The 72,089-nt window shown below is 42.3% G+C and overlaps 2 protein-coding genes across 2 annotated transcripts; one reads left to right on the top strand and one right to left on the bottom strand.

Moving 5' to 3' along the window:
- Window positions 1-326: 326 nt before the first annotated feature.
- ESRP1 (epithelial splicing regulatory protein 1) lies at window positions 327-30,758 on the top strand (the record flags this gene model as incomplete). The annotated part of the gene is made up of 14 exons (XM_082296712.1): window positions 327-458; window positions 665-793; window positions 1,637-1,750; window positions 4,169-4,283; window positions 11,560-11,658; window positions 11,761-11,815; window positions 13,670-13,780; window positions 13,867-13,999; window positions 14,084-14,126; window positions 15,571-15,872; window positions 17,425-17,643; window positions 19,521-19,719; window positions 21,564-21,732; window positions 30,668-30,758. The coding sequence occupies 14 exons, from the start codon at window positions 327-329 to the stop codon at window positions 30,756-30,758; spliced, it is 1,911 nt and encodes a 636-aa protein (XP_082152838.1).
- Window positions 30,759-51,095: 20,337 nt separating this feature from the next.
- LOC309583820 (GSK-3-binding protein-like) lies at window positions 51,096-53,682 on the bottom strand. Its single transcript, XM_082299647.1, has one exon. It carries the CDS (start codon window positions 52,544-52,546, stop codon window positions 51,938-51,940), a length of 609 nt encoding a protein of 202 aa, XP_082155773.1. The 5' UTR covers window positions 52,547-53,682; the 3' UTR covers window positions 51,096-51,937.
- Window positions 53,683-72,089: the final 18,407 nt, after the last annotated feature.

Here is a 72,089-nt window from a genome sequence, read left to right on the forward strand (position 1 = left end):
TGTTACCTGCACCACGTGGGCCGGGGGTGGGCAGGTGGTGCCGCGGCCCCGCGCAGAAAAGCTCGCAGCCATTGCGCCCTTCCTAGGGCTGTAGCTGGTGTGGGAACGGCTGCCACCCACCTCGGGGGAAAAGGGGGGAGAGCCGTGCGCCTCCCCCACGCCGGGTCCTTGGGGAGTGAGGCTGCAGGTGGGGGTTCTGCCGCTTGGGTCTCGCTTGGAAGCGTCTGGGGCAAGAAAAGTTTCCGGCTTCTTCTCTTCCCCCCCCTCCTTTCATTCCTCCTTTTTCTTTCTCTCCTTTTGATCCTTTCTGCTGGCCCGGTGGCACCATGACGGCGTCTCCCGACTACCTGGTGATTCTCTTCGTGACCACGGCGGGCACCAACGGGGCAAGGTTGGGCTCAGACGAGCGAGAACTGCTCCAACTCCTGTGGAAAGTGGTCGACCTGAGGAGTAAGGAGGTACTTTCACCCGACGGGGGAGCACCCCGACCTGCTGCTCCCCTTGGCGCCTGCCATGCTGGATGCGGGCAGGGCGGTCTCGGTGCTGGGCTGGTAACGGGTGCCCCATGCTGGAGCAAGCTCTGGTGGAGGGTAGGGGCTGGTGCTGCAGGTGGGGATCTCTAGCCGGGAGAGCTGACTCACCCCCTCCTCTGCTTTCTCTGGAGCTGGGGCGCCTGCATGACGTGCTGGTCCGGCCTGACCACACAGAGCTGACGGCTGAGTGCCAGGAGATCACCCAAGTGGATGTGGAGAGCCTGGCACTGGCTCCACCGCTGGAGCAGGCATTGAGACAGGTGACACCCCATAACTGGCCGCTAAGTGCTGGTTTCCTTTGGGAGTTCCCCCATGGGGTAGAGGTGGTATCATCATCTGCTTATCCCCACCATCAGAGCAGTGGAGCCTGGCACAGGAGCACCACATGTGTGGGTCAGGAAGCCTATATGTGTAGGGCTTTGTGGGCATTTCTCCCTTGCCTTTTGCTTATTTGCCTTGGGAGGAACTGAAACCCAAGAGAGGAAGTTTAGGGTCAGCTATTTCCCTGCTCTGCTCTCCTGCCAGGCTGGACCCTGAATGAGTCTCAGCTGGAGGTGGGAAGTGTTGGAAGAAGCCAGCCTTAGTTGTCCCCTGAAAAGGCTAGGCGGTGGCAGGCCCTGTTAAGGCTTGTGCTCATCAGTCAGAAGGTGATGATGCTGAATCCTCTAGAGTAATGAGCAGGTGTGTGTGATTCCCACTAAGGGTAGGGCTGAAAGCATGTCTTCTTTTTGACATGCTTAAGTGCCCAGTCTGAAAAGCTCTTCTGCCCCACTACTGCCTCAGCTCTCTGCAATCAGCTCTGTCTCATTGCAGTGTTCTTGCAAATATTGAAAAGGAATTTTTTTTGTGATGTGGGCTGTGTAGCCATATCTCATTAGAAGGGGGAAAAGGGGTGGTTTCCTTCCGAAGATATTTATCATGGAAGTTAATATGTTCTTAGTTAGTAAGAAACAAATCTACAGAAGTGAAGGAGTAGGCTTGTATGGAAAGGAATTCCAGCTCCATATTCCGGCTGCCCAGGAGTAACATGTTATCAACTGATGACACTGCCTAGTGGAGCCACTCTGATCTTTGTAACATGTATGTCTTGTTCCTGCCAACAGTTTAATCAGTCCGTGAGCAATGAGCTGAACATTGGTGTGGGTACTTCTTTCTGTTTCTGTACTGATGGACAGTTGCACATTAGGCAGGTTCTTCACCCTGAAGCTTCCAAAAAGGTATGTAGTTGTAGCTTGTTTGACTCTTAATGTGTTTTTTACAATTTCTTGCAAAACAAATCAACTTCTCTTTAGTATGAGCGTACCTCCACACAACCATAGCACAAATATCACTCATATGTTAATGTGCTTACCAGGCTAAAGAGCTTGTCTGTGTGGAAGGCATATGCAGTGCCCTGTCCTTATGCAGCCTTGAGATGCCTTTTTAAGTTAAATCAGAAGGAAGATGCTCTTAAACGTTTGAGAAAGGAGCAATGTATTGACAGTACTTGTAGCTCCTACAGGGTTAACAGATGGGATTTGGGATTGTTGCTAAATAATTAACCACCTCAATCATAAACTGTCTTTTGAAATTTTACATTCATGCTTAGCTACAGCAACTTTCAATCTTTATGTATTCAGTTGATGCTCCAAGGGCGGTGTTTGTATTTGTAAGGAGCTGAACAGTAGTTTCAGGCAGGCTATGAGTGATGATTAGTCCCATAGTCTAGAGTTTTCTATAGCTTCAGAGTTGCCAAATCACTAACAGTGTTGTGAAGTCCTGCCTGCTTTTTGTTAGTGATAGGGTTGCAGCAACATGTGAGTCTCTCTAGTTCTGAAATAACTGGCTCAATATTAATAACACCTCATTTTGTGGTTTGGTATGAACATGCATTGCTCTAACTGAGTTGTTCTGCTCCTCTCATTGTATCTGACTTCTGTGCAATTTGCTGCTTCAACTTTGAAGGGACACTGCTGCAAGTTGGTGCTGTTCCAAAAGTGATACTGAATGAGCTTGGTTGTAATACTTGTTTGTGCTTTAAGTATTTATGGCTTTGAAGGCTTAGAAGAGAACCAGTGAGCATGATTCACAGTGAAGGGACAGTTCTTACATACGTAACTTGTCTTCTATGATATATATTATGAGAAAACATGGAAACAGATTTTTAAGACTTGCTTCTTGGCTAATAAAGTAAAACTTGTCATCCATTTAAACTATGCGGATAAAAGAAGGAACACATCCTACAATTATTTAAGCTGGTTTAATGTCAGGGACCCTTTATCTATATCATCACAAGACCACAGACAGGAATCAAGTGTTCATCAAAATCTTCTGTTGCTGTTTTGTTAAGAATTGTCCATTTGACATTTGTTCTGTGCTGCCTGTAGATTAAGTAAACCAGATGCTTATGAGACTTGTAATAGTTTTTTAATGAATACCCTAATGCAGGGATCAGAGTGTGGGATCACTAAAATCCAGATAGAAATATATATCTTTTCAAAAGCCTAGTGACTTCTGCCTAAGATATCCATTCTGAACCCATCTAGCAACTCCTGGTATTCAGAGAATGAATTAACATCAGCCATTCCAAAAGAACATAAATGAAGTATGGAACTTCATTTCACATCAAGGAAGAAAATCATGCTAAAACTAGAGCAGGAAATGTTGGCAAGCCCATCTGCATTTTCATAAGTCTTTAAAGAATATCGTTTGCTTAATACACCTGTCCATATGCTAAGATAAGCTGTAATGTTTTCAAAGCAGAACTTGTTCTAGAGCCTAAACTTCTTTCTTTGGGCTCCCTAAATGGGCTTTCACACAGCCTGCTATCTGTTATAATGCCAATGCTAAGTAGTTGTTATATCCCAGAAGGGACTCGCATGTCTTGCAGGCAGCAAACAGCCAAAAGGAATATGAAGTATTCTGTCTGGGGTGAATAGCTTGCTCTGGTTTCAACAGCTACCCCCAAGACTTTTCCATGTCTTCTCCTTTCCACTCCCCCAAAAATTAAAAGCATGTGGTAGATGTAGTGGTGGGGCAAGAAGGGTTTCATTGACTCCTGGTGGGCTACATAACTTGCTTCTGGCTTTATATGCTGCAGTTAAAGCAGTTGCCATGCATAGGCTGACAAGCTCTGCACCGTGCCAAGCCCTCATCTGCACAGTCAGATTTTTTTTTTTTTTGGTTTTTGTTTGTTGGGAATAAATATTTGAAGTGTGACTATTCTCTGAAAACAGCCTTTTCTATAAATTAAAATATCTGCTAGTCTTGCAAAATTTGGTTGGTTTTACAGACTGAACTGACTACCCTCTGGCTTTATACAGTTAAAATTGCAATCAAGAGTTGATGATAAATGTTGCAATAGGAGGTATTTGCTCTGCTACATATGTATTGGATTTGAAGCGCTACTAATAATGGCAAATGTTTCTCTGGCAGTGCAAAAGCACATTTCTCTTATTAAACAATATAAAGAGAAAGCTGTTTAGGCAAAAAAGTTTATGAACGTACTTACCTGGCTAAGAAGAGCTATGTGAGTTTCTCTCAGCAAAGGCTTTTTGTGCTTCCTATCTATTCTACAGAAATTGTTAGAAAGCTTGGTATTGAGACACAAAGAGATTAAACTCACACTGACAGTGGTTACTTTGTTCCTTTTACAGAATATTTTACTGCCTGAATGCTTCTACTCGTTTTTTGACTTGCGGAAAGAGTTCAAGAAGTGTTGCCCTGGCTCACCTGAAGTTAGCAAACTCGATGTTGCAGCCATGACAGAATGTATCCTTTTAACAGTTACTGTATCTCTGCTGCTGTTATAGTCTTGGCTGAATTTTAGGACAGAGGCGCATGAGTAATGCTTGCAACACATGTTTAGGGGTGGTATAACTTTAATGAGTAACTCGGAGCTGTACTGAGTTTTCTCACAAAGATAAAGATAAAAATGTATGAGGGTGAATGCTGCCATGGAGAAAATCCTGTATTTCTTCTTGACTTCTGTATGTTTTCTTTACTACCTTTATAGTTGTCTCTCTTTAAACTTCACAGTTTAGTGTAACCAGCACATTTTTTCAAATTGCTGTTGTGAATTGTAATATAAAAGTTTGAGGTTTGAGTTTCGTTGCATCAGTTAGATTTTTATTTTATTTTTAGGCAGGAGCAAATGTTGGGAGACCACCTTAATTTTCATGAGAGGAAATGGTTATTCTTGAAGTGACCTTGTAGTGAATCGGTAACACAGGAATGAACCTAAGGCAGGGGTGCTGTTGGCACATGTGGTATTCAGTCTCCTAGAAGGTGCACATGCTGCACCTCACAGGGTGAGGCTTGGCTGGCACCAAGATGCAGCCAGTAGTATGTTTCCATTTTCAGTGATAGGGATGTCTAAAATTACCTTCTGAATCCATCCTGTCTGGCTCTTTCCTAGTCTGAGCTTGAAAGCTGAAGCTGTGATTTGGCCGTGCCTTCTTCCTTCCTTCCCTGACAGTCTCCCCTCTTGCTGCATGCTTCAGTCCTCATCCCAAACATATTCTTGGACATAGAATTACTGAGCTATTGAAATAGTGGTCACGAAATTCAGGTATAAAGGAGGAATAAAGGAATTTATAATAAAAGGAGAAATAAAGGAATTTGAGAGGTTATTGGTGGTTGATGTTGCTGCTATTGTCTTTATTAACTTTTCCTCTGACTTGCTTATTGTGTCCATAGAAGTAGTTGCCATTAAGAGCTGATGTCTGTGGCTTCAGAATTATTTTGGCCTTTCACTGCAGGACTAGTATTTCCTGGGCTTTGTACCTGTCAGGGGCATAAAATACACATGTGGGGTGGATTTTTGTGTTTAACCATTCTGCTCTGCTTTATCTGCAAATTAAGATTAATCTCTGCTAGTGAAAGGGCAAAAATTACTTCTCTCTCTACTCTGATGGAAAGCAGTACACTTAGAGTAGGAATCTGAATCTTTACATAGAAAAGAAATGTTGTGGTGCATAGAAACTGGATGATGGAGACTTCTTAAAGTTATGGTTAAAAACTTAATACCTTGTTTAGGGAATGCTTTGACATGATCTGGCGAAATTAAAGACAATGAATGACTTCAGCTGTTTCAGAGAGTTGCCCTTGGTTTCTCCTTATGTGACTATTTGGGTTATGTCCTTCCACTGTGGAAGGAGTTGTATGGCTGCAGCTACCTGGAGCGTCACTCGTCAGCTAAGGCATGGTGATGGACTGTGTGCTCCCTGCCTGCTGGGAGAGGGGGGCAGACCACCCTGTGTTACCTGACTGTCAGGAAGTCCCTAGAGTCATGCTGCCTGAGAGTAGTTTTGGCAGTTGCCAATAATATTTTCTCCAAGTTCCTGGAGGTTCCTAGTCAGTCTATCCAAATGCACTCAGCTTGAGTCTGAGGTCTGGATAAGACATGCTTTTTAAGGTATATAAACCTAACTGTGTTCTGGTCTTATATTAATTTTTGTGACTTATCTTGTTTTGTAACTGCTGAGGCTCTTATTTGTAGACTTGCTATGTTTATGCAACATGGCTGAAATCAACTGTCTCTCTATGATTGTGTGGGAGCTGAGAATGTGGAGACCAAAAAGGGTAAAACAATTTTTGTTCTTCTTTCATTGACAAATATGATAATTTTCTTTCTCCTCACTTGCTGAAATGTATCAACTTCATCTCCTCTGTGTCAGAAGCTGTACAGGTTATTTGCACCTGGAGACCATGGGCATGTATGTGATGTTTGGGATAAAAAGACTGCTTAAACAGGTGCTGAGTCTAAAGACTATTTCCAAAAGTTGTGTGCAGAGTTGTTCAGCTTTTTTCCTTCATGTGTGGGTATGCTGGGGTGAGGGACACAAAAACAAATCAGAAACAAGTGCAGTAGGTTGAAATGAAGCTGCATATTAGGTCATAGAATCTCACCAAGCTCTTTTTATTCTTGTAGAAAGTGCAGTTTCTTGGCCTTATAGCTAAAGAGGGTGTATGAGGGGAGTCTTCCATGATTTCAGCCACAGAAACTATACTGTGCCAGATACATTAGCATTTGATGAGGACAGAATGTTTAAGTATGGAGCTAAGGTGCTGATTACATGTTCAAGAGACCTGCATTTACAGACTGGTAGAAGCAGGAGTAGAATGACTTTTGAGCACATCCCTTCATGTACTTACCTCTCCATTTTTCTGTGTGTAAGCTGGTTGTGATGATTAAGAGGAAACTTTTATGATATGAAATAGTTAGGAGAAAGCTGGCTATTAATCTACAGTCATTTAAGTTATTAAAGTCTTCAAAAGCTTTTGTTTTGATGGGTCACTTTTGATTAAACAACAAATTACAGACAAATGGGGAATGTATATTACTGTTCCCAGCTGTCAGAGGAGATGACTTCCTACTGCACAGTCAATTCCAGACATATATTTCAGTATACAGCACACTGGATTGTTGGTGCTTGGCTATGTATTTCCTGCAGACAAGGCAAGCACAATCTTGAAAAAGAGCATAGAGATAATAGACTGAATAACTCGCTGGGTTATTCTTCCTTTAGAATGTACTTGTGGACTTACTCTCTCAGGAGGCTGCTTGAAATTTGTGCCCAGCAATGAAACCATGCCAAACCCAAGAGCTCAGGTGAAAGCTTTACAAATCTTTACTCCCAACCCCCACAAGAAGTTATACATTTCATGTACAAACAGCCGCTGATTTCTTTTAGTTCAAGGTAAAGCAATGTTTAAGATACTGTGAAATTCAAGGGACCAAGGCAGAACTGAGACTAGTTGTAATTATCTGAGTGCTACTGCTGCCTAACTCATGGTGTCAAAACAGTTCTTGTGTATGAGACAGTTTTCTGGCAGACTTTGTCAGAATTGTGTAAGTGTAATGACAGCAGGACAATTATGAGAAATTTTGAGTAACAAAACTTGAGAGAAGCAATCATGTTCCAGCAGAGAAAAGAACTTGGGTCTGTTGAATTTTTTTTTTTTTTTTTTTTTTTTTTTTTTTTTAATGTGTAAGCATACAAAAGGAGCAGGGTTGTTCTTGCACCCTCTACCTCCCATACTTGCTGCACTTCTTGATTTGCAAAGCTTGCTGAGCCAGTTTTCACCTTGTGAGTGCCTTCAGGGTGGAGTGAATAAAGCTTGCATGACTATTCGTATTAGATTTGCAGAAGACTCATCCTTTGCCTCGAGATTGGGTGTGCAGAAGCCATTAAATGGCAAGTAGCTCTTGCTTCCTCCAGTATCTGGTTTGCTCCACTCACTTCTGAACTGGATTTGTGAGAATAACTTCTTACTAGGAGTATCTGCCAGTGTTGTCAGTAGAAACTCAGGGACACTTCAGAACAGCTTGTTTGATGTGCTGGATATTGTAGTACTGAAATTTGGTTTGTTGGGGCTTAATTGTTTGTTTTTGTTTTTTTAACCTGGGTGTCTTGGAAACAATAACACGGAGCACAATTATTACCAATAGTGCTTAACTCTGACAATAAAAAGCCCGTATTTGGGTATTAGCTGAGAATCTTGGATTTGCTATTTGTATCTCCTGTGATAGTACTCAGGAACTGGGTAATATTATATTATCTTTATGCAAAGCATTATGTAGAAAGATGTAATCTTCTGTCTGAAGGAACTTAAATAAGAAACAGAGCAAAGGTGAAAGGATCAGTGTAGGGCAAAATTGCAATGCTGTTTCATGTCATCTCAGGTTAAGTTAGTCATTCAATAAGAAAGGAGTTAAGAGACAGTGGGAAGGAATGAGTCTTGGAGGGCACTGGCAGTGAGTGAAGCTGTGGTCATGAATCTGAGGAAATGATTTAGAAATTTCTTCCATAGTAGAGAGGCAACCCTAATACAGAGTGTCTTCCTTCCTGCTCCCTTTAATTTGCTGAGTGTTGCAGGAGGTGGTACAATAACTGCACACCAAGGTTAGGTAGTTCCTTGTTTCCCATCCTGCCTTATTTGGGACTATCTGTTGTTTAATTAAGAACATACATGTAGATGCTACTGCACGTAGTAGCTTTAGACAGCCAGGTCTGGTTTCTAACACTTCTTTAAATGTGAAATTGGATTACCCACTGCAATTGTCTTTCTCCAGTTGCCAGGAGAGGGATCCTTTTAATATAAATGTACAGAGACACAAGTGTTGTCTCCTATCCCCTTATAGAACAAGTGGTGAGCATTATAGACTATTTCATTAATATTTTTTCCCAAGTACCATAATTTCTAGTGCCCCTGTCCATAGGTGTCTACCTCTATGTAGTCAATCTAGTTCATTAGAGTACAGATTTTCACTTAGTAGTATTAACATGCTCTTTACACGTGCAGAAAACTATCAGTTTTCTTCTCCAATCTTGCCTAAAAGTTGTGCTTTTAACTAATCACAGGTGAAGGTGTGAGGTTATGCCTGCAAAAATATTGATTACTTTCTTCTTCCCCTCCTCTGTGTTTGTATTACTCTAGAGTTTGGCACAACTGACTCCCTGTGTCTGACAACTGGTACTAGCTTCTCTTAGCACTAGAGCATTTTTAGGAACTACTTCTCCCATGGATCAGTGTCTTCAGAAAACATTTTCACCAAAGAAAATTATTGTGGGATGGGGTAGTTGTTTGTTATCCTTGTGTGATGGCCTCTCTTCAGATTCCTAGCCCTTTCACACTGCTGCATTCCCCTCTCTGAATGCTGATCACTTGTAGGGATCTTTGGCTCAGCACAAAGGAAATATTGAAATGTCTTTTCAGTTCTGACAGCACAGTCTAACAGCCAAGCACATGTGTATGCATGTCCCCTGCTAGAATAGCTATTGAAACTCCTGCCCAATTTCTCTTGATTTTTGACAGAGGAAACACATTTCCAAAATCTTCATAAAAATTGGTCAGGAAAGACCAGGGTTCCAACACCAGCACCATAAACAGCTTCTGGTTCCCTGTATGAACAGCAGAGGCTCTGCACAAGCCCAGTGCAGAGCTGCTAGATGCTACAGGGGGAATGGTGTCAGGAAAGGGAGGAGAAGCACTACTCTACTCTGATACACAAGGTGCCCAGAAACATCTGTGTGGTGCTGCTTAGGCACCCTCTCTGTGAGGGAGGCTGTTTGTGGGTTATTTTTCTTTCCAACCCCCCTTTCCCAGGGGCAGAGGAGGAGGAGGTGAGCTTGAGTTTAAAGCTTAGGAGAGACTGCGATGAAGAAATTTTTTGTTGTCACAAATAGTTGTAATCTCTTAAACCATGCTTTGGGGTTGCTCAGGATTTTTGGCTTGGTTTTTAAGAAAACTATTTAATGTTCCTAGTACTTTATCCCAAAGAAGGTACCAGGAGGGGGAGGGTAAAGGCAATGACTAGCAAGGTATTTATAGTCAAGCAGTTGGAGGGGAGGAATCACTGGTTTAAGTATTCTGGTTTTTAAACTATGATAATACACTTAAGCTTCAAATGTTCTTCTAAGACTAAGCATCATCCTCTCACATTCCATGCACACTTAAAATTAACAAAACCTCAAAATCAAATTAGCTTCAAGTGTATTGTGTTGGCACAGCAGCTTTCCTTTCCTTGCTGTGGAAGAGGAATGCATTAATTCAGTTGGAGTTATTTTTCATCTTTCAACAAGACAACTGTTAAACAATTTAAAAAAATTTTTTTTTGTAGAACTGACTTGCAATCATCCTACAAATAATAGGGAAGACTTTAGCTCACAGAGAAATTCGTGCTGGCTCACCTGATGATGATACAACAAAGCTGCTGTGAGGTGTTTGTTTCTAACAGAAACTCTTCTGTTCCCTGCACTTCATTTAGGCATCTGACAACTCAAATGTTGCTCAGCTCTAGGTGGAGAAACCCGGTTTCCTCTTAAAAGAGGAAAGTTATCTTGGACTATGAAGCAACTTTTGAACATCATATAATGCAGACTGGAGCATTTGAAATGTGTTAATGTGGTCTGGGGGGGAATGCGGGCAAATAATTGGTGCACTTGACTGTTTTCAGTGTGTTGCATTACTGTACCTTCCTGTATGGATGGGTCTTGTTTAAGAATCTCTCATTTTTGCTCTGAAGTCTTGATGCAAACTGATAAGGCAAGTAAAAATGCAATGCTTATTCCCAGATTTCCTTATTTCTTGTTCTGCTCTTGATTATATTTTTTTACCCTTCAGTCCTCAAAGAAAATGAGTGAAAAAGACCTTTTTAAAAATTTGCTTAATAAATAATGGAGTAGGGTTGCAAGTAATCTTACAGTCCTGTAGCTTGGTGTTGGAGAGGGGCAAATATGATGGAAAGCAGGAAATACCATAGTCCACTCTGTTTAAAGTTTCTGAAAAATGATGGTGTATGCAACTTAAATCAGCCTCCCTTTATGAATGTGGGGATTTTTTTTTTTTTTCTTTCTATGGCCTGTCTTTCTAGGATAGGAGGCTTCCTGCTCTGTATTGCAGTCATTTCCAAAATCCTTCAGACTGAATCTGTGGGTTGTGGGGCTCTGTTTTACCTCTTGACAAAATACATGAGTGGTGTACTCTAACCAGGTTCTCAAAATGCTTCTGTGCAACAGCACAAAACTTGGGTTATAACTTCTAATAGGTAACATTTAGATGAGGTGTCATTAATTAATTTTGTTGAAGTGGTAAGATACTGATTCTACTTTGGCACTTACTTGGTCAAAAAGCATGTGGTATATCCCTCTATTTCTGGAGCTTTTAGTTGATTGATTGCTTCTCCTTCCCCAAATTTGTCCCTAAAAATTAAAGAGAATGTTAATTAAACAGGACAGGGCTTCAGTCTCTTCCACATGCAGAAGTGTATCTGTCAAATATATATTTAATATGTCTATGAATTATATATGTCCTTATTATGGGGTTCCATGCTCACAGACACTTTCTGGAGTGACCTCACACTCCCACAGGTGGCAGTAGCTAGAGGCCAAGGCAGAGCAGCTAATGTATCCCAGCAGGAAAATGGATTAAATCTTCCCCTGAGAAGCAACATACCATCAAGGATGACATGAAAGTGTGTTGCTCTAGCAGGAAACCAATTAGAAATCTCTTTGGTGATGATTGACTTAACTCCAGCATAAAGATTTGAATCTTGACAAGAACAGTCCAGCGTTTCCCTATGGAGCCTCTCAAGTTGAAGATATGGGGAATATTATTTTAACATTATTATCTGAACCATACAGTAAGTGATTGTGATGAATGTGTTTTCTCTGTTCCTTCTTTGGTTTTGTTGCCTGTCCTGTATGTTGACAAAATAGGAAATAACTTGTGCTGTATTTCATAGATCACCGATTTTCAGATCCAGAAAGAGTGAACTACAAATTTGAAAGTGGGCCTTGGTAAGTACTTCCTCCCTCTTCTTGTTGCACATGTTTTAACCCCCACTACCTTTTGTTTAAGGTTACTGTTTAGATAAGCTGTATTTCTCTCTATTCCTAACCTGAAAATAGCTGTTACCATTATTTTTATTTACCTTCCCACTGCCATGGGAATTGATTAGATCCTTCAAGTGGGAAAGGAATCTATGATCAGATACAAGCATGTTTTCTTGTTAGGCTTCAGTGTTGCCTGTTAGCTGCTGATAGTTCTGTGTTTTGCTAATTACTGCTTATAATGGGTGCTGAGTGTGTTGTGCTATTAACAAAGAATGTAAGCAATGTTTCAGAAATGACCCTATTAGTTACTAATTCTTGCACTCTTCCTGCAATTTACTACACAGGTACTGCATATACACTTTTTTATTTTTTTTTAGTAGTGAAGAAACACTTTCATAAAGATATTGTGCCAGAAATACAGTGCTACCACTCAGTTGTTTAAACTGTGGTGATTCTTATTCCCAAATATGTTTTAAGCATAAAGCTTTATCTGCTTTTGTTGTCTGCTTAGTTTTGGGGGTTTTTTTAATTTAACTGTTCTTTTTCTAGGTATAAACTCTCAGATTTTTCTCAGTGGTTTTCTTGATGATCCCTGTGCAATATCACAAGATAATGGTGTTAAACTGACCTTATTTATATTCCCATCTTGCACAAACACTTACTTCCCTCTTTCAGATTAAGGATCTGTCATAGTGGTAGATGATGCTTATACTTTTGAAGCAAAAGAAGTAAGAAAAAATGCAACACTGGCAGAACTTTCCAGAGAGATTAGCTCTGGGGCTATGTTCAGCATTGTTCTAAGCTTTTTCCTTTTCACTAACAAAATTCTGGGATGAGGTGGAAGATTCACATTTTATTTTAGAAAATGAGAAGTACAGAACTAGGAGGCAAGGGGGAACAGTTTGAGACAGACAACTACAGAAAGGCCACCTGAGAAATTAAAATGTGAGTGAGAAACGTGACCGTTCAGGCATACCATAGCTCTTTTGTGTGAGGAGTCCTCCACTACTGAACAACACTTCATCTACTTAATCAATCATATAAGCTCTTCCATGCAAAAAAAAAGCTGCTCTTGAAATAGCCAGAAAGGCAGGCTTAGGTAGCTGTGAATGTTTTGTTGTACTTGTCACTTTCAAGAAATAAGAGAACAAAAGACTGCAGTAATGACCAGTTAAACCTGGCTTTCTGTAGCTAGGCTATTCCCATGCTAAGCAGCCAATGTAGCCTTTAGCTATATTAGTAGCACAGTGATGGCCTGAACCTGCAACGTTAAGGCTCTTCGGGCCAGAGTCCTGTGTGTGCTGAGTACAGCCCTGAACAGATTTGGTCTTGGCTTGTGACTGGTTCTTACACACTGTCATAGTAGAAATAAGCACTAATCTCTTACATCTAATTGCTCTGCTTCAATTTCTACCTAGCTAGATTAGAACAGCAAGTACTTGATTTTTATACCTGTAACCCTCTTCAGATAATGGAGAAGCCCAAATGATGTCAAGAGAGGGAAGTAAACTGGGAATATGATTGAAGAAATGACAGCTCAAAGAGCAAATGTGGTAAAGCAGGAAAGGGGAACTTGGAAAGGGGCAGCTTAACAAAGCAAACTTTCCCCTGGAGAGAATTGTAGAGTGGCTTTCAGTTGCTGTGTGTCTTTGGATAGTGGTGGCACTTGGGCCTCACTGCCTTGGCAGGGTCATCCAGCAGACATGGAGCAGGGACAGAAGCCTGTGCCTGGAGTACAAATGACAAGCAGACGGGGTAGTGTGTGGCAGATACTAGAGGCAGATGTCTCTGCATTACTTCTTCTTTCTGTGCCTGCAGTAGCAAGATGGAACTTGTGGATGACAATGCTGTTATCCGAGCAAGAGGATTGCCGTGGCAGTCATCTGACCAGGACATAGCGAGGTTCTTCAAAGGTCTAAATATTGCCAAGTTAGTAGCTAAGAACTTACTTGTACATTTGTAACTCTTCAGCTGTGCAGGTCATGGAGTTTCAACTCTTGATTTAAATCTTGCAGAGGAGGTGCTGCACTCTGTCTCAATGCCCAAGGTAGGAGGAATGGGGAGGCTCTTGTGAGGTTCGTAAGCGAAGAGCATAGAGATCTAGCGCTACAAAGGCACAAGCATCACATGGGGAATCGATACATAGAGGTGCGTGACATGATGGGCTTTGAAATCCTCTTCTCAAAAGGAATGCAAATTGCATACCAATCGTGTTCCTTTTTTTTCCTTTAGGTATACAAGGCAACAGGTGAAGACTTCCTTAAAATTGCAGGAGGTAATTTTTAGGGGATCAAAAGGGATGGTTTGTTCCATCAGCATCTCTAACTTTTGGCTGCAAACTGCTCCTGTTGAATGTGGCCCTTTTTTCTGTCTTTGAACAAGCAGTTGGGTGGTGTACTGATTACTATGTATTCTGCTAGCAGCAGTCCAAGATGTTCCATGATTTATCTGTCCACCTCTCTTCCACATTCTTGCTTTTTTCAAGCGGCCTGTCAATCAGGATTTGATTGGGCAAAGTGACCTTGTATATGAATGTAATTTGTTAGGTGATCTTCATAATAGTGGGAATCTAAATGTTGTTGATTGCTGAAAAAATGAAACCAAAGTACTTTTCAAAACAACGACACTGCTCTTGCTGTGGAGGCTTGCATATCAAAACAAACATATCACAGTGTAAATACAAGGGATTAATAGAACTGATTTTCTTCAAATCAAATCTTTGCCTCAGACTTAATGGGGAGGCTTTAGGGGAAATGCTTATTTAAGGGGAATCTTGAAATATTTGCTGATAATTGAAAGGCTGCAAAATTTACTCTTCAAACTCTCTTGATCTATTTTCCTCCCCTTTATGTCTGCAAGCATACAAAATTTGAATTAAGAACCAATAAGCTGTTTTTTCTGCAGTACTTCTTTAAGGTCCTTGTTGCTTCCAGGCAGAGATTTGGGCTGGGGTTTGTAAGCGACTAACTGGCTACCTGAGGTTGAGGCCTCAGAGTGGGAGAGGCTGTTAAGCTGTCACCTACATAGCTAACTGATAGGCTTGGTAGTAGTTACACCATTCAAAGTAAAGACATTGCATAGTGACATTTGTGAAGGATGGTGTGTGCCTGGTACAACCAAACCTTGCAGAATAAGAGAGCTGTAAGTGAAAGGACTGTATTAAGATATGAATTGTTGGCAGCTGCCTTTGAATAAGGTAGTGTTATGAGCATCACTGGTCTTCTAAAGGTACAGAAAGTAGAATTGGCAGATTTTGACAGTTCTGTTGGGGTAGGATGAAAACCCTGAGCTGTCTTCAACATGCCCTTCCAACTTTCCTTCACAGCACAATTATCTGGGTACTTAGTTGCCATATATTATGGTTTCAGAGCATGCCAAGAGTATTCTGAAGTTAGAAAGACAAGGGGCACAGTAGCACAGGTACTGCTCACACAAGAGATTGACAGACTGCTTTTCTTGAGCTTTGAATGTTGCAAGTACTTCCTATTTTTCATTTGAATAAAGATTCATCTCATCTAAATGATGGAGTAACAATAGTATACTTTAATGGGATACGTCCTATACAATATATCTAGTTTATCAGAGGGTCATCTTTCCTGACTTTAGAGGCAAAAATTGTTCTACCTGCCCAAAAACTGCCTGTGGAGAGGATGTAGCTATGCTTATGATTTTACATGGTTGCCTGGACTGAAGTGCTTCTGTACTTTTTCTTGTTAAAGGTACTTCCAATGAGGTTGCACAGTTCTTGTCTAAAGAAAACCAAGTAATTGTCAGGATGCGAGGTCTTCCTTTCAATGTAACAACAGAAGAAGTGCTGACTTTCTTTGGCCAGCACTGCCCTGTAACAGGAGGAAAGGAGGGAGTCCTGTTTGTCACTTACCCTGACAGCAGGCCCACAGGGGATGCCTTTGTCTTGTTTGCTTGTGAGGAATATGCACAAAATGCACTGAAAAAGCACAAGGATTTGCTGGGGAAAAGGTACATTGAACTCTTCCGGAGCACTGCAGCAGAAGTTCAGCAGGTAGGTGTAAACCTTTCAAATGTTGTCCTCTTGTAGTCCAAACTTCTATGCTGTCAGTAGAGGAAGCAAATAATGCTTGGCCATGACTTGAAAACTTTTTCTTTTCTCAGTCTTGACTCTTGCTGGAATGAGTACTGTCTGAATTTCCATGAGACTTTGCTCCCTAGAAATGTAAGATCTTGTGGTATAGGGATGTTCTCAATCATATACAAATCTTTGGGGTTTTGGCTTCTGGTAGCTTTGTAAAATGTTGATGTGGGTCTAGTGCTTTACACTACATATTCTGAATATGACTAAGTCCAATGATGATCTATTCAGAAGGACTGTTTAGCAACAAATCTTGATCTAAAAGATTGGTCTTTAGTCATTGACACAAAAAAGCAAAGCCTTTTGATGTAGTTGTCCTCTCCAATGTAATGTATCTGAAGAATTCTACAAATTGTATTTAAGGGCAGATGTCTGCCATCTCCTGCAAGCACAGGCTACCTAGCAGAACTTTGAAACTAAGCCTGAAGAGTCTGACTTAACAGGGCTTGGTGGACCATTAATTGCAGCTAAGCTGTCAGGGAAAGGAAGTAGAGCTGAGAGGACTGTTTAAGTCTGCAAAAAAGATTTGCAGAGCTTCAGTTGAAGTAAATAACTTCTAGACGTGATTCTAAAAGGTATCATGTATGATGCAAATCATAGCCATGTCATTGTAACCAAGAATGTTGCAGCTCTGTTCTCCCCAATATGTAGAGATTTTAATGCCTTGTTTAAAAGGTGACACTACTGATGAGAAGGCAGAGCTGCAGTGCTCACTCTTGTCATTGCATTTTTCTCAAGTACTCTCATATGTTTCTTTGTTTAGTAAAACCTTCTGATAGCTGTATAAATGCAAATAAATATTAATCTTTCTCAGAGAAAGTTCAGGAGTAGTGACTGAATATTCAAGGAGCTTTTCACTGGACAGGGTTTTTGCAGTTATTGTTATTAACAAGAAATCTCAAAGTGTAGCTGTGACAGGTAGTGTGACTCAGTAATGCTTCTTCTAATGTTTCTTGAATGGACTATGGCAGGCATGGTTAGGGATGTGTGGTAGTGAAATGTGCTTCTAGTTCCCAAACTCTACTAAAGTTTTGCAGAGGAGATATTTTTGGGTAGAAGTGTCATCGTGACTCTGCAGATGGTAGAAGGTTTTAGGATAGTTTCACAATAAAAATACTGTAGATATACAGGTTTCATGTTCTAAGATCTCTACAGAGTGTTGCATTATCTGTTCAAGTAAGTTTCCCAAAACAAAACTGTTTTTCAAGAAAAAAATCCGAAGGCTTTTTAAAGCAATAGAATGACTATTTATCATAGAATGACTATAAAAGTGTGCTAGATTCTGAGCTTAAACCACAACACAGTGCTTAGAACTCAGATATTGTACAGTTAATATTTGGATCTAGCTCATTTGTTTCTTAAAATATGCCCAGAGTGAAAACAGGTGGCACTGAGGTTACGTTTACTCCTTCTAAGTTGAAGAATGAGTAAGGAGGCTTCTGTAATCTGTTTTTGTTTTGCACAGGTGCTGAACAGGTACTCTTCCACACCTCTCATTCCTCTCCCAACACCTCCAATTCTTCCAGTATTACCTCAACAATTTGTGCCTCCCACTAACATCAGAGACTGCATACGTTTGCGTGGTCTTCCCTATGCTGCTACTATAGAGGACATTCTGGAGTTCCTGGGAGAGTTTTCTACAGATATTCGGACCCATGGAGTTCACATGGTACTAAACCACCAGGTTGGTAGGCCACACGTTTCTAGCTGCTCTGCCAAATGCCTATATATATGAGTACAGTCCTGATGATGATATCCGTAGGGAAGCACCTTTGGGATTAGCACTAATGGTGTTAATGGGCCTCCAGCTCTCTTCTAAAAGTGTACTGGCAATAGATGACTTGAACCCTGCTGTGTCAGCTGCAGTATTTGCTGTAGAGTGGTTTCTTTCACTGAGACCCATGTGCTGAAAGCTAAGCCATAGTCTTGGAGAGGTTGGTGCCCCCAGAACAGCAGCCAGTGGTCCTGACCCCAGGCTTGAACTGAAGAGTCTTGCTCAACAGCATGCATGATTCCTCTTGTACCAGATGAGGAGTGCCTTCAAAACACAAGTGTGGGCAATGTTAGCTCTCAAAGAAGTGGTATGTCCCTGCTTTGCTGAACAATGTGCTGCAAGTATATCTGAGGACAAATGTGCCTGCAGCCTTCTAGAGACGGGAATTCCCACGTCAAAAGTCAGAAACTGAAGCTTGGGTTTCCTGTGTTGTTGCTTTCTCTAAACAGTCACAGCTAAGCACCAAGATTAACAGCTCATTGATGTGTATGAAGGGTCACATCTTTGCCATTGTTTTCTGGAAGCAGTTCCTACCAAAACCTTTAGAGAAAGGACTGTGCATTCTTGAGATCTTTATCTTTGTATTCTTGTGACTTCAGGGGGAGGAGTCCTTTAACTCTATGGAGATGCTCTGAGTGGTTCAACTGAACAAACTGATTATTTCTGTATAAAAATGATGGTTCTAAAATTGTTTCATCTTAGGCTTAATGTCAACCAAAACTAAAAAATACTTCCTGATCCCGAAGTAGGACTTCTGTGTTTCAGGAATATGCGGATAGAAAAGAGACTGTAGTTATTTTAGTACCTGTCAATCTAAAGACATTCCTGTGTTTGTGAGGACTTGACCTAGCCAAGGCTAAAAAACTGTAATGAATGTGCAGTGCTGGGAGAGACTAAGAAAAGGTGCAGATATTAAAGCACAAATAATGATTTACAGCAGTATCAGCCCTTGACAGCACTAATGAAAGAACCTGGATGAAGAAATTCATGTGTACATATAACCCTAAGGGCTGTCTGCTGCCCTTGCCCTGCCCAAAGCTATCAGACTTTTTTTCCCCTCCCTAAATACTGCTTTTGCCTGACTACTAGATTTTTATCATTCTCCATGTTCCCAGGTTTCAACCCTCTTATCATAAATGACTGTGTAGAGGATGCTGATAAAGTTGTTGTTGTTGTCCCCTCCAAAATGAGAAGAACTGGCCCAGAACTTGAATTAGACCTGGCTTCAGATCTCTCTCTAGTTTTGGGTCCTTCAAATCAGCATCTGCATGTGGCTAAAATAACTCCTCCCAGTGGTGAATCCCACTCTTTTACAGATATAAAGATGTCTTTTTTTTTTTTTCTCTGCAAGCTTATACCAAGTGTTAGGCTAGCTAGTACCCTACTAAAACATCCCAGCCCCTGTTGGTCTTCAGAAAATAAAATTTAACACAAATTGTTTAGCAATGAGCACTTGGCTGTATTTATCCTTGAATTTTAAAAATTGCAGGTAATAAATGGGGAATAGATCTTCCAATACAGCATTTGTAGTAAATTTGTAAGAGCAGGTCTTAAAGCACCACAGTATTCTCAAAACAGGTGAATAAATACAATCAAGTTATCACAAGTGGGAAAAACTTTGGAGAGGAGAGCTTAAACATGCTGATGAGTGCTCAGGATGACTGACTGTATTTGACTTTGGAGATGAATGTATTTATAACTGAAGAGACTGCTTATAACAGCACAGATTATTGCTATGCTGCTCCTTCATGGAACCTACAGAAACATTTCTTTTGCCTTATTTGTAGGGACGTCCATCAGGAGATGCTTTCATTCAGATGAAATCTGCAGATCGAGCTTTCCTGGCTGCACAGAAGTGTCATAAGAAGACTATGAAGGACAGATATGTTGAAGTCTTTCAATGTTCTGCTGAAGAGATGAACTTTGTATTAATGGGGGGCACTTTAAATCGAAATGGCTTGTCCCCACCACCATGTAAGTTACCATGTAAGTTTTGCTTGGGTCTTGCCACTACACTCTATTCTACACTGTGTGCGGGTAGGTATTGGAGCTGCTTTGTTGACTGTGATCCTGGTTCTTGGAAAGCACTGTCAGATGGGGGTGTTAAAATAAGGTCTTTTTGTCTTAAATCGTCACCAGCTTGCAACTTGCAACCATTATTTTTCCCTTTGGTTCTGAATTATTGTGACTGAAGAACTACTTTTGCTTTTCCAGTGGCAAATTTTCCCTCCCCTCCCTGGAACTTTAATTGGTTGATGTGAGTGATGATTCTGAAAAGTAATTTCTAAGCCCTGTCTAGACCTTAAAGAACTGTTTTGCATTTAAACTGATCTGTACTTATATTTTTTCATCATGGTGAACATGTCAAGTAAAAGACCTTCCTTTTTCACATCCAAAACTTAGTTTGAGGTACCATAGGTAATGCTTCCCTTTGAGACTTAATCACAGGTTCTGCCTTTTGAACTGCAACTGACTGAACTCTTCCTTTGCTTTATGTTCATATGGAATTGGGGTTGCCTTTGTGGGAGCGAAATACATGTGGCTTCTGCCTCAGAATTGCAGAATTTGTATTTCCTTTTAAATTTGGATTCTCAGAGCTTCTAGGATGAACACTGACTTCTACACAAACTTTTGGGAGAAATGCTTTAAGAGCTTAAGGGCTAACTTACTAAGCATATGTGCCACATGAATCTGAGCCTATGGGAAAAATAATACTTTGCTTCTAAAATCATAAATGGCAAGGTAGTCAAGTAGTAGCTTTCTCTCTGTCTCTCTATGCAAGTGTATTTTTTTTGGTGGTGGACTTTTTAAGAAATATCCTCTACATGCTAGGCAGAGCTGCCAATACAGCAGCAAAATTCCTGGGAGTAGTTTCTTTGAGTGCGAATAGACCTTCAGCTAACCCTTGGGAGAGTTTTTTTCTTTCAATGAAAGTATCTTGAGCAGGGGTCAGCAGTAGATAGTCCTGTGTGTGATGGCTGTTCCAGAGGGGTTGGAATCTTCTGAGAGCTCCTAGGACAGCTTTTTGGGCAGTGTCACAAACTTTGGAAACACACAGGTGTCAATGTTCCCATTTCCAACTACAAATGCCTGTGATGTATTCCTCAGATAAGGCCTTTTGGCCCTATCATTGTCCCATTTTACAGTACTGTGAGATGCTGACTGTAACTGAATAGCAAACTTAAAGGCTTACTTTATCTGAAGCTTTATGTTCACTTCTATGGCACTGGGGAGGAGGAAAGCAAAGAAAGAGAATGGCAACAGAGGAGGATGAACTCTTGTTAGTGAGAATTTGCTTAGGGCCTAACATCTTGTTGAAACAGCACAAAATGCACTTTTGGGTTTTGGTCGTTTTTAAATTTAATGTTAACACATCAAGCTGCAAAGCCATGACTTTTCTCACTCTGCTGTTGATCAATTAAGGGATAAGGAATACCAGGATGAAAGTCTCCTCTCTTTTGTTGAACATTAGACAGATCTTTATTATGGAAGTTTTCTTCTTACTGAGAATTCTCATAGCTCTTGAATGCAGACTTCATTAAAGTCTGAGCAAGTAAAGACAAGTAAACTGACCTATGTATCAGGAAGAGACCCTATTCCCAGAGCAAGAGGTGGCTTTTTGTGTATTTTTGACTTCACTTTTGGCTGGAGGCTGGGCACAACACTTTGTAGTCAAACTGTCCCATTGGTGGCTCAGATTTATTTTCTGCAGTGAACAAGGATAAGAAGCTTGTGAAGGTTCTTGATGTACTGTGGAGTTCTATATGTATGGTCTTCATTAGCTCTGGAATTTCAGAGGTCCTAATCTATTTTCCATTTGCTCCCTGTAGGCCTTTCACCCCCTGCCTACTCCTTTCCGGCTCCTGCTGCAGTTGTGCCAACAGAAGCTGCTCTGTATCAGCCATCCATGCTTCTGAACCCACGAACACTCCAGCCCTCCACAGCCTACTACCCTGCTGGGCCTCAGCTCTTCATGAACTACACAGCATATTACCCCAGGTAAAGCAGAGGAGACCCAAGCAGCAACAAAGAAGTCTTTTTTTTTTTTTAATTGTCTCCAGCAAATGCACAAAGCTCACTAAAGAACATTGTCTGCTCTGCTAAGGACTTGTGGTACCACGAACAGCTTGTTTGGTATCTTGTTCAGGGAAACAATTTCAGGATAACTAGGGATTTTCCAAGTTTTAAAGTATTGCAGGTAGCAATGTTTGGGGGGCAGGGGGTTTGGTTAGTGTATTTGGGGTTTTTGGGGGGGGGGGTTGGTTTTGGTTGTGTTTTTTTTTTTTAACCTAGGACACACGTTTAAGTGGGACATTTATTATTTTTGTTCCACTTAACATTCCTCTTAAACTTATTAGTTTGCTTTGTTATGCTCTCAGTGGGAATTGATATGTGCAGTAATCCTTCTCATCTCCATAAAGAAGCCCTTGGCCCCTCTTTAGAATGGGTGGACTGGGGTCTGCTTTAACAGCTTCTGAAATACTGCCTCTTTGTTTTTCTAACAAAGTAACTTTTGACCTTTATGGCAAAACCTGTTTACTTTTATAAATAAGTATTGTATTGAATGCATGTGTAAAGCATATAGAGGCATATATTCTTCCTGTCCTCATAAACACCTCTCATGAAGGGCTTTTGGTTCTTCTAAATATATTAGCTGTCTTCTACAGAACAAAATCTCTGGATACCTCTTGCCCTCTGCAGTCATAAGGCCTTGGAAAGAGCCATGTTCCCTTTAAGTCACAAACCATTTCTCATCTGTTAGGAAATCTGCTAAACAACTCAAGATTTTGTCTCTGCAGCAGGGACTAAATAGCTACTTAGGAAGTTGTTAAGAAATATGAACTCTTCAATACCTGTAAGATAACAAAGGTTTTCATATTACTTTACCTATATGTCTGTGAACTGCCTGTTGTGGTTTTTTATTAAAAGGTTTCCTTCACTTGTGAGTTATTTTCTATAATGCCTTCAATATCTGTTTTATGGCTATGATAATATTACCAAACTCAGCCTTGTTAATGTAAGATTAAGAAAAATAAAATTCCAAACTTGCACTGGCAATATAAAACAAGTTTCTCAATAACAGTTCTGTATTTCATGAAAACATAGTAGCAGTAATAGTCTGTAGTGACTGACATGTTTTACTTCTTAAAATAAGAATAGGCTGGCCACTGCAGGCTGAGTGTCAGACCCTAGAGATTTCTCACTGAATGAGATCCCACATGAGTCCCATCACTGGCTGCTTGGGCTATGGGCGTGTATATTGGTCACAGATTGATCAATCCCAAGTCCCAAAATATAATTTTTATATTCTTGTCTAACTGGTAGTTGTTCACTGTTCTTAGGAAACCATTATTACATAGCTTCTCTGCCAATTACAAATACTGCCCTTTTAAAGAAAATAAGGAATAATTTCTGGAGTCAAGTTGGCTTCTTTCTTTGTTGTGAGGTTTGGTGTTTAGGTATTGCTTTTCCATCCAGAGGAAATGTTTGATCTATAGACAATTTGTATAAATGCCAATAGATGTAGTGATTCTTTGTAGCTGACATTTTGGGTTGTATTTTTTTCTTTTAAAAAACTATTACTGCTTTTCAGGCAAGTTCCTATGCTCTGTCCAGGATGCAAAAAAAACAATTGGGTCCATTTGAAGTAGCAGTCAAAACTCTCTTAAATGTAGTCTTCTGGTTCTGAAGTTTAATTCAAAAATTAAGTATGTGCAGCAGGAAAGAATGGGGTATCCTCTGTACTAAATTTTGCATTTAAAAGCACGTCCGTGGAAAAGCAATATAGAGCTGGTAGGTAATGATCAGACAATGGTTCATAAGTCTAACTAGTGAATATTTATAAGGAAATAAGGAAAGTTTCTTTGAGCTGCTGCCAAAAGCTTCTATCACTTGTGTTTTGCAAGGTCAAGTTGCATTATAATAGTCCAACTCTATTTTCCACACCGTAATCAACTTAGATGGTGGAAGGGAGGGAGACTTTTTTTGGTCTTCAGTATTTATCACAAGTCCTGAAACTCTGAGACTTGTCTTAATGCTCTTACAGCTTTGGTGATGAAACCAATGGTGTAAAGAAATGGATGCCTTCTAAACTATTAAAATAGCTTCAGTGAACTCCTAATGAAAAGGAGGGAGAGCAAGTTATTCGGGATCTGTCAGTCTTTGATATCTCTGTTCAGCTTGTAATTGTATCTGGCAACATGTTCTAACAGCAAATCAGTGGTCTTGCTCTCTGTCTAGTCCCAGGCCTTTAAGAAAGAACAGTAGGATTCATGGGAGGGAGGAGTTTTCCTTTATCTAATCCTAGGTGTACTAGGTGCTGTATGTACGCTGGAAATAGTAACTGCACTACTTGGCAATTGCTAACACATCCTATAGAAACTTACCATATAAAAACTTGAAAGCTAGTTGCTACAGTGCAAAGTTTTAAAACAAAGTTGAATCTTACTGTATTTATTGAGTTCTAATGCAATTTTTATTGCTTTTAAGCAGTGCCTTTAAAGCCTCAAAAGTATCTGTCAAAATCCATACATGTGGTAATACATTTTATGCTTTTTACTTTTTTTAAAAAATATTTTAAATAGCATAGTGGAAAGAGGAGCTCCTTAATTGTAGGACTTATAGCCAAAACATGATATGGAAACTGAAAACTGATGTGGGTTCAAACAAACTGGATAAATTCCATGGCAGGAAATTCATTGTGAGTTAGTGAATACACAGAAACCACACCTGGCTCAGGAAGCCCTTGAACTCTAAATAACTGGCAGAGTGTTCTTGTGTTCTGTGTCCTATGGTAAATTCTTGTTCTGTTGAACCAAGGTGGGTAGGTAAAGGTGTTTGTTCACACCTTTGCTGGACTTCTCTTGAGAGATACAGGTACTGCTTGAGAGCGTGGGTCTTATCTGGTATGCTTGTCTGATAGTGACTAGGTTGGGGTTATCTCCCTGTTGTGCCAGTGTGTACAGTTCTCTCCATTGGAGTGGTTTGAGCTAAAATGTCTTTGTGCGATAAAAAGGTCTTTATGTGATAAAGGTGTGATTCTGACATGTGCTGCACAAGGAGTTACAGGATAATGTCTTACTGTTCTCATCTGTCTGCTTATGTCTCTTCCTGCTATGGGTTAGGTATGGGTTTTCTCATTATAAACTAATCAACTTGTAGAAGTGTATATATATGTGCAACATACATATAGCATTAATATTTATGTACGCACACATGCTGAAGTATGTATGTATAAAAGTAAAATGACCAATCTAGGCAATAATCAGGCTTAGAAAAAAGTCTCACTTCTTCTCTGTGAAGAATCAGATTCTCCAAAATGACCATCATGTAAAACAAGTGACTCTTTTTTTCTAACCTTGATTGTTGCTCAGATCCTTATTGGAAGCATGATTAAGTTACAGGGAGTTTAAAACTGGTAAACTTAGGAACAAGTGGGCTGGTTTAGGAGTGACACCATTCAGACCTGCTGCCAGCAGCTTTGTTTACGTATCTCTGTGTCTGGCTAACCAGCATCACTTGACAGAACTGGGTTAGGAAACAACCATATGTGTATTTAGCCTGGGAGCTCTGTCACAGATGGAGAACAGCAGCAGCCAGAAACAAAACCTTTTAGTTGTACTCACAGCATCATATCAACACTCTGGACCACAGCTCTTAAGCTCTTGCAATTTTGTTTTTATTATTATTTTTATACTAAGTATGTCAGCTTGGACTGCATGAAATCACATCTGCAGTGATAGGCTCACCAGATATCAAAGCGCTACTGGTGGCTTTTAATTGCTGTCCAGCAAATGGAGTTCAAATGTTTTAAATCAAGTGTCAGAATCTGGGATTCTTCATTCCCTGTCCTTACTCCATTGAGCTGTTCTCCATCATGAATTTGTCAAAATAACCTCAACTCTTTAGTTAATGCCACAAACTTCTCACCAGAATGATTGTTTGGGGGGCACTTAATGATTCACTTTTCTAAGTAAATGTAGCTTGCCAAGGATTAGAACATCAGGGATGCCTTCAACTACTACTATATTTCATTGGAGCAGGAGTGCATTAGCAGGGAAGACTAATTGTTGCATGCCTCCATAGGCTGTCATTATCCCTTCATTTGTAGGTTTTAATTAGCAAAACTGCCATAGTGTATGAAAAGCAGCAGAATGATAATGCTCTGATCAACAGCTATCTGGATACCAAAATAGTAAAATTATTTAAATTAAAAAACCAAACAAAACAAACCTCACCTTTCTTCAAAGCTGATAAGCCTGTTAAAATGTTGTTGCTGGTAGCAATGTCCAAGTTCTACTCAGCCCAACATACAAAATGCTGCCATGGAGGCTGGGGGAGGCTTCTTCCTTTTGTTTCCTTAACAAACTCAATGACTTGATTTTCAGGTAGCAGCTCTTACTGTTATCTTCTGACTGTTCCTCTGCTGACTAGTAAAACATTTGGATTTGTAGGAGGGATTGTTACTACAACATTGTGCAAGCTTGCTGCAGAGATCAGTTTGAGTAGTTTTTCCTTTTGCCTATTTACAACATAGTTCAGTGGTGGGAGAGAAGATCCACCTGTTGTGCCTGAAGGTGTGTGTGTCATCCATGCAGGTGGCTTTATAAAAAAATTTTCAGTGATCTCAGGTTATTCAGGGCACCAAGAGACATTGCTGGATGCTTCACTTTACTCAGAAGCAGCCTTCTACAGGGGTGTGTTGAAAGTCCCAGCACTACCCAGGGCAGACTATTGCAGCCTTCTGTGGCAGAAAGTGTTTCTGGATCCATTCCCCTTGCTTACTGTTGTTGTCCTACCATGATCTTATACAGCTGGGGAGTTGATTTCAGTAGGCAGACAGAGTAGGCAGCAGGTTATCTGGTTAAATGTGGGGAAGGCATTTGTACTGAAGGAGCTTTTGGTGTTTCCAGGGATAGAGCTGGGTTGATCTTGGAACAGTGCTTCTTAAAGCTGAGAACTTTTTTTTTTTAATTTAAAAAAAGTCACATAAATTAATTTTTTAATTAAAAAAAAAAGGCCTTTCTTATTGGGGACACCATCTGTGATATTCCTCCATGATTTACTAATCATTGGGATCTAAATGTTCCAGTTGGATTAACAGGTGACCTGATGGTTTAGTGCTCCTACTTCTGCTATTTGTCAAGTTATGCAGCCTTTCTTTCTTTAAATGTGGATAAACATTCCAATCTTGGAACATGAAAATTATGCTGGCTATGTAAATACTTTTGGTAATAACATGTCTTGTTAATTTTTGTGAGCAAAGTACCATGTCAAAACTTTCAACTTTGGTGGTTATACCACAAAATTTACTACGAATTTTTGTATGAACCACTTCTAAAAAAGCTTTATATTGAAGCTGCATTTCCCCATGGGCTGCTTTCCAGCCCATGAACATTATAGGCATTATGTGGCAAGCTTGTGTATACGTGCAGGTTATAGTCATGTCCTGTACCAGCCCAAGGAGTACTTGAAAATCCCTATGAGTTTCTGAAAAGATCTGCTTTTCACTGAAGTCTGGGCTCATCTGTCAATTTTTTTGGAGTTTTTCTGAGGGCTACTTGGTAGTGTGCACCCTTTACTTTTTCATTCCTCCTCCTGGCTTCAATCTGAGGCTCTGACTTTGGGGTGCTGCAGAAATGCTCTGGGTCTGCTGAACTTCCTAGACTTAGCACAAAGGGACAATAACTTAATCTTGAAACACTAGTGGATGAGTCTGACACATTCTCTTTCACTGCTAGTGCTCCTCTGATTATTAGAGTAAGGAATATGAAGTAAGACTGACCTGCAATCAGGACCTGTCTTACAGTCCTGAAATAAAGAGAAGCTGTTAATCAGTAGCTTGATCAAAGGATATTGTCAGTATCTGTTGTCACAAATCAGAAAATACTTAATACTTCACAAACAAAATATCATAGGAAAAATAGGGATAGAAAATCTGCAGGGAGAGAACTGAAACCTCTAGATGGTGTGTATGCACATACTTGTTCCTACGTGCAAATAGTGCTGGTATGTTTGTGGTTCTCTTGATTGACCTGCAGGATACTTGGCAGAGATCTGAAAACCTGCTTGGTTATGTATGCTGACTGCTTCCAACTCACACCCACTTGTAATATAAACCACAGCTTCCTTCTGGATATTGGTTTCTGTTAAGCAAATGTATAATGGAAAAATTTGTTAGGAAATCAGGAGAGACAGTGATCCTCAATGTTTCCACGTACTATTTTAGTGATGAATGTTTGGGATCCCTTGAGGTGTATAAATGCTGCTTGAATGCCAACATCAACCTTCAGAACGTGTGGAAACTTGTTCTTGCATCCAAAACTGATTTCTGAAACTTAATTGTGTTTTATTTTGAGATTCTTTGGAGAATACAACAATCTTAGAAATATTGATTGGAAAAAATCCAATCCACCTGTTGATTAGATCCAAGAAGAAGGATCAATTCATAAAGAAAAAAGGTTTGCAATGCTTCACATCATATTTGATTTCAAGAACTAGATGGATATAAAAAGAGTTTAAGCTCTTGCATTGCATCCATTATAGTGATATACACCTACTAAGAACAATTGTAGAAATTCTGTCTGGCCTGATGTAAAACATGCAAGTATTTGTTCCTGAGGTTTGTTTGATTTGAGAATATAGGCTGGAATACTTGTCTTGTATGCCTGCCTGGACACTTTTCACTGCATTTTCATGTGTCTTCTATTGACTGTTTTTTCCATCTGGAGACACAACCACTCTGAGTCACTTGCTACTGTTCCTCTAGCAGGTTGTCACCCTTCAGGCAGGGCAAACATAGAATTGGCTGGGAACAGTCCGTATGTTATCTTCTCTTAGGAAGTCGGAGCAGGTAGCACCCTTAGCCTTTGAGTAAGGCTATGAAAGACCTGGAAAAGAATATCAAAGCTTCTAGCATCTACAGATTAAATATTTCAGGCATAAGAAAATATTTTATTTATTCCTCCTGAAGAAATTATATTATTGTAGCATTAATATTGCTTTAGATCAAGACAAGCTTGTCCCTTTGTGGCACTAACCTTTAACATCTGGCAGTTGCCATTGACCACAAAAGATGCTGTGTCTAAACAGTCCATGAAACACAAGTAAATGGAAGCAAATACTGCCTTGCTGGCAGCTGTGGAGAGTTCCATCCCCAGATGTATTTGGCAGGTACTGACCTGGAGCTTGCATCCAAGCTGTGGATGGGCATATCTGCCATGGATTCATATCCTTATTCTATAGCTACATTCAAAATAAGTTTGAAGACAGCATGTGCTGGCTAAAAATTCTAAAGCTGAATGGGGCATTGGTGGGAGAAGACTTATTTTCAGCTTCATTAGTGTCATAAGCTGACCTCTGGATCTTATGTTTGAGAATCTGAGTAGTACAAAGGAATATTGACTGTGGTAGTAGTTATTTAGGGATTAGTATGACTATTAATATAAAAGGCATGCAGGAAATTATTAGTGGGAAGTGTTGTGATAAGTTTGTATGAAGATGCTGCTCTACAGCAAAAAGTCCTACCTTCCTACAGCTGTTTTTCTGATAACAGGCTCAAAATTGATGAAAATGATTACAGGTGTTGTCCTTGGCACCAGACTATCTGTGCTATCTAGTGGAGCCACCAGAGAAGATGTTGTCACAAAGGTACCCAGGAATGCAGTTGTGGGGATAAACAAACATTTTAAGCAGTTCCTATGGAAAAAGGAACAGCAGCTCTCTTTCTAGACGTGGACAGCTGGTCACTGTAGAAGCAGCAGTGTTAAACCTCAGTCAATTTCATTTACCTCCTGAAACACCTTTGAGGAGGGTTCTCTGAAGGGAGGCTATAAACAACTATATATTGTGTCCAGGAATGGCTTGCCTGCTGGATTTGCTTGTTATCTGCTGTGATGAAACAATCCCCTTCCATACTGTGCTGCATAAAGATGACTCGGGGCTTTGCAAATAGTGGGAACTCAGTACAGGCAAGACTGAAAACTGGTGAGAACATATGCTTGGGGGCAAATGTGCCTACTAGACTTGGTAGCTACAGAGGCACTCAAGAAGATGAGCTTTAATTTAGAGAGATGGAATATAGGCTAACACTGTAGGACTCATGTGGAGGGAGGACTCTTCCACAAGGCATCTTGGGACAGTAGCCTTTGGGCTAAGCCTGGTCTTCATGAACACCAGTTTAACTAAGGAGTGAAGCACTGATGTAAGAACGCAAAGGGAAGGCTAATAGAGTTCAGGAGAAATTTTCTCATGATATTTTCATAGCCTTGAGCTGGGAGAAGTGGAAGTGGTCTGGGAGCTACCTCTCTAGTGTGGTTTGGAGAGGTTATCCCAGTTCTAAGGGATAGCATTGGAATGGTGATGGAAATGGGTAGGTGCTTGATGCCATGCTCAGGAGATAAAGCAAAATTATTGAGGTAGCTTTGAGCAAGAAGTATGAGCTCTTGGAGGAGCAAGTTCTTAATTTTTTTTCCTTTCATAAAATTATAAGTAGGAGAAGCCAGTGATGTCCTTCAGTGTTAGGACAACTTTAGGGGTAAGTGGTCTATGCAAATCTATCTAATGAATTGTTAACTTTTCCTTTAGAGACTTTGGGAGTGTGTGGCTGTGCAGGAGCTGTGTTTGTCTCCAGGGACACTGTCTTGAGATCAGTCAGCTGGGGCTGCCAGAGTTTGGAGACAGTGGTCTTCAACAAGATCCTATGTGTACCCATGTGCTGTGCTGTTAGGGAAAGCTGATTACCCCAGTGTAGTTTCTGTTGTTGAATTGCTCTTAATACCACAGTGATGGGAGCATTATGAGTGTCTAATTATGCAGCCTGAACTCTGATATCTGCCTAGCATTTTAAGACAGGTTATGGTTGCATAGCCAGCTGCTGGCTCTCTTCTGCACTAGTTTGGCTTCTGATTGCTTCTATCTTAACTTGTGTTTGTAGTATGCAGCAGAGGATGGACTTGTACACACAAATGATGCGGCCAGGACAGTGTCCAAAGAATGGATTTGCATTTAAAGGCCCCAGCAGTTAGACTTCCTTAGAGAAGGTAAGGATAACAAACCCTAGGAGATGGGGTTTGGAGGTATCATAGTGTTTGATTCAGATAACCACCATATTCAACATGATTTGTCATTTGCTGCCCTGGGAATCTAGCTCTTTGCTATGTCCAGAATGTCACACTGCAATGTATAAAACCCTATCAAAGCCATAATTTAAAGGATTTTGACTACTCCAGTCATCTTAAGGGCTGGTGCTTTGCATGTTTCCCAGGGCTTCAAATGCATGCTTCTTCGAGCTTTAATACCAGTACTGAGAGCCTGCAGGAAGGTTCTCAGAGTCAGTTCTCTCTGTGGAGCAAATTGTGGAGTTGATGTTAGCAATGCACTAGGATGAGGCATTGGTTAGACAGAATGAGCCACTTTCTTAGGTAACTACAGAATCCAATGTCGAAGCTTCAAGCTGATGTAAAATTGCAGCACTGAAATAGTTTGTATAACGGCAGCTACTCTCTTGTGCTTTTTTTTGTGAGCTTTCTGATCAGGTCACTTCAGGCTTTCAGGTTTGGTTTACTTGATCTTCTGTATAGGAACAGTCAAAGGGTGAAGTCACCCTGAAAGCATTTGTGCAGAAAAATGAAGTTGAACTGCAAAGCACTGTATTGATGGCTGGACTGTGTGACTTATGTCGTACTCAGAGGAAGATATAGAAATATATTTGCAAACAATGCTTCTGTAATCTCTAGTTTTTGAAAAATACATTGTCAAAGAAGTGATAAGATTTCTTGCACGCCCTTTTCTTTCTTATATTCCTTTTCTCAGCTTCCCTTCTGAAAAATAGCAGCAAAACTGTCCACTTTTTCTACTTTCCTCTGCTTTTAGCAGAGACAATTTAGCCCAGGGTCTAATGTACTTCTGGGCAAAATCTTTACCTGCAGCATCACCTCACTGTCATCTGCTCCAAGTATGCTACTTTTGCACGTGTGAAAGTGGCCATCTCAGCTCACTGGCTAATGAGCTGGCCTTTGGCTGGATTGATAAAGCTAAATCCCATCCCTGCACTGACAGTCTGAGCCATACTTAGTAGGCCCCTGGCCTAAACTATGCTACATCATTTCCCATCCATCTACAGTGTTGCCATACAGTGACTAGGTCAGGAAGCTGATCCAGCTGGAAAAACTCACAGAGTTTGTCTTTCAGTCTGTTTTCAGCCAGTTTACAGCTTAGCAGTGTGAGTACCTGTGTTGGTCCAGAAACAGGAAGGCAGAAGTGGCCAAAGCAGGCACTGAGAGATATTAATGGCATTGTGATGTTGGACTTGATTGCAAAACTTGACCTCCAAAGGTAAAAAAATCATGTAATAGTGAATAAATTCTGGTATACTCTCAGTGAAGCACTCTTAATTTTAATAGAAAGTGTCATTGAAATTTTGTGTGTGTAAGGTGAAAACTAAAGCTTTTGGTTCTTCTGTAAAGATTTTATATTTAGGAAATCAAGAAATTAATATTTGCTTTTATCATGGTGTTCAGTGACTTGCACAACTCTTTCATGCAGATTCCTCCACCCTTTCTGATGTTTTGAACAAACACAGCGAGCCTAGATGGAGATTTTGATTATATTTCCAGCTTTGCCACTTCTCAAGGCAATTGTGCTCAAGAGAAAAACCACCAGAACTCTAGAAATGACCAGATGGATCTCTTACTGTTTTAAAGTTCATGCACAATTTTCAGAAATGTGCACACAGGCCACTAAGCCCTTCACTGAGAGCACAGGTGCTGAGATCATGCGAGTCCTTGAGGGTTTCTGCTTGATAAAAGAAGTATTAAGCTGCTCTTAACACAAAAATAGCTAAGCCTGAACCTACAAAGTCTGATCTTTCATTCTTTGAAATAGCAAAAAAAAGTCTTTTTTACATAATTTTGCACACAGTTTAAAATTTTTCTTTTTAATTAGTGTTTTACAACCTCTACTTTTGCATTTGACATTTTAATAAAAAAACCCTTTTGTCTTGTATATATTTGTCTAATCTCTGCAGAAGAAGCCACTGTAAACTTTATATGCAGGCATATTTTACACAGTGCAGAAATAATTAGGAATGTAAAAAGGATTATCTGAGGAAAAAAAATGCTGTGACTTTGTAAAAATGTGTGGGATGTTAAATGCTTTGTCTCTGATTCTTATCTTGTATGCTTTTCCTATGCACTCAGGTATTTAAATTTTAAAAGGCTTACAAGAGTAGGCATTTTCAAACCTGATTAGACTGCTTACTCAGAAAATGAGAAATGCAGTTAACCTCTTTCCTGTGGTACTATTTTTATATTTCCACTTTGTGCTCTCCCCACTCTTCTTGCTGTTTGTCTTCCATGCAAGAAAAGTAATTGTGACCTGTAGTTAAGATCCTGTGCCTTGTCTGCTTTACCAGTCAGGGCTGGTAGTTTGGTCTCTCTGGACTAGAGCAAGTAACCCAGCAGCACAATTGTCACTCTTACCAGAGAAATCAGATTATATACGTGTTCTTCAATGACTGATGGCTTCTAGCAGCAGTGGGTCTCCCTGCCTGCCCTGGGACTGGGCTTCAGGCACAGGAGTAGATCACTACATCCTTTCCATGGCAATTATAGTCCTCATTTGTACTGAAGGAAGGGGGAAGGAAACCCTGAATTAAAGAGATGTGAGGCTAAAAGTTGCAAACTGGACAGGTTCTTTGGCGCATTCAAAATAAATATTGCAGAACTGAGGAATATAAGCACTTTAGGTAGGTGGTGCTGTAGGAATATTCAGTTACCATAAGCCCAAATCCACAACAGTGCCTTGGTATCCCTGAAAGTAAGTACAAGGGAAGAAAGAACAAAAGGGGGTGGTGGCGTGACAAAGTAGAAAAAGTCATTCAGACAAGGCAAGTGATAATCTCATTTCTAGTATCTATAAAAAACCTCAACCTTCACCCCCTTTTATTCCTCCTTGTTTTTTGCTTTTTGTGGGTGCAATCCTCCCCCACTCATTACAGCCATAGTAATCTAGATTTACATTTTATCCTGGAAAACTTCATGCTGTTACAGTCTTAAGTATTTGACAGGGCCTTTCTTTAAAAATCACTGTTCTGTAAACATGAGTACATTGAACACAATTAATTGATGCAAAGTATTTTTAAATGGTATTTCCAACTTTTCCTTCTGAGAAGATGGTTCTGCCTTTAATTATGTAGCACAATTATAAATTAGTAGTTATGCATAAGGAAAATTAGCCCATATAAGCCACTAGGGAAGTGATGGGGGAATAGAATCTTCGCCTATTAACTGCAGGAGTATCCCAAATGTGCAAATAGAGATAGACAATGAGTGGATGGGAAGCAGTAGGCCAGAAGAAGTTTGGAAATATAAATCACAAATTGAATGCAAAAATAATTAAATGCTTTTGCAAAAACAAACTTCGTGTTGGGTTGCACAAATGGGCTTCTTGTTTTGGATGCCTTTGTATTTTTCTAAGTATTCTCTACAGTGTAACTGTAAAACTTCAGCAAAAACTTACGGCCAACAATTTGCTCAAAAACTGTGGAGTGAACAGAGAGACTGTGCAAACAGCTCCCAGAGGCCTGCTGAAGGCATAGGCATTGCTTAGTTTGGTGAAAGAAGGCTGGGGAAAGGTATGAGAACAGTACATTAAAAAATATGGCTATGAAGAGAGAAGGAATAAATTCTTCCCATTGTGCATGGGGACCAGGAGAGAGGGATGGAGTTACAAGCAGGGGTTCAGAACAAACCTTCTCCTATGAGCAGTAGTTAAATACTGATCTGCATTCCCTGGGGAGGCTGCACAGTCTCCACCCTGGTAGTCTTTTGGGACTGGTTGGCCAAGCACTCATCAGAGATGGCACTGGTATAACTGGTCCCACTGTCAGGCACAGATGTGGACAAGATGTCCTCTTCAGATGTTCATCTTTGTGATTATACTGTTTTTTTCTTAGGACCCTGGCCTCAGATGTTATAAAGTTAGCTGTACATCTTGGCCCCCAACTCAGATCATACATATTTTTCACAAGCTCTCTTGTGTCTAGGAATCTTTGGATTGTATATTTTCAGAACTAATCCTTTATATTCTTTTTCAATATGTCTCTGTTTAAATTTATTACAATGTTAAATATCATTTAACCTAAAGCTGAATAGAATATTATTCCCCCATTATGATGTATATTTTAGAAAACAAACTAGAAATGAGATGTTTCCTACAAAAGGGGGAAATCTGTATGTTCTGTTTTCTTTCTGCACAATTAGTTGGTGACTCTCACAGTTTTGCTATCACTTAATATCTCCATTATCTCAGTTAGACAGGTTCTCAGCTAGAGGCAGTTTTATTTATTTAAGCAGGAAAGCCTGAGACTCCATCAGTAAAGATGAAAGTCCAATTCCACAATGTAACTTTCTTGAGGTTAAGAGTATTGATTGAACTTGAGATGTGAATCTATTGCTCATGTTTGAATGTGTAAAGAATTTGTAATATGAAGGTTAATTGGAATTAATTAACTGGAATTAATCTGAAAAAATATGTGAAAATATATATTATACTTTCATAAAGACTAAATTTAAATTTACTGTGTTACATGGAGAAAGTTTTTCTTTCTTCTCTTTTTCTATGCTCCCCTCTCTGTCCTGTTCTGCTTTCCCCAGAGTCACCTCCTTGGGCTCTCTGGAGCTGGGAATAGAGTAGATTTGGGCTGTGCCCCTCACTGAGGGAGAGAAGGGGGTGAAAGGAGACCTAGAACACCAAGCATCCTGGGCAAATGTCAAAGTGCTTAGGACAACAAAGGGCAGGCGTCGCCCTCTCCCCAGCATTTCCCACCCAGACATTTCCATGTCCCTTTCTGGTGCTGTGCTCAGGGAAGCAGCCTGTGTTTGCTGGGCTTGCCACCCCCTCAAAACAACCAGTTATTTCAGCTGTGCTCAGACAGGCATGGTCAGCTTATGGAGCCACATTAACTCCTGGTTTTGTTGTTGTTTAATCGTTAATCACTTGAATGGAGATGTAAACAACTGTGCTTTCTTGTATCCTCACCCAGAAAGGAGCCAAGTGATCCTTTTACACACCACAGGTCACAGATGGGCTACCTGGCAAACAAGTCTGGGCTGTCAGAGCAAGTGTAAGCAAGATGAGTTTGCTTTCACCTACCTTCGCTGCCTCTGCCCTGCTTGGTTTGCAAAGCTGATGGAAGGTCATGCTGTACTAAAGAAAACAAAGGAGAAAAGTTTGTTTTCATGGTGTGAATGGAGTGTGGCCATAAAAACTGTTCTCCTGTGGCTGTTGCATGTCACGTGGCAGTTCCTTGGTGCATCTCCCCAGGGAATGTAGTTCTGGTCTGCTCTGGGAGTTCCCGCACTGAGACACTGCAGTAACAGAGTCGCAGCAAACCCTGCTGAAAGGACATACAGCCAAAGCACTGCCTACAGAACCAAGCTGGGAAACAGCTGAAAAAGCACTGTGGCTGCACTGAGAAAAGTTATTAAATACCAATCCCACTTCTTCATTTACTCATGTGAGAAATGTGGCTGCACACGTCAGCCTGGCTGTGCTCAAGGGAGGTGACTGATTGAGTGGCCATAGCTGAGCAAAGAGCCCACATGAACTCCAGTAAATCCTACCCTCACTGGCTCTCAATGCCAATGATAAACTGCCTGAAACACAGAAATATACTACCTCATACCCAAAGTTTGGGGCGTTTTTTCAACTTTATCTCTTCAGTTAATGAAAGACATCCCTTCTGCCTACAGGCTATGCCTCTATTCATATCCTGGGGCCATGACTTCATAGTACAAGAGCAATCCCATTTGAAGATCCCTTCCCTCCTCACCAGCCACGCTTGCACCCAGCCCTGTGTCACCACATGCCACCTTGGGTCCTGGGCATGGCACTGAGGGTCCCAGGGCATCCTTGGGTGTAGAGAAGCAGCGGAGATCTTTAATTACTCTATAGCTGGCTATTAACACAGTTTGGAGTTGGATCAACAGTGGTGACCACACACACAAGGGAGCCCCAGTGCCGAGCCAGGAATGAGCGGTGCAGAACTAAGGAGAACCACCAACAACACAGGTCTGTCACTAGAGCATCACAGGATCCCAGGCAATGAAACAGCCTGAATGGACTCAGGGGAAATTTATGGCAGGCCAGCTGGAGGCTCTCACCCTGATGATAGCACTAGCACATCAAATCATCCCACACTCAATGAAGACTTCCCATGATGGGCGTATGGGGGGAAGAAGCTTATCCCACCCAGTCTTGTTGCACCACGTAAGAGAAATCAAATGCAGGAGTGGTTTGGACCTCAAAAACTACAAGCCTTGTCTGCCCAAGCAATTAGTTACTAATCTCATGCTGATTTGTGAGCCTGACTGGTGATAAAAGAATGGACCTGGGCTCACCACACTCAGGGAACCTGGAGGGGGAGTGCTGAGGCCCAGCTGTGAATTGCTGCTGGTGTTTGGGGTGTTTGGGCAGGAGCTGAAGCTGTGTGAACTCTGCTGCAGCCAGATCCAGGATGGGGAAGGACAGAGCAAGAACGTGAGGGAGGAGAGTCCTCTCTCACATGGCTGCAGTCACATTTAAGTGCACTTAGCAGTGAGAGCCCACCATAATAGCACAGTAATGAAATGGGAATGTACAGAAATTAGTGCAGAGAAAATTAAAGATGGCCTACATTAATCAGCAAGGCTGGTTTGCTTTTTAGAGAGCTGCTACACATTGGTGCCTGCAGAGAGAATCTATCCATCATTGTATAAAGAAGCATCGGCAGCAGAATGGGAATTTGTGAGTGCTTGCTCTGAGATCTCTAACACCAAATCCCATGTCTTGTGTCCATCCATGCACATGGGCAGTTGCATGGGCTGCTGCAATCTAGAGGCTGCTGTCTCTGTCCATGCTGTCCGTGTGTCCCTCACCTGCTCCTCTGGCTTCCGGGAAACAAAGGATCACCCATGGCTTTGCTTAGCGTCCAGACTCAGCCCCTACATCAAAGCTAGCATGAGGTTACAGAGGTGTCTGTGCTGCCAGCTCCCCAGCAGTACCAGCTTTCCACAGGCAGCAGCAGCATCTGGCACGCGCTCACCACATGAAAAGGCACAGCAGCGCTTCACCTGCATTTTTGGAAGACTGATGTGTAACTTGGAGTGCAAGATTCAGGCCAAATACAGAACAAAGCAACCTGTTTATTAAAAAGTTTCAGCCCATGCAAGTCTGCCTTTGGGTGAAGTGGGAAGGGATGTTACATGGAAAAAATGTCACTTACTTATAAGCTATCACAAAGTAAGCACAAAGTGACAGAGTGACATTACTAGAGCACTCCACTGCTTGTGAGCCATCCCTGAAATACAGTTACAACCAGATGGGAAATACTAGTATGGCAGAGTTGAGACATGAGCTTTAACCCTTGATCCTTTTTCAGACAGCAACTGCAAACATAGTATGGAATGGTACAAGATGTTCATTACTTCTTTCTGACTTCAGGTTAATAAGCAGCCCATGTTCAAGGAGACTGCACCCAAAGTTTCAAACCTGACCTGATCTCCAAGTCTCAGGCAGGCTGCATCCCCTTTCCATGCATGGTCACCAACTGCAGCTGCTCTTTAGGTTCAGAAACACCCTCACTGGTGCCTGGTGAAGGGTTCTGACTGTGCAGGTACCTCGGGTGGTGGCTGTGCGGGTACCCAGGGTTACAACCACCCGGGGAGCTCACGGGCTGTGGGAGCCCTTGGTCTGCAATGCCACTGGAGCATCACACAACATCACTGGGGATGTCCTTCCCCCCACTGCTCTCCAAGCATGATCAAAAAGGTGTAACAAGGTAAAAATAAATAAATAGTGACAATGTAAAACTGGGTGCTGTGCTTAGCTGTATACCTCAGGGCAGTAACAGCATATTTAATTGCTCAGATCTCCATCCTTTGTCAGGAAAAAAGAGGAAAACAATATTTGGGAAAAGCTGGGAGCCTCTGGCACAGCTGCCCCATCTTTATGGGCAGCATGCTGCTGGGCAGAATTAAACTACCCACCCAGCACTGTGTGGCAAGTGGGAAAAACTGCTTGAAACCAAGCTCTTGGCCACAAAGGGTTTGAGAATAAACTCCACTTCTGGCCTATTGTGCAGGTGATTTTCTCCCCCTCCCAACTCATTATAAAACCTATGAGCTATGACCAGCTTTTTCGATGCTACAAGCAAGTAATTCTGCTGTTGACATGCCTGTCTGTGGCACAGTGAGACCTGGCATCGCCTCCACCAGCTGAGGCTGTGGCCACAGAGAGCATTTCCCAGCCCAAGAAGATGGAGCCTGGTAGGTGGAAATACAAAGAGGCAGTGTCTTCCAAATCTGTCTCTGTGTGTGCTCTGGGATAAATGTATAGCAGCTGAACCAACTGGAAGGAAGGACATTTCTGGTTTACTTAAATGAGCAAACTGAGCAACCAGATGCAAGAATAAAGAATAAAGAATAAAGAATAAAGAATAGTTGTGGCTTGTCCAGGAGACAATTTCAGAGCTGGGGGCTAGTTTGTGCATGGGCCACTTTCTCCTGCTCCTGTCCATGAGAAAACCACTGTACTGTCTCTTGGCACATAGGTGACTCGAACTGATATCAGTGGTGATCATACACTTGCACTGGAGGGGAAACTGAGCTTTCCTTGATGGCAGACGCTGGCTCTCCCCGCAGTGCACACCAGGATCACCTGACAAATCCCACCTGGGTGATGCACAACACACTTTGGGTACTGACAGATTTACAGAAAGCTGCTTAGGGTAGAAGGCAGCTACACAGCAGCTGTAAAAGGTGCCTGCACATACTTATTTTGTTGTGTTCAGCTCAACTGAACTAATAAGACGAAAGGCAATTTCAAAGCACCTTGTAGATTGCCTTGTCCAAGAGCTTCTTAAAAGCTCACACAATTAAAGTGCATTTGATCTAAAAATATGGCAGCAGTTGTATAATAGCTATAATGTTTTAACCCAGGAGAATCAGCTCTGTTAAGTATATCACTTTACAACTGCTGGCACCTGGGAATAGCATCTGTGTTTCTGGGTCAGACTTTCAGATTTCAGTTTGTCAGACTAAAAGGGACTGAACCTCTTCTACCTAAAACGTAACAGCTCTCTCTGTACTGTGCACTCCAGTAAATCTAATGGCCAGCAGCAGTGCAACAAAAGTCACGGGTGCAGCTGGTGAGAGAGCTGGCGTCTGTGATTTAGTCCATCCTGAAATCAGTCTCTGGCACCCCATTTCACTACAATTTGTTTGCTATGGAAGTGTTTCTGCTGCTGATTGATTTCTGTTGTTTCAAAGCTGACAGCGCTCACTCTGTTCCCCCCACCCCAGGCTGCAGAGCTTACCCTGGTCCCACTCTCTGGAGACTCCGTTACAGCAGAGTCTGAGCAACCCCTGGTCTCAGGGAACCTGAGTTTCACCTTACTCTTTGCTAGCCTAGTGGTCTTTCTCTTGGGTTTAGCACAAGATAGCTAATGAGCATTATCTGTAAGTGAGGGAAAGTGCAAACAGCTTTTATCTCCACAAAGCCAGGCAGTGTGTCCCCCCACTGCCTTGGGGTCAACAGCATCTGTCTGAGAGGTTAAAAACTACCAGCCTCTTATCTACAAAACCTATTGCAACACGGAGACCTGAGATATCTTGTTTTCTGGCTTTCAAGACAAAGGCCGAGGCTCAGGTCGACACTTTAAAGTTTCATTTTGCCAATCGGGAGTTTGCAGGGCTTTGTGTGTACCATCCCCAGCCAAACAGCCACATCGAGGGGCTGCTGTTATCACGAAAGTGAAACCTGTTTAAACAGTCATCCTGCTATCAAGTATTCCAGCCCTGCTATATCCAAGGAGAAGCAGGTAGTCAGTTCAAGGGCTGGAGCTGTTTGCTTGATAAATATTGATGGTGTGAAGCAAGGAGTATCGCAACACTGCAAAAGGTCCTTAAAAATGTTCAGAGGATGAAAATTGCCAGCACTGTTGTGATTTTGAAGCTCAAATAATAAATGATTCAACAACTGTACAGTTACCATGGGGATGAATTCTCATTGAGCCTAAAATTACCAAGCTGCTGACAAGGACCTATTTTTAGTATCAGCAGATGTGTATCTTTAAGAACATCAGCACAGACCTACTACTGTGTGTCTGTGTATGCACGCCTGGTCGCCTGTAATTGAGTTTTCTCATGCTAATAATAAAAGCAAAAATAAGTAAATGTCTGACCACTGCAACAGACAATGCAGTGATTTAGGCTGGGGGTGATAAGTGGAAGTTGCAATTAATACCTGATAAATACAGCATGCAAAGAGGCCAGATTGCCAGTACGTAACCGAACTAGTAAGCAGAGCCCTATCATTACTGTCAGCTAGCATGCTGCAGTAATGGAGCGTCTATTTTTGGTGTCTGTGAGTATCTAATGGGAAGCACTCATCTGCCCTGTCAGAGCCCCACGACACAGGAAAGCGGAGGCTCAAAGCCGACACGAGCTGCTGGCACAGATCCTGAATCCCCACACTCAAAGACGGAGTTTGTAAGCGCTCTCCCTCTACTTCGCACTTGAGGGAGGTGCGAGGATAACCGCGCAAGGAAGTCCCCAGCCTGGGCGAGGTGTGAATCCCCGCCGAGCGGCGGCACAGCGCAGCCGGTGCGCTGCCAAGCCGCGGAGCGCTCGCAGCCGGCGGCGCGGCTCTCCCGGCGCTGCCTCACCGCAGCAGCCCCGCTCGGGTGCCGCCAGCTCGGGAGCGGAAAGGCTCCTGCACCGCTGACTTTCACTGACTTTTCCTCATTAACTCTAATAGGACGGGCTAGAGACCTGCCTTTTTTAATAGCCTCATTTTGCTGAGGGAGAGGCCAGAGGGTGGCTATAATGACATCTCATTTGGTGATAAAAGGATTGGTTCGTTTTTGCCAAACACGTAGCAGAATAGACATATCTCTGCTCGCCTCTTGGCACGCCAGTGCAGTACGTATACATGCAAAAGGGGTTTGCTAGCAAACCAGCCAAGCAAAAATCAAAAGCAGTACATTGCAGCCGGATAGGATAATAGGGTATTACAGGAGACAGTTCAGCAGTTTTGTTTAAAAAACCAAACAAGCTCTTCTAGTTTCTGAAAGGCAGGCATGAAGACAAGGGAGAGGACTGTAGTGGTTCAGAGCAGGCAGCAGTACTCCTGCCTGCACTGCCATGTGAGACTCTGGTCACGCCTCCCACAGACAGCAACAGAGAATAATGGCATTTCAGATAAGACAGAGAAGAATTAAGGATCAAGAAAAGCCCTTGTGCTGAGACACATTTGGAAAAAAACATGAACCATCTACTCCAGAGTAAATTATGCAAAGGAGTCTGATTAAATCATCTATCATCCCCATTTTTGATATTTAACTGGGAAAGAATGGTTAGTTCCTCAGAGCTGGCTCTTGGAGATGTGTTGGCCATATACACTCTGCTCTGGGAGTGTACGTGTGCCTGTTACAAATGTTTGACTCTGCTAAAAAATATCACCGTGTTCTGCCCCTATAGAAAACTACACACACATCCCCCTCCCTTTTTTTTCCTTAATATTTGACCTTAGCTAACTTAAACCTTGGGGAAGTACGGTGTTACTCCTAAGAAGCCATCCCTGTTGAACCTAGCCAACCAATATTCCAGGTGAGGTTCAGAGATGCTCCCATTCAGAAAACCTGAACAACTTGGCCACGCTGCTGGAGACAAAAGTGAGAGCTTCAGGAGATCTGGACAGCTGAACTGCCTGGGCTGGCCATGCCCTGTTAAGATCATACATGTGGGCTTTCTTCTGAACTTCCTAATGCCCTTGCCAAAAGAAGAATAGGAGGTATATACTGGGAAGCAGAGATGTACAGGACACACATGTATGTCTGAGAGGTGGTCTCAGGCTCATGGCTTATCTGAAGTAAAGGATGTGAATTTAACTATGTACCAAACAGAAACTTGACCTCACATTCAATTTTTATCTTGAACAACGAAAACTGGAGAGGTTTTGTTGTGCAGGCACAGTGATCAGAAACACCCACACAGGCACCCATACAATTTCTGAGAAATCACTGGTTCACAGGAAACTGCTTCCTGATAGAGAAGGTGTTGTCAGCTCTTGTCAAGTCCCAAGGCACTGGGTTTTATTGAGACAAGAGCTGCATCTATGAACACAGTCCTAAGAGCACAGGGGATTGGGGTCCTTCAAATCCAGGAAAGGTCTTTTTTCTTGGCCTCTTAGGAATAACCCTTGCCCTTGGGCACACATGAACATTGCACTGTTTCGTTTCCTCTTGAGTCCCAAGGTATGATCCAAATGATCCAGATGTGAGCCATGGAGGAAAGTAAGATAAGAATGCCCAAACCACAAAGATGACCTCTACCATCCTTTCTGTCCTTTTCATCTGTCTTTTCTACTGCTGGAGAAGAAAGTGTGTGTCTCTGCCCGAGCAGTATCAGCTGAACAGTGGATGTCCTCCTTGTCACAGATGAGCAATCGGTGCCTGGGGGAAGGATGTTATTGCTTTTGAAGCCTCACAGATTTCAGTGAGAAATACCAGAATCTAGACATAGAAGAAACTGAGGAGAATGGTCTTTTCAACAATAGGACCCTAAATGAGAGTAGTACTCAAGGTGAATCAGGGTGAATGAATGGCAGGGAAAAGCCTCGAAATGACATGCTTGCTAAGGACTACATTCACATAGCCTGGATTCCTTATTCCTAGTTGAGATTTAGGGAAACACTGGGTGAATTCCATGCACTGCATTAGAAGGGAATATTTTGCTGCAAGCAAATGTGCCAACTTTGTGGGATCACAGGATAATGCAGGTCAGAAGGATCTCTCAAGAAATCTCCAGCCCAAAAACTTGTCTGAAGCAGGGACAGCTCTGAAATCAGACCATGTTACTCAGTGTTTTACCCAGTCCGATCAAACCCACCAAGGATAGAGACCACGACCTCTCAGCAACCTGTTCCAATATCTGGCTGTCTTCATGGGGAAGAGGTTTATCCTTATATCCAGGACATAAGGATGTGGTAAATTAAATAATCAGCTTTGCTGTGCCTCAGAGACATTACCAAATACAGTGTGAGTGTTAACAACTGAGTAACAGCAGTTATTCAAGGGAAGAGGTTGATTCCAGGAACACCCAGGGCCATTAATTTCAGCTGTGAGCTATAAATGACAACATAAGTGCTGAAGTCTTTGGTACTGACAGTTTTGTCATCGTTGTTGAATGTACAGTCAAAAGAGCAGCAAGCCAATAGATGCTACTTATACTTAATTTCGTTCACTGTGATACGGGTTGGGGTGCAGTAGCAACTAACCAACTTAAAGAAAAAAAGAAAAAGGCAACTTGAAGAGGAAGGTGTAACTGCTACACCTCCAGTGCTTTCAAAACCACTTTGCAACAACCAAGGAGTCAATAACCACACGGGTTCTGTTTTATAGCCACAACTATGGAAATCAGATTTGGGCAGTGCTGTACTTCTCCCACTTCCCCATAGAGGCCGAGGCTTCTAAGTGGAGCAATGGACAAAAGGTTCAGATCTCAAGTGCTGGGGTGTTGAGTACTGATGCAGAGCAAGCCCCCAAACTGTCTGTCCTGCCATCTATCCTGCAAACCTGCAATCCCAGAGTCAATCAGTGACAGCAAAAGGGTAAAACCCTAGCAAGACCCAGGCCAACAGCACACCAGAACAGAAGGAACAGTCAGTGCTGCCCACAGTCAGCGTCCATATTTCCACACCCTACTCAAGCCTGTCTTAGTTTTCTCTGCCATGCTACTGTTTGCCAGGCTACTTCCATCAGGAAGTTTGTTCTCCAGCTGGGTCTCTAAGAATCTTTCCTGTCATGATGGGGCTCCATAATATGCTCTCAAAGTTCTAGTAACCACTTTCTCTAGGAGTTAGTAAGGGGAATTGAGGCTTATGTACCCTTTTGGGTTTCAGTGTAGATCCCTTGATCTAGAGTGTCTAAAACCATTTTTCCCCAGAGTTGTTCCCATTCTTGTGTTGGTTCCTCACCTCCCCAGTTTAAAACTTTCTAAAGTTTATGAACTTAAAATTAGTGCCTCCTGGATAACACAATTTCAACTTCTATGTGTCTGCAACCGCGTTTAAAACTACTGAAGCCAAAATAATTGATACTTTTAATAACAGATAAGCTAAAGCCATTGCAATAATAAGGCAGATCTGTATTATGCTGGCTGCAAACTTCAAGTCACTCCTGCACGAAGATATCCTTCAGAGTTATTCAGCATTGATATATACCTTACAATAAGGATTTTTGTTTTGTTCAGGAAGAAGAAGGTAAACCAAAACCCATTTGAAATTCTATTTCTTACAATAATTTGGTAGTTCTGGCAGGGTCTGATCCGCTTTTTCTAAGATAAGACCTGTTCAGGAGCAGCTATCAAGGCAATGCACACACAAGACATAGGCAGTATTGCACTAAAGACACATTTGCCTTAACTTGTACAACAAGACAAAAAGCAAAACTATATTCTTACATGGTATTTACTATATTTTTTTCTGAAAATTTAATTTTAAATCTAATTAATAGCACATGTCATTTTATAAGTCTATATTTATTTAGTGTCAATAAAACATCTGCACATCTGACCCTGAACACAAGTACTGTTTCAGCAAGTCACATCCGATCCATGCTTGTGTGGGCACATACACAGCACCCAGGCTGAGCATGTTTGCTCTTTAGCCCCAAAGTATCTGTTTCACTGCAGATTGGAGAACAGGATCACCATGAACCAAATGTGCCATAAAGGCTTTCCAGGAAAACAAGGGGAAAAGTGAACATCAGGGCTGTGAGTCACTTCTAAACCCCTACTGAGGTAAGCTGTTTGATTTCCAGAGGTTCTTGACATCTGTGGCCTCTCTTAAAAGGAAAAAAATTAAAAAGGTGGGAGAAGAACAGAAGAAGAGATCTATACAGATGCAGATGTGGAAATTTATGTCTCTTATTTCCATCCTGCTACCAGTCTGGCACGCTCCAGGCTGACTTACTCCTTTTTTATGGGAATAAGTTTTCTGTGTCCTGTGATTCAGAATCCAGCCACAGTTCAGGTCAGAGCTGACAGCAGCTGAGGGAGTTTGCATTGGAGGCATTGGAGGAAAGCAGCTGTCAAAGCAGCCTGGTGAAAGCTAACAACAGAGCAGAACAGCAAGATGGAAAACATAAATGTCTGGTTTTTTACCTTCCAAAACAACGTAGAGATATCACACCAGTGGGGCATACCCGTGCACTGATAGATAGGTATTGCTAGAACAGCAACTGCCAGTGCTGCCTGCTACCAACAGGACAGGATTACGTATCCCACTCATCTTCCATTTCTCAGGAGAAGCTGGGGATGCACATACACGTGTTCAGTCATCTGCTTCAGCCCTGTGTGGTTTCCTCTGGAACACTAAGTTAGTCTTGTAAACAAGAAAAGGCATTGCAATGTGGATTTAAGAACACTAATAACCTAAATTTGCACTTTAACTGCGAGCCCATGCTTCTGTAGATTTAAGCCTTGAAACTAGGACAATTGTTGTGATGTGGGTAGAATAAGCCCCAGTCTCCTATGGTAAAATGCTTAGAGCAGTAAATATTTACTATTAAGCCAGCCAGGATCCATTTCCTCTAATTAAAACATTTTCATCCTGGTGCTGTTTCATCCTTTACCACCAAATGAAAAATGTATTTAAGTCAGCGCTGCTCCTGAAAGTGATCCCATAGAGCTGGAAGACTACAACTTCTCTGGGCTGTAAAATCAATCAATCACCTCCTGAGGGGCAGCTGGTGATACAAGCCCCACAGTGTGCCAGGGAGCAGTGAAGCTCCTTGGATGAGGACTGAAGTACCTACATGGGAGGAAAATGAGAGCAGGTCCATTTATTCTCAATTTTACCACTTGGCTTCCAAGCTCAAAGTTCCAGCAAGATTTTTTTTCCCCTAGCTTTGAAATTGTTGCTGCTATAAAATATGTACTTGGGGCTGGAACTGCACATATTAAACTTCTTCACACAGCTCAGGATCTTAGAGCCTATCCTTAGAACCTCTTCATGAATGAAGTCCTGCCAAGTTAGTAATTACAAGGAGGACATAGAGACAAGATGTTTTTTACAATTTCTTTTGATTGCTCATGTTCTGCCTAATGCCTGCAGTGATGAAGAGCACCCTTAGCTGGCTGTATTACTCTACCAGACACCACTATATTATATAATGGGAAGCAAAAATAATACAATTCAGATACAGGATATTGCATAAGGAACAGCTAATGCTGCACGCCTCTGAATTTATGGTGCTTGATTTCCTGCAGCTTCCTCTGTTGTGGAGTTTACAGTGTTTACTAATGCAGCTTGGGCACACTGCAGCCTTCCTCTATGGGCACCAGTTCTTTTCCAGCAGCTGCCTTTTGCCAAGGAAATTGCATAATGGCAGTTCTGCAGCTTTGACAAAGGTGACTGAGGTTAGTCACACAGCTAAAACATAATTTTTGGAAGAGAAAAAGTGAACCAAACTCATTGACTCAAGAAATGAGTTTGCTGATGTAATTTTTGTGTTCCCCCAAAGGCATTTATGTAGTCATTGTACCACTTGAAGTGGTATTTCCCAGCTACTTCTAAAAAAAACCAAAACAAGAAATGTAACCAAACAACAATAATAAAACAAAACAAAACAAACAAACAAAAAACCAAAACGAAAAGAAACCAAACCAGGAGAAAATTCCCACAAAAGTTGAAAATAATTTTGCTGTTAACTTCACCTGTTCATTTCATTGCAGCTAGGATTTCCCCTCCAATTTTTGCCCTATGTTGTACAAACTAAGATGAAGGACACTAATAACTTGCCCTCCAACTCACACTGCAAGGTTTATAAGGAGTTAACCAGATCATGGCAACTGAGAATTGACTGAGCTACAATATTTGCAAGTCAAGTGAACGAGCACCTCAAAAGTACCCATCAAAAAACAACTGAAGAAAAAAAAGCTACTTAATACTTGGGAAGAGTAATATGACATGGACAAAAGATGCAAAAGTGAAATACTTCAACCACAAGCTGAAAAAAATGGCCTGGGCAAGGCAGGGAATGCACGGTGAAGAGAGGAAAATCATGGGGCCAGGGACTAGGAGGGAATGAGAAATGTTTTTTTCGATGGAGATGCAGGAGAAGTCACCAACACTGGAACTGGCCCCAGGTGACCAGAACTTAAATTGTGTATTAACCAGCACACATCCTTCTTCTCCCTTATGCCTTCCATGAGATGTGCTTGCTATTTGCTTAACAGGCTTCTTTTAAACCCCATTTTAAGGACTTAGGGTGGAATCCCTACTTTCCCACCATGTTTATCATGCCAAGTACCATGCCAACATAATTTTTATAGCAGATTCTAAGTGCTGGTACAGTACACAATAGTGAGCTACAAGGGAGACAGGTCACACAAGGGAAATAGCAGACAAAAATCACTCTACCTGCCAGACTTCTGGCTAAATTGAGTTACTTTCAAGAGCTCAGGGAAGATGGGAGTACAAAGAGCAAGATATAACTAGGATGCAAAGCTGAATTTTGGGCAAAGAGTCAGGAAAACAGTTGTCCAATCACCTAGAGAAAACTCAGGAGGAGTTAAGCAGCGATGTAGACTACAAATGAAAAAAACTGTGGCAGCCCAGTGCCATGCTAGTGCAACACCAGAAAGGAACACTGAAAGATGAGGCTGTGAGTCTTCAGTGTATTTGTTTACAATATTACTTAAAATCAAGTTTACCCACAAAATATAACCCCCTTTAGATATAATGAAATTAAATTTCTTCCCCAATGCACTGGCATGTCATTTGTTACAAAAATCTAAATGGTTTACTTTTGGTTCTACAGCTCATGTCATCCACTGTAAAATGTGTGTTTTGAACAATTTTTTTTCTTCACAATATGGAAAGAAAAAAAGAGCTAAAACCTAGCTAAAAGCCTATAATGAAAACACAATTTTAGTCCAAATTTAAAACTGTAAGTAAACTGTATTTTCACTTATGAATGAAGAAAGTTTAAGCATACTGTGAAGGCCAAATGTATTTCTGTTTTGCTTCTCTAGAAACCAACAACTGGTACTTGAAGTCTGGCACAGACTTAATATACATACTAAAGACACCCCACCTCTGAAACACAGACACAGAAAACTTACGAAAATTGTTATTTCCCAGGTCAACACTTTTTATCTTGTTTGGGAAACAAAGTAAATGATGAGTTTATATCACAGTTTGTATGCTTGCACAGCGTAGCACAAGGCAAAGAAAAGGAGAATTTGCAACGAATCAACAGAAACCTTCTGGCAATACTTCAATTGGTCCAACATTTTTTAAAATGTGTCTTCCAAAACCAAAATGAGCCATGTTTGATCCGTTCCCTTATGAAGAAGTGACATATATTTTGAAGAAGACAAAGACTTACATGGAAGATGTGACAAGAAAGGCTGCTGGCATGAGCTTAGGATGTTCACATTATAATGAGGAAGATGTGTCAGTGAGTTATGCAAGTTATCTGAAACAAGTGCCAAAATTCCTTTTACCAAATCATCACACTCTGCGTAACGCTTAGCTCACTATAACCCTTTTCATATATACATCTCTCAGCCTTGCACAAAGGAAAAGGTAAAAGCTATTTTAGAAGTAATTTAGGAAGCTTAAAAACCAGCCAGTCACAGTGAAATTTATTAGCATCTTTTCTACGCCTCACTTCAACTGCCACTTTATTGAAAAGTGTTATTCTAGTAAAATCCTTAAAAGGAATGTCTTGAGGCTTTCAGTGACTACAAAGGACACTTGTAAAGTTAGCTGTTCTCATTAGTATACAGGGGCTAGGATTTGGGGAGGAGGAGGGATGGGGGGAAGGAAAGGAGATGCAAAATCAATGCATAATTATCAATGGCAAAAAGTTCAAGTCAAACTCGACAGCTTTCAGAATTCCAGCTGACCCCCACCCATATACTTTTAAGTATAGTTAACCATTCAGGCTCCATTGGCTATGTCCAGATTTTAGCTTGTTTCCTCCAGTTTTTTAAGTAATTAAACTACCCATCCCAGGGTTCAAATTCAGTGTCTGCACAGCACATCTGGGCATCTAAAGGACAAATACAAGAATAACAAGATTTTCAGTTGTGGCTAGTGGTTATATTCTTTGTATCTACTATTGAACTTTTTTTCCTGGAGAAAGAAAGAAACAAGAAAATTGCAAATAAAAATTCATTTGAAGGATAACCTACACACTACGTCATTGTACGAGAGGTTAAGAACTAATGGCAGATTCGAATCTTTTCCAAGTTGTGCAAAATGCCACAAAAGCAGCCCAAGTTATGAGAAAAAGGACTTCAGATGTTAGTAATTAAGGAGGTTCTAAAAGGCGCTGAACTTCGTTTTTTGCGTTTTACATGCTTTGATATGGAAAAACTGCGTTCTACTTATAAATTAGTCAAGATAAAGCTAATAACATCACATACTGGTCCTAGTGCATGAGGAATTCAGTGAGACATCATAAAAACCTTCAGCATCAGTTTCTAGTAGTAGCCGTGGCAGAGAAAGAAATCTAAAATATTTTGTGGATTTAATGTATTCATGAAAGAACTAATCACACAAGTAAACGTAGCTACTCAAATTGCTCTCTTGCACAAAGGCAAACATCTTCCATTTTCTTTCATGTGGGATTGCTACCTTCTTCAAAGGAGAAGCTTTTACCTCAAATTGAGTGGGGGTTGGGAGATTGTTAAGCTCCAGTCTGTGTGATGTGTTCAGTTCTGATCTTGAAGCTCAATGACTCCTAAAAACCCAACACAGGATTTTACAAAGGAAACTATTCAAAATAGGTATTGGAACTTAATGACCATTGAAATATCTAGTTCTGGTTTACAGAATTAAAATTTTTTTTGATTGCTGCCTAGATGTCTTGTCTCCTTTCTAGAGTCTTTCTTTCCCCTCTATACTCAGAGAGAGAAAAAAAACCCCGAAAACAACCCAAACAAGTGACCAACACAAGCCCTGTTCCTTCCCCAGTACAAAATACCTAATTTTCGTTTCAGTACGATTTGACTTATAAATTCCAACAGCCACATTCTCGGCTGCTCGAAGGGGCGTCTCACGGCTTACAAATGAACGCTGCTGGCAAACAAAGGGGCTCAGTTGCATCTCCGTGCATTAATAACCGGTGTCCCACTGCATCAGACTATGCGGATTGTTGTGGGGATTTTTTTTTTTTTGCTTGTAAAATGGAGATCTTAAAACTGAAAGAAGATCAAGGGGGTACGTGCCTCCCGGGGCATCATCCACACAGTTTTGTTCTCATGAATCAGAATTCATTTCCCCTTAACAATGAGACACAGACCCAAAAATAAAAACAAGACCACGTTTATTCAATACAGACAGGTTAATTAAGACAGTAAGTCCTGTAAATCAGGAACACATTTCAAACGCTCCGGTACGAAGTGCATATATTTAAAATCAACAGCTGCATCTTGTACTTGAGCCATTGAGTTTGTCGGGGAAGGGTGGATTCAGGGTTTTTCTTTTTGGTAGAAAAAAACTTGTTTCGGCTACCTTGCGTGAACAATGCATCTCAGGCTCCATTCACTCATTTCTTAAGTCCAGCTGCCTTCCAGCTTTGATATTCACATTTTTAAAAACTGCTTCATACAGTCACAACGAGAAATAATAACAATAAACGTTAAAATAACAACAAATAAACCCCCAACAAAAAACCAAACCAGCCCGGGAGGGGAAAGGAAACACCTCCCGCCGGGGTCAGCGAGGATTATTGCAAATGGCTCCTGGGAGACGGAGGAGCTCCGCGGCAGCGGGGGACCGGCGGCGGGGGGGTCCGCGGCCCCGGCCGGGCTGCCCCGGCGGGGGGAGGAGAAGGAGGAGCTCCCGGGGAAGGCAGAGGAGGAGGGGGGGGGACACAACAACAACTCGGGGCGGGCGGCGTGCGCGGCCTCACCGGCTGGGGCTCGGCGGGGTCCGCGCCGCGGGTGACCTTGGGGCGGGGGGGTTCGGGCACCCTCCCCGCCCCAACCGGCCCCGGCCAGGGGGGCCCCGCGGCCGGGACACACTTACATCCTGGCGGAGCCCGCACCGCGCTGCCGCAGCCCGCCCGGCGGGGGCTCCGCTCCGCCGCCGCCGCCGCCAGCGGCCGCGCTCCTTCGCCCCGGTCACCGCCGCCGCTCGTCCCCGCCGGCTACTGCAGGGGCTGCACCGCCGCCGCCGCCTCGCCGTCCGCGCCGCCGCTCCCCGCCGAGGCGCTGCCGCTGGAGGCCGCGGATGCCGCCGCTGCTGCCGCCGCCGCCGCCAGCTGCAGCCGCCGGACGGCTTCTTTGATGAGGTTGCCGGAAAGGATGAGCTGCTGCAGGAGCCGGTGTGGATCCTCCTCCTCCGCCGGCCCGTCGCCCGGCCCCGGCGGAGGCTGCTTCCTCCGACGGGCGGCGCTCCGCAGCCAGCCCCGTCCGCACAGCTGCTTGGTCACCCGCTGCTGGCCGCTCCGGTCCGGCCGCGGGGGCTCGACGTGCTGCGAGTGATCTTGCTGCGGGGCCGGTCCCCGCGGCGCCAGCAGCCCGGCGCCGGCCCCGCCGCCGCTGCAGCACCGCGGCGAGTAGGGGGCGGCGCGGTCGCGGGCGCTGCCCGGCCCCAGGTGCTTGGGGGCGCGGGGCGGCGGCGGCGCCCGCTGGGCGCTCAACTGCAGCACCTCGCCCAGCTTGGCCACCAGCGCGTCCACCTCCTTGGAGCCCGCCTGTCCCACGGCGACCGGGCGCTCCAGCAGCAGGAAGCGCTCGCCCGGGCGGCACGGCATCTCTGCCGGGTCCCTGCCGTGCCGCAGCCGCCGCAGCGGGACCGGGGCCGCCGCCCGCCCGCCGCCCCGCGCGCGCGCGAGCACACGCGGCTCCGGCGCTGCGGTCGCGGCTGGAGCTCGGCCCGCTGGCGTTGGTTTGTAAACAATGGGTGACGCGCGCGCCCGGGCGCCTCCCACTGCGCCGGCCGGGGGGGGAGGGAGGGACGGCCCTCCGGACCAACCGCTCGCCGGCCGCTCCCGGGGCCGGCGCCCCGTGCAGAGAGGGCTCGGCCAATAGCGCGGGGGCGGCTCCCGCCGCCGGGCGCCGCCGGCCGGGCGAGGCCGCCCCGCGACCACCGAGCGCGACGCTCCCTGTTCAGTCTTCTTCCCCCCCGTCTGCGCGCCGCGTGGACCGGCCCGCTTTCAAACCCCGCACCTCGGGTCTCGGGGGCGGGGCCGCAGTGATTGGCAGGAGGGGGCGGGGCGGGCGGCGCGGCGGAGGGTCCCGCACCGCCCCGTCGCCTCGGGACGATCACTTGGAGGGGTCACGGGGGACCGCGGGGAGGGCGAGCGGCGCCCGGTGACCGCCCCGTGACCGCCCGGTGACCGCCCGGCCGGTGCCGCCCCCGCCCCGCCGTTAACGGCCCGCGGGGCGCCGGTGCGAGCGCGCGCCGGTGCCCCCGTGAGCGCCAGGCGGTTGCGCGCGTGCGGCTCTCCCGCAGCACCGCGCGCCTGGAAGCGAGAGCTGGCGCTTCCCAGCGGAGCGCGACCGGCCCGCACCGGCCTCTTCGGGAGCGGCCGCGGCGTTGCGATCCCCATTAGCCACTGTAGTCGCCCGCAAGGTTCCGTGTTGGGATCGCGGCGCGCTCGTACCGCAGCGCCCGGTCTGACCGCTTGGTTCGCCCTCGGCGGTCGTCTCTGCCCTGATGTGCTATGCCTGCTGTGTGCCCGCACCCGGCAGCGCGTTGGTTTGGGGTTTAATTCCTTGACATATAAATGCCTTTGGAGTCTTTTTTGTCATCACTAGAATTAGCAGACGTGAAGCAACTCTGTGCAGGTGTTCTGCCGGGGTTTCTCTCAGCCTGCAGCTTACTTCATGACCTGCACCAAGGCTCTGCCCTATCTCTTCATGTCCCAGTCCTGTTCCTTCCCTTGTTTCCGTCACTGCATCATTTAAGCAGGTGTTGAAGTTTCTATGGTGAGCCTTAAATAAGGTTTTCTGGGTGTAGGAACTCTGGGGACATAGTCCAGAACACGTTCATTCACGTGACAGGGCATGCGGTCGGCTCTGGTGGGAACAGCCTGTGAAGTGTGAGTTGCTCATACACATAACTGCTATCACCACTGTGCCCTTGATTAATCAGTAAGCGGTTGGCAAAGGAGAGGGCATGTCTTTTGGTCTGTTTGTCCATGTTCTCCTGAGTTACTTCCACTTGCTATATAAAGCAAGAGACCCTGTGCATAAGTGCACGTGTTTGTGAACATGCCTGCTATCTGCACATGTTAATGGTCACTCCAGCCTAGGTGTCCAAGCCCATTACTACATCCCCTGCCTGGATTTGTATGAGCTGGACATAAATCATGCCACCTAATTGCTTTTTAATTATTCATGTGCATACTGAAGGTACTGATATTTTCTTATTTTCAGCACCTTCTTGGTAACTGGCAATTAAAACTCAGATCGCATTGTTCTACAGATGACGAAAAAGTGAGATTTTGTTGCACACCCCCACCCCCCATATTTTTAAGACAACACTTCCACTTTTATTCCTTATTTATGCAGTATCTATTCAAAATAAATAGAAGCAGGCCTACATAGATGCAGTGGATGGATCTACTTCAACTCCAAGGGAGATCTATATTCAGATCACTTCTGAGTAGGTAATCTGGTATTCTATACAAGCAAAACTGCAATAAACCAGTACAGCTTATTCCAGCCTTTTCTTCTCCCACAAAAGCAAAATAAGCTATACCAGCAAAAGCTCAGTGCTGCTTGTGATTATATCTACACCTGGGGCTTTCATGAGCCCAGCAATGATAATCGCAAATCGTGCTTCATTGCATCCCTAACCAACGGCAGCGCTGGGAAAAGCTTGCAGGATAGTGCAGATCAGTGCCACAGATAGGGAGCTCAGAGCACAGTCATTAGCAGAATCCTGATGTCCTCAGATCTTTTTAAATGCCAGATTTTAGTGATGACTGGTTGACAATGGACTGAGTATCTGCTGCGGATTTTAGGACTAAATACACTGAAAATGTTTACACTGAATGCTACTGATCAGGATTAATAGGTTTACCAGCTGAACAAAGTGAGATTTGTGGGCCTTCAGGAGAAAGGTGTTTCAGATTATGTTCTCCTAGACAAATTGGGAACCTCAGCCATTACTTTGGTACTATCTGCTCTTTTCACTGGATGATGAGAGAAAAACTAAAATGCTGGAGAAGACAGTGTATCCTATATTTGAAGTTCTCTCTCAAACATTTGTTTATGTGGGAAAACTGTACCAAAGAGGGCTCAATATGAATTTACATCATAGTTATATCTGCGGAGTGGATCTCAGTATGTCAGCACCCAGAGACCTTTCTGGGATTAAACCCCAGTCCATGCCAGGGGCAGGTCTAAGATGTCTGGAGCCATTATCAGATGTTCCTGGCAGAAATACTACAGCAGTTCATGAAAAGGTGTTTGCTAGTGCCTCTCCTTAGAAATGAGAACAACTTCAACAGTGGGTTTTGCAATAAAGGGGCTGTCATAGGTGCCCTCATGCAGAGTTTGTGAGCATAAGTGACTGAGCTGGCTGCCAGGTCAGCCCCAAAGAAGCTGGGGCCTCGTCAGTTGTAACCATCAGGTCATTTGGCCAAGTCCCAAGTAAGCTAAAACTTACTCACTGTATTCTCATTTAAATTGGGAGAATACAGCCTGGTTATCACACTTGGTCTTCTACCACTGGTGACGAGTTCTGCAGTACTGCATTTACTTTAGCAGTTTACCACAGTAAGTGCAATTAAAAAAAATCCCCAAAACTCCAAAGCCCAGAACATTAAGGATTGGGGGAGGTTCTTTTTAAAATAAAAGTAAAAGGAGTTGCAAAACTGTTGACAAAATTTTTCTGACCTTTGACAATATTTTGCTGAGCAGAAATTTGACAATGACTGTTGCTGTTTTTTTGTTTTTTTTTTTTTTTTTTTTTTTTTTTTTTTCCCCTGGATGCATTTCTGTGTATGGTCTGTTTCCCTTCTGAGTGACAAAATTCTCATGGCAACTTGATGTCTAAGTCATTCTATTAGCAAGACATTACAGCTGAGAACAGTGATTGGTCCTTTTTTGTGATTATTGTTCACTTGCATTCTCACTTTATCCATTCAAATATTTAGAAAACAGTCTTTAATATATTTTTAGTAAAACTTGTCTTTCAGGTATTCCTAGCAGAGGACAAAATCTGAGTTTCATAAACAAGTACTAATTATATTAATTATATGTCCATCTATAAAATTTTGACATAATTTTATTGTGCTTCCTGAGGATACATTTTAATTTCAGAATATAAAGGTCAGTTTATATATCTTACCTTTTGTACTGATCCTGACAATATGGACAACTGGGTGTGAATTCTGAGCTTTAAACCTATTAAAGACAAAGAAAGAAAACCCTTAAATCCTTTGAAGTCTGCAATCCAGTGTTATCTCAGTCCTTTGACTACATGTATGTGTTCAGAATCATGCACATGTTCTAATGTGTTATGGAGACCCTGTAACCCAGTCAATGTGAAAATTATAAATAATACTTAATTTGTGCAGGTATTTACATTTCAAACCCTTTTGCTGGAGCTGCATGATCTGTGATCTCAGGCTTTGGCATGTGTAGAAATGAATCAGGTTGATAAATTTGTGATAGAGACTATGTAGTGTTGCATCACAATGTTGAAGTATTTATAGTGTTGTTTACAAAACAGTAAGATGGCTTTGAACTGGGTGAACCTAGTGACTAGGAGGTCCTTTCCAGTTCTCCTCCAGGCGTTTCTCACGTCCTTTATTTTCTACAGAAACTTCTGTCATATTTGTTAAATATGCAGAGCTTCTCTTCATAACAGTAGTGTCAATGAAGGATGCTTGTGCAAAGTAAATTAATTTCCTGTGCACACTTCAAATGCAGAATGGGGAAAGGCCAGAACACCATCCCAATAAGACAAGTTTAGATTCCCCAATAATTGTTTTGTAATCTGCATTTATAATAAATTTCCAAGAACAAAAGACATTCCTCTAGAAACAGCTGAGGTTGCTAAGTGACACAAATGTATTTACTGTGTCGTAACTTGCAAATGCCAAGCACTTTTAAACAAGAGATTTAATAAGCAGCAGTGTCATGAATCTTACCTTGACTCCCAGGGTAAATATAAACCTGTTGGCCAACAGCTTTACACGGTTTTGGATGCCCAGTCTGAGACCTTAATGGAAACAGGAAACATTAGTTGTTTTAGAAAATAAAGACTTTCACCCTTAAGGAATTGAAATATGCATACTTTGTCCCAATGGATATTTGGGATTTGTTTCTTTCATGTATTGTTTCTGTTTATCCTCATTCAATTACCTAAGAATTTGCAGGTCGGGATACTGCTTCCTAACAAGTCTGGGAACTACATTGTAAGTCGTGAGACTGAATTACTTCTTTTTGCTGAAGTTGTCACTGTTTCTTATATCTTTTAGACACAAAAAACCCTCTCCAGTCTTTTGGGGAAAGCAAAAGGCTGGAACCTTCTTCTGTCTTCTCACCTTCTTCTAGTGTCTGACACACCAAACTGCTGTATTTCAGCTTGTCCAAGCAATCAGAACACATGGCCCCTTTGGAGGGGCCACAGTAACATTCCTTTGGCCTGGTAAGCTGATCCTTCTCTTTCGCTAAGCTGCAGAACCTCTTCTTCCTCCTCTGATACACACAAGGTGCGGTTGATGCCCTGTGCCTGCCACAAATGTGCAGAAGTGGACAGTGGGCAGGAATTGCTTCCAGGGAGTGCATTGAGCTACCTGGTCATTAGGAGCTGCCAGATTGCCTTGTACAACAGCCTCTGCTAGTTTAGGAATGAGACAGGAGGCGTGGGAAAGGAGCCTACAGACGTCTCGGGGATGCACTAAACTACGGGGCAACCAAGTCTTTGTTTGTTTATTCAAATAATTGACTCACTTCCAGCTTTCCTAATAACTGGAATGCATTTTAATGGTAACCTGTATTGTAAGTAGTGAGCCAGTGTAATCTGTCGTGTGGGCTCTTATAGGTTTTCCATATATGCAATTCCTGAGAATAGTTTCCATTTGCTCAATCTTTTCAAATATTGAAATATAGGAAGCAGAGATGAAAACAATATATTGAACCACTCCTAAAATGTCATTAAATGGACTTTAGGAACATCTCTTAAAAAATATCAGATTCAAGAGAAAAGCCCTTTCACCTTTTGTCAAAATACCCTACACATTTCTGTATGTCCTGACAAAATCCCTGTGCTTGTTGCTATACCTTCAATTGATAATTGTTAACCAGACATCTCTTGACAGTTCTGTTAAAACAAGCCTATCTACAGTGAATACTGAAAAGCCATGATCAATAAACTAATATATAATGATTACAAGTAATGTGGCTCACTCAGCATGTAGGGCAAAAACGAAAAAAAGCCCCCTGTCTAATTATATTTGAAGTAGACTTGTCTAAAATTAAGGGAGCACTTGTCCCACAAGGACTGCAGCCAATTTCACTGAATCAATGAACCTGGGCAGGACTGCCAGCTTTCCTCATTGAAATTCCTCCCTCAAACTTACTTTTGACATTAAACCATTAGAAAAAGATGACTGTTACTTAAAAAGAAAAATGAAAACCAGGCACCACCTGAGATCTGACAACTCCTTCTTGTTTTAAGTCTGAACTGTGCTGTTTGTGCAATTTAGGCCTTGGATTTGCTCCTCACAGAAGCATGATCAACCTTCAGGTAAGAAACCTCTTGGAGCAGCTGCTGTGGTTATAGATGTGGTCACATTTCCTTCTTTTGCTCCCTGACCACAGCTCACCTTTTTTTTTTTTCTGGTGGTGTTACTCATTTCATCGTGAATGCCTCAGTTTTTCTTCTTAATCTAATCCTGCAGAGCACTGTGGTGTGCACTTGTGGTACTCAGTATGATATTTAATCTCTGCCATTTTTCTCTGTGAGAGAGATTTGTAAAAGATTTTAAAACCAACAAACTTCATATCCTTTTTTCTCAAGTCTTATTAGCCCCTCAGAACAAGACAGGTAGATCTAGCTTCTTGAAACACCTTTCCTTCTTCTCTTTAAAAAAAATTATGTCCATGACATCCTGATTCCACTGCACATGCCCCTTTCCTTTTCATCTAAAATAGTCCTTTTGATGTGGTTGCAGTACTTTTCCTTTTTTTTCTTCAGTAACTTCTAAATCTCCAAACACATTTCATAGAATCATGTAATGGTGTGAGTTGGAACGGACCTTAAAGATCATTGAATTCCAAACCCTCTGCTGTGGGCAGGAACACCTCCCACTAGACCTGGTTGCTCAGAGTTCCATCCATCCTGGCCTTGAACACTTCCAGGGATGGGGCATCCACAACATATCTGGGCAACCTGTTCCAGTGCCTCACCACCCTCGCAGTAAAGAATTTCTTCCTAGTATCTAATCTAAACCTCTGCTCTTTCAGTTTAAAGCCATTCCCCCTTGTTCTGTCACTGCCTTCTTGTAGGCCCCTTTGGGGTACTGGAAGGCAACTCTCTTAGCCTGTCCTCACAAGACAGGTACTCCAGCCCTCCAGTCATCTTTGTGACCCTCCTCTGGACTTGCTTCAACAGGTCTACATCCTTCTTGTGTTGGGGGACCCAGAGCTGGATGCCGTACTCAAGGTGGGGTCTCACAGGAGTGGAGTAGAGGGGCAAAGTCACCTTCCTTGACCTGCTGGTCAGAGTGTGAAGAAGAGGCTTATTTTGAGGGGCTTGCGGTTTTTTGTTACTCTATCTGCCTATTTTATCTTCCAACCATCTATTAGGTTAGACTTTCCCTTTTTAAAATCAAGTCTATATATTTAGACAGTGAATTTCCAATAGCAAACAACACCCATAAATTATTACACAGTAATAATTCCCATCACATTAGCAACTGTGTTTTCCTGTATATTTTGTTTAGGGCTAAATTCACCCTCAGTGGATAGTGAAAAACAGCCCTTTATGTTGCAAACCTTTCAGCACATAATGTTAATCATAATAGATTTCATTATATCCTTGGGTGCTATTATACATGCATAATTTAGAGTAGGTATCACAGGTCATGTCACTTACCTCCTTCTGGTGTAGGTCTCTCAAGACTTTTGTATAAAAAAAAGTCTTTGGCTCACAATAAGATACATGGAGATACAATACATGGAGAATGTTCCTCCCTTATTCAATTTTCATCTCTCCAGGGTCTTGCTGAACCACCACAGTTCACAGCCAAGGGCACACACATAAACTGGCCATGATTTTAAATTATAGAATCATAGAACACAGGTTTGAAAGAACTGACCTCAAGGAACATTTCATCCAACCTTTCTTGGTAAAAGCACAGTCTAGACAAGATGGCCCAGCACACTGGCAGCCAAATCGCAGGAGTGTAGAGTATTGGGGAATCCACAACTTCCCTGGGGAGATTGTTCCAATGGCTGATTGTTCTTATTGTGAAAAAGTTTCCTTGTGTGAGCACTTGGAACTTCCCCAGGAGTAACCTGTACCCATTATCCCTTGTCTTTTTCATGTGACTCCTTGTAAAAAGGAAGTCTCCTTCTTCTTTGTAGCCACCCATCAAATAGTGGAGCATGGTGATGAGGTCTCCCCTAAGCCTTCTTCTCAAGGTTGAACAAACCCAGTTCTCTCAGCCTTTGCCCCTGGGGCAGGCTTCACAGTCCTTTGATCATCTTTGTGGCTCTTCTCTGGACCTTCTCCAGCCTGTCCACATCTTTTCTGCACAGCAGGAACCAAAACTGAACACAGTATTCCAGTGTGGCCTGATGAGCACTGAGCAGAGTGGGATAATGACTTCTGGATCTCTGCTGGTGATGCATTTGTGGATGCATCAGCCTGGATTTTTGTCCCCGTGTCTGGGGGCCCAGCAGTGCTGGTGCAGACAGAGGTGAAGGAAGTGTTTACCTCTGCCTTTTCATCATTGTCAGTGACAAATTTACTACTCTTATCAGTAGGACAGTATTTTCTTTCTCTTTCTGGTAGTTGTTTATGTACCAGAGTAACTGTTTTTTGTAGTTTTGAGCAGACTCAGAAGCATGCAGTTAAGCCAAATTTTAATTTTCCTTTATAGCAAGACTTTGATTTGTGGCAGTTCTGTAGCTGCAGAGGAGCAGACTGAGTTGCCCCTGAAGCAGGAGAACTGGGTAGTGCAGAAGTGGTGGGGAGAAGCTCTTTCACCCATCTCAGTCAGAGCTTTGCCTTCCCCCTTGGGGTTGGAGGGTTGTGCTCAGATTGAGTGCAGACCTGTAGGATGAAGATTTACAGGTAAAGCCTTAGGGGAGACACTTCTTTTTTGCATGATCTGATTTGTTCTTATTGGACTCCCACTGTTGTTTTAAGTGGATGTGCTCTTCTACCTTTGAAAACATTCAACACTTCGGAATAATTCCCTCTCTTTCTTCTGTATAGTATCTCTTAAACTAAGAGCAGCAAACCAAAATTCCTGCTAATTATGAAGAAAGTTTTTCTACACTTTAGAGCCAAATAGCAATAACTTTCCTGTCTCACTCTGTGTTTTCTCTTCCCCACACCACCTGCTAAAAGACAACTATCATTTCCACTGGACATTCTGATTCCTGCATTGCATCCTTTTGGCTGAAAGATGTGACTGTACTGCAAAGGAGTGAGTTTGTGGGGATTCAAGTGGGTTTTTTTGTCAGGAAAATTATGACTAGCCCTCCCCAATACTCCCTGGGCACTGACTGCATTTTTTGGGGATTTAGAAGTGTTCTATGTGCTCTTGCAGTAGCTGCCTGAAGCCTCTTGCTAGTTTGTGAAGGGGAATTTGAGGCCTCTGCCCCCTGGAGCATGTCTGTATACCTTCCCTTGTGCCTCCTGCAGTAGTCACAGCTTCACAATGCCACATGTTTAGTAACAATATTGCTTTAAGTTTTCTGACCCTGCATGCCCACTGCCATGCCCATGTGGAAGCCCTCATTGCTGTGCTAGGAGGGGTGTGCTGTGCCACACCAGGAGCCACTGAGCTGTTCTTTGGAAATGTATCTTTTTTAGGACTCTGAAAATATTGGATCAGCAGAAATGAGCAATACAAGGGCAGAGGAGGGCAGGACTGAGGAAGGATGTTGAAATGGGAGCACTAAAAGTAGGTTTCACCCATAAAAAACTTCGCACCATGAAACCATGCCCCAGGATTTCTGCCAGCCTTAAAGGTTCTTAGCAGTACCCCAAGCTGGCGGTGCTGTTCATTCTGTTGCAGGCATGAGCAGGAGCCCTCTGTCAATAAGGAAGGAGGAATGGGAAGGCATTGGAAGAGTAATATCATTCAAATAGTGCAAAAATGTCCTCATAGTACAAAGTAGCTGACGAGACAGACACTTCAATATCAGCCTTTATCCTCCTGTTAAACTGGCTGCCTCAAATCAAAAACAACCGCAGGCTTGGGTTTCATATCTTTCTGTGTAGAAAGGATTCCAGTTATGCCTGGAATAACTTACAACTCGGGTAACTTTGCAGTGAAATTGAGCCCAAAGAGCTTATAAACAGAATCCTTGATTGCAAAATTGATTTTAAACTGCATAAAGTAGTTCTCTTTGCACTATTCTATTTTTGCAAGGAAGACAAAATCCCAAAGGTCAACATTTCTAAGGCAATTTGTCCAAGAAAGAAGCCTCTTTTCAGTTAATGAACCACTTTATAAAGAACTTCATATTATTAACTTTCACTATAACTTTCCTATAAAATACATCTCCAGCTAGGAAGTCATCACTTAGATTATGTACCATTGACATTATGAGTTCATGTATTTTAGAAGTTCCCTCCCTTACTTTTCACAAATTTACTTTCATGATCCATTTCCAAATGGTCCCTGCTTTAAGTTTGTGTTTCTTACTGAATGTCAAGCTGCAGTAAGAATACTCTTCACCACATTTACCAAAATTCGTTGGTATTGCAGCCTGGTGGGTTTTATTACTTTCCTTTAACGTTCATTTGAATAAGATAGTAAATTGGGCAAAACAGTACTAAAACCAGAAGTTGCAACATGGTTTATGAAGACACAAACTTATAAATGAGCAACAAATCCAGGAACCAGGGAAACTAGATACCATCTGTCTACATGCTTGAGTCTACCTTTCTTCTACTTTAAAATCACACCTGATCTGAAAGACACCTGCACAGCAGAAAAAAAATAATTAAAAAATATCAAAACAGAAAACACCCATGGCAGTTCCAGCTTAGTGATTGTTTTCTTCCTCATAGCTTTCCTACTCTTCACATTTATGCAGATTGTTATCAGCACTGGGCATTGCAGTCTGCTACAGCAAATTGTGGTACATCAGAGTAGGAGTTGCACCGCAGAAAATAAAATGTTAATGATGATGATTGAAGTTTTCCTGGGATTCCCATATGCACTCATTATCACTGCTGCCATCATTCACTCTCTGTGCTGTATTCATTGAAGGTTCTGCAACTGAAGTAGGTAGGATATTAAACTGAAATAATTTCTTAAAAAGAATGTGAATCTAAATGCCTCTTCCTTCACAAAATAATTCTGAAAGAATGGTGCAGTCCCAAAATCTCAAAAGAAAACTCCTCTAAGATACCGAAAGAAGAAGTTGGTTGCATTGCTCAATAAGAAACCCCTTGAAAATGACAAGCAGAAGGGAGTGACCACATGAATGTTTCCTGTGCTGAGGTATCCTGGCTTTCACAGGGGTGTTGTAAGGTGACTTGTGTAACTTGTAGGTAGTCTGGATGGCACCTCATTGTGGAGATGGCATTTGATAATGACCAAACCTGACTAAGCCAACCTAATGCCAAGCTGCCTCTGAAAGCCCTTCCCCTTTCTGTGTTTCTAACACATGCTTTGTGCTGTCCCTGGTGCTCTTTGGAGCCACAGGCAGTCAGATCAGAGGGTCCAGACAGCGGAAAACTAGGCCTGCAAAGAAGCATTGATTTGTGTATCAGTTTAGCATTCTGTGCTGGATTATTTATGGTTTGACATACATTCCTAGCAAAGAGCTTGCAGAAAGAATGGCTGGCAGGCAGGAGAGGGAGTGGAACTTCTTCTTTCAGCTATTAAGTCTGGTATAACTGAATCACAAACTTGCAGGCGAAGTCACCCCAGTACACTGACTTTGGCAGTGAAGCTCTTCCCAACAGTGCCTGCCGTGCTCCAGGCCTGGATGACTGCTCCTGCCTGTGTGCTGAAATTCATCACCTCCTCAGGTGTGTCTGTGAAATCAATCTCTGGCAAGCTACACTATAAACTGGGCTGTGGCTCAAGGCACATAACTTCTGACGCAACAGCAGGGGTGGTGTGCTGTGGTGTAACACCAGGAGTGAGTAGCAGGAGGCATACGGCAGGAACTTTACCCATGTGGTTGCTGGAGCCAGTGTCTCATAAAACTACAGTTGGAGTGGTCTCAGTGGATCACATTCCTTGAGTTTAACAGCACCTGCAATTCCTCTGAGCTTTTTAATTAAAGAAGATGCTCTGTGTGGCAGCTACAGTAGTGGATTCAGTGTTTTTCACCGAAAGCGATCTGCTGGGGGTACAAATTAACACATAGCAATTATGGTGTGGCATTGTGGGCTTGGATATGACATGATAGTTATACATAATTCTTGCAGCTTAGAGAGGCATGGCAGAGAGGACACTACTACAACAGCAGTGCAGTTACTGAGGTTTACTGGTGCCTCAGATCTCCTTTGCAGAATGGAGCCATGCAGATCTGTTCAATATAGAATCATTAGCTCATGCTACAGACCTTCAAAATCCATTGCTTTTACCATGACTTAGGAATAAAAAGAAATCCAATTTCTTCCATGCTGGCAACAAACCATAGGTTATGGTGGGGATAAAAAACACCTCAAGAGTGCCTGTATTTAGACTTGAACCAAAGTGCCTGAAGGCGTGGTCTTCGTGGGCAGTCTATGTGTTCCACTGGGAGTTTCCATGCAGTGAAGTCTCCAAAAAAAGTGTGATTCTATATGCAACCATATGACTTGCAGAAGTGGTGTCAGAGGCAAGGTCACCATAAAGAGCTATCTCTGTTGTGGCTGGTGTAAGGGACGAGTAAACTTTTTGGACTTCCCTGTCTGAGAAAACATTGTAAAATATTTTACTTATAATACATTTTCTTCTTGGAAAGTGTGTCAAAGTTCGACCTGATTGTCCACTATTTTGAGTGAACTCGTTCTTTCATCCTTGGCTTTTTAAATTGCCCAGCTCACAAGGGACACCTTCTCTTATTACTGCCAAGACAAAATGTGTAATGGATTTTAGCAGATCCCCTCCTGCCCCTGCCAGTATGCAAAGGAGGCTAATACTGCTTGTAAAAAAATTATTAAGAATTTCATGCACATAGTTTCTCATTCTGATAATAAGGCAAAGCCAAATATGATGGAAAGCATTTTCCCTCTGAACAGATTTGTTGTATATATATTACCGTTTGCAGCAGCAAAGATGCCATTGTAATGTAAAAATGTCAGTCCTCCAGTTGAACTTCATAATTTCTGTAGTGTGGAATATTTGAAGTCATAGCCATGTTAAATACAATTAGATGCAACCAATGGTTGTAAACCACAGAACAATTAGGTTGAATTTGTAGTTGTAGTTATCTGATTACATAAAAAAAAATGCTGAAGAATTGTAAAACTCTCAAATATTTATTCAGCAAAAAAGCTGAATCCTGTAGACTCTTCCTTCACCGTGCACATGTGCATGCTTCTTATATGTTATTTAAAGTGTACTGCTTTTTATAGCATAGTTTGTGTAATTTGTTACTTTGATTTACTCTATTATTTCCTGAGTATGGAACAATCCTGAAGTAAGTGCCATTTTGTGGGTAACAAAGTATTTGAGTGCAGCTCACCACATCCAATGTGTCAGCTAGATCTATTGCACAACTATTAATGGCATATTCAGAAGAACTCTTACACTAATATTGAAATTCTTTTAAGACCATATTTAGCTTTGGCAAATGTTTCCCACGTGTCTTTGAGTGGCAGTCCATCTTTGATGTTTATATTTGCCATCTGGAGATGTTAGCTTTGTGCAACAGAAGTATGAAATGATGTAAGTAAATCTCAAGAAGTGGAAAGAACATTTTAAAAGGTTTACAAACAAATGTAGCCATAAATAGTATAGAGAAATGAAAGTTTTATTCATGCATAATGGTGTGGACATACCTTTTTGGCAAGTCACTCTACTGTCTGGAATTTTTTTAGATCTTATTGCTACAGATATCCCGAAAGGAATTGTACGGAAATTATACAAGAGAAAGAATATATATATTGTAGTTTTTAGCTTGTTATTTTATGCATATGATCATATGTTCAGTATAGTCAAGCTCACATTTCTTCTAGTACTTCTTATATAGAGGCAGACTTCCTGATTTTCATGGATTTTTCCACACAACTTTTGTGGAAAATATTTGAACAAAGGATGGACTACATGAAAAATATTAAAAGATCCTTGGTTCCTTGGACAGGCAGAGGCAAGAGTTATGCACTATGCTCATGGCTGTTGCCATTACACTTTGTACTTACAAGAATTTGAATGTAGAATCTGTTTTCCCTTGTACTCAGCTACAACTCAGATAAGCATCAGGAGAGATTAAATATAACCGTGTAAAGGACGTAACCTCCTGTTACGCTGCAGTAGGTTTGTTTTGCCACCAGCTACTGCAGGATAACATGAAATTCAGATCTTGGCAGGTAAAACACTTCCAGTTGAACTTCATAATTTCTTTAATGTGGAATATTTGAAGCCATAGCCATATTAAATACAATCAGATGCAACCAACGGTTGTAAACCAGAGAACAATTAGAACTCAATCTCTAGATATGTGTTTAAGTTCTTTCCAGTTATTTATGTTGTTGAGATAGGCAGAGCCACATACAGTACTCCGAAATGATATGCATTCATCTGTGTTTATATCACCAGGAAAGGCACTGCCATCTGCCCTTAGCAATTCTCTCTCTACTCTTTGCTCTTTGTAAGATGAGCCCAGCTTCAATGTCATGCTACGATTTATTGCTAGTGATCTGCTTCGAGTTGTTTTCTGGCCACCAGTGGTTTGTTTGGATTCCCTTTTTTCTTGTCTGTTGTCTAGTGTCACTGTGGGACTTAGACTTGTCAGACTTATTTTATATATCATTAGCTCAGCAGTGCAGGGGACGATTACTTTCTCATACAAAAGTCATTCTTTCTCAGAAGACATGTGTAAATCTTGGCTGTTGACACAGTGCTTTTTGCAAATTTCCTTGAAAGCCGAATACTCAGGATTTTATTCTTCATTGCCTCACACCTCTTGGTGTCGTTTAAACTCCTGACAAAGAACATCACTGAATCAGCGGCTCTGCACTCTGCATCTTCCAACCTTTGAGACTGCTGCTTTGTAATCTTAATGTCCTTGTACACAAGTCTTATTTACTTTTTTTAATGTCATCCCAAGTTCATTTCCTTTAATGATCAAAAGTCCATGGCACAGTTTAGCCCTGAAAAGGACTGATACTACAGCCCTTGCTGCGTTACTGAGTGTAACTAGGGCAGAGGCCAGCTGGGCAGCAGCCAGTGCCTGGCTCCAGCATTTGAGAGCTGGGAAGCTCTAAGGTAAAACATTATTGGACACACTTGAGAACTAGAGGCTGCAAATAGAATAAAGCAAATGAAAACATTCAGAAAAATGAGGGCTGCAGGAACTGCGCTCTTTCCAAATGCTCTTCATATTTTTTTTTACAAAGTCTTTGTTTCATTTGTAGGGTAATACAAGTTCTAGATCTTGGCACTGCCCTTTCCACAGCACAACATGTGCTTGATTCTCTGTGCTATTTCTTCTTGTGATGTAGTTTGCCAAAAGGCTCCAGTATGTAGTTTTTAAACTCATGACAAAGTGGCTGGTGGGATCAGGACACAGCAATTTTTCAAGTGTATTTGGTGTGCCTCAGTGGTCATCTGCCATTTGTGCACCAGGGGTTTCATTTTCATAGCCTGAGAGCAGCTCTGTCATTGAAACTTGTAAGAACTCAGAGTATTCACCACTGCTCCATGTTTCTCCAAAGATAAACAATCAAAGTTTATTGTGGAATAATTTCTCCAAAGTCCTGTTCCGTTCCTGTTTTGCTGATGTTCTAATACTACAGCAGTGTCTGCTGTTAATGGGGAGCCCAGGCTCACAGGGAACCAGGTACATTGTGGCAGCAGCAAAGCTGTCAACCATCACTCCACTATCCAAACTCTTCAACACCCCTGTAGGCCCACATATATGCTAATATTTGTTAGCACATAACTTTATTAACCAAGCTATTAGCCTGACTCAAAGCCTTTTCCATTCAATTTTTATCTTTATGTCCTCTGAATTGCCCAACTCCACTTTTCCACAATGAGCTCTGCCCATCATTATCAAGAGCAGCACTTTCTGGAGTAATCTGGAGGAAACTTTGTGATACCTTTGCCTTCCATTTATAACATTTTATTTTAATTAAAACTTGATTTTTTTTCAATCTCCCTGCACTGTAGCAGTATCATTGAAGGAATGTGTGTTCCACTCAGGTAAGGGCAAATGATTCCTCCTATCATTTATTTGTGAAATTCCAATAGTGTTTGCTTTATTTAATGGCTGCACAAATTACCTCCCAGGGGAGGCTGCAGATTCAATAAAACTTATGTCCCTGGGCATAATTCTCTTCTATCTTGGTTTCTTGTCAGCTGTTCATCCTTGTGCAAGGTGTATATCCACTTTTAGAAGGAGTATGTATTTGGGGTTCAGTAGCATTTTGCCTTCATCCACAAAAACCTACAGTGACCCCAAAGTCATGCCAGCAATACTGTACTTCTGGCCAAAGCTGTCTCTTGGTGTGTCCCACTTGCAGGGGTGACTGGCGTACCTGTAGTGTAGAACCGTGCCGGCGACCCTTCCAGACGTACACCAGCCCTGAAGGAATGGACAAGTCGCAATGGAGAATCAAAATTCTTACCGGTGGAGACCAAGCTGGTAAGACCTAGAGCAACACTGCCACAAGCACTTCAGAGAAGTTTACATGCTTAGGTCTCTGTAAAGGGCTTTTGTGGTTGAGATTTTGAAGGGGACAGAGAGTCCCATGGTGGAATTGTGTGGCAGTGACCATACATCATAGCCAGTGGGTTCCTACTGCGATCTTTTTGTGATGGAAATGGGTCTCAGACCACAACTCCACTAAGGGAATCATCAAGGCACTAATAACTGCAGGTATTTGCTTCTCTGACATTTGTCTCTGCCCCTTCCAGTGCTGCTGCAGGTTGGCCCTTCGCTGTACCAGCTTTAAAAAATAACCCTGTGGGAAAATAATGTGCTGACTTTTCAAAGCTGGACCAGTTTTTCAATCACTCCCACAAAGAGCTGGGTTGGCTTCCCCGATGGAGTGTTGCATTGTGATTTGGGGACTGAAGATTTGTGGTCAAGATGGATAGAGGAGGATAGAGGGCTCTGTGGTTTTGCAACCCATCTTCTTGATGGTTATATTCCAGATATGGGGACATATTCTGACTGAAGCAGATTTATTGGGGTGCTCATGAGAGAATGTGTGTTTTGCAGTCAGTGTGTAAGGGTGAGTTACCATATAACATGCACAGGAACTACAAAGTGAAATATCCAAATGTATGACTGCCTCTGTTCATCCTTACAAACACACTCTAAAATAATTCTTCATGAGAGGCTGCAAGAAAGAAGCCAGAGCAAAAGGAAAAGCTGGAATAATTCACAACTGTCAGTTAGAAAGTGATGCAGTATGTCAAAAAAGTAGAGACTTTATGAAAGGCAACTACGCACTGCAGTCATTTATGCTTAGTAAAGCTTGTAACTATTGCTATATGTAGAAGGATAGCAAATAATTAACATAAAACCGGTTAGTTATTACTTGGGCCTGGAGCCAAACCATGTTATAGCTGATTTACTGTAAAGGCTTATCTGCACTCGAGCTGTTCCCACCCTTGCTCCAGTACCAGCATGGCTGCACTTGTGGTAACAATTGCAGGAGCTCTTGTTCCACCAGGCAGGGGCACTTTTACTGCCATGTGGCATAATCTGGTTGTGCAGTCATGTGTGCAGAGAGCAGCGTACGGGTGTATGTTTTACAGCTTTTCCCTAGAAATGGCTTTAATATGCACACCAACAGTCAGCACATAAAAATCATTTCCATTGAGTGATTTGGGGATATAGGAAAGACAGATTTCAAGGCTTGTTATTATGCTACAGTGATGGGCTTTAAAAAGGAAACATTTTTCCCAGCATGTTATAAATATCTCATCATGCCATTACAATCACAGGCTAGGAAACGATCATGGCTACACAGAAGAAAGGCACCACTGCAGTAACATAAAACCTCTCACTCTCTTTTGTTTTCCCAGCAGATTGTTGCAAGAAGAAAAACTTGCTAAAGTCCAGACATTTTCTTGCCCTTTTTTAAAAATGAGAATTTCTTCTTGTTTACCTTAGAAACTGAGGCTTTGTTTATGGTGTGCTCCGTGCTGTGAAGCACATGGAAATGCAGGCAGCCCCTGCTTGAGAAGGCTCCTTACTCACGGATCTACTCCTGGGCTATGTATTCACAGGGGAACCCAGCCTCAGGTTTGGCGATTAACCCAACACATGTACGTCTCTCACAGGACTCAGGCATTCGAGAACATAAGCTTAAGTTTCTGAAAGTAAGCAAGGAGTTAAACAGTAAACCGGATCAGGTAGCCTGTTTATTACCACATAGCCATTTCCACTGCTGTTCTCCATGAAGGCGTGCCAGCACTTTAATTTTAAACATTGTTTTTCATTAGTTTATATAACACAGCTGTAAACATTTTTTCAGGCTGAAACTTGGAATTTAAAGGGAGAAACTAGGAAAAAGAACATGCCCCTGACTACTCTGCTTTTGAATGATATAAAAGTGAAACCGCTGGGAATATTGCATAGGATGAGTATATCCATCTCAATAAAAGCTTTGGATTAACAAGTGGAGGATGTACAAAGCCATCTCTGCAGATGTCCTCCATGAGGCAGATGTCCTGGAAAAGGCTAGGGAATGAGCCTGTGTGTTGAATCTTGAACTAGAATGGAAGAGCTCAATAAACAAAATAGCAATATAGTAATGCTGAAGGAATATAATTAGTCACCACATTCTTGACTTGTGCTCTCTGGTATTTCCATTGTAAACATGGATTGTTTTCATCAAGCATAGGGAGAGCCGTGGATACGACCGTGTGTCCTTGTGTAAGTGAAAAGCATCAAGGATCTAATCACTGAGGCTGACATCATACAAGACAACTAAACCATCTAACAGCCCAGTAGAAAACCAGTCTCTTTTTTACCTGGCCTGCCTAGTTTCTGCCAGGTTAGTGAGCTCAGTTACTCTGGTGAAGCCTCTAAATGCTAGAGCCAACACAAGTGAAATGGCTCAAGCAAAGACCCTCTTGACAGCACCTGATGATGTAGCTCACTCTCTTTGCATCAACAACCTGGGAGCTGGGAGCATTTTCCAAGGGGAACATTTTGTTGGTAGCAGTGTTGAGCAGCTGTTTCTCCTTCCGTCTCCTGGCCCCTGTGCCACCTGTCTGTGGGGCTGGCACAGCTGTTTGTGCAGCCAGGCAGTGAGCTGTGCCGGGGAACATCCCCGCACTGGGCTATTTCCTAAGGCAGTTTACTGCATGGTTACACAAACAGTCAGGCTGGTGCAACTCAGGAGGCTGTAGGGAGGCACAAGTGATCAGCTGATGGGGACAGGGTAAACAGCAACTGCTATAGCCAGCTCCAAAGCAGTAGAGAGACCAGAAGCCAAAACATGGGCTCAAGTTATTCACAGTCCTTTCCACTGGCTTCAGTGAACAACACTTAGTCCTCCTATTGCAACCCCAAATCCTGGTAAGACTGAAATCAGTGAGCAATTCTTTTACCCATGATTTCAATTTATTTGCATTTAGAGTAAAAAAATTCACCTGAGTTTTGGTGCTATCTATGAAGGTCCTATCTGAGGGCATTTGGAGTGGGTTCTAAATGACCATTTGGGTAACAAACCTTAGATTTTTATCCCATTTCCTGGCTTATTCACCATGGTCTCTGTTATGAGTAGGTATGATGTAAAATAATATGAAAGCAAGTTCCTTCAGTCTGAACCACAGGGAAAAAAAATCCATGGCTGATAGAGGCTCCTATGCATCCAGCTCAGCTGAGACCACAGGCTGGGAAAAAAGCACCTAATTGTCGCAGCGGGGATTACTGCAACAAGCATATTTCAAACCAGGAGTCCCGTGGAAAGCGAAGTATATATGGACAGATTCGTGGTAGATGTTTCAGAGATGTTTATTTCTCCAG

This window comes from Coloeus monedula (assembly GCF_965178545.1).
Source record: "Coloeus monedula genome assembly, chromosome: 1".
In the NCBI taxonomy this organism is placed as follows: domain Eukaryota; kingdom Metazoa; phylum Chordata; class Aves; order Passeriformes; family Corvidae; genus Coloeus; species Coloeus monedula.

Excerpts from the sequence above, each read along its gene's own strand:
- LOC309583820 (XM_082299647.1), bottom strand. The coding sequence starts at position 52,546 with ATGCCGTGCCGCCCGGGCGAGCGCTTCCTGCTGCTGGAGCGCCCGGTC.